The 72,089-nt window shown below is 33.0% G+C and overlaps 1 protein-coding gene across 1 annotated transcript; it reads left to right on the forward strand.

The window, feature by feature from the left end:
- Nucleotides 1-4,258: 4,258 nt before the first annotated feature.
- On the forward strand, nt 4,259-34,319 carry LOC118268602 (neurotrimin). The gene is made up of 10 exons (XM_035583145.2): nt 4,259-4,750; nt 17,148-17,245; nt 19,454-19,661; nt 20,133-20,291; nt 21,617-21,745; nt 27,201-27,338; nt 32,674-32,823; nt 32,908-32,940; nt 33,255-33,317; nt 34,173-34,319. Exons 1-10 carry the CDS (start codon nt 4,648-4,650, stop codon nt 34,271-34,273), a joined length of 1,182 nt encoding a protein of 393 aa, XP_035439038.1. The 5' UTR covers nt 4,259-4,647; the 3' UTR covers nt 34,274-34,319.
- Nucleotides 34,320-72,089: the final 37,770 nt, after the last annotated feature.

Raw genomic sequence — 72,089 nt, forward strand, 5'->3', positions numbered from 1 at the left:
CTTGGAGCTCTTGTGAGGTTCTGTGATGTGGTTTCAGGGAGGCTCGGGGTACATTGTGACGTGTTACGTTACATACATTCCATGTGCCTCTGTGACTGAATCAGAGCTTGTGGATAGGGGATGATAACACCATTGTATAATCAAGTATACATTGTTTAATGTTCCTGCTCTCGAGTACTCTCTATGTTAGTACATATTTCTCACGTTCACCGTTGAAATCAGATAGTTTAAGTTAAAAGGTACGTAGTTGTGTTTGTTTTTAAAATGTTTTAAGTATAAATTAATGGTTTATTTGAAAAGGATGGAATTGTGATATTTAAGTATTGCATCAATTATTTAATCTTTTAAAGGATTTCGATTTCATTTCTGATTAACATGAAGCTAAAAACATAATATGTGTATATTAGTATTTAACGTATAAAATAAACAAATGGAATAAAATAAAAACTAGATGGAGTTTTCAACGCAGGATTTAGTTTTAAACTTGTTTGAATGGAATGAATCACTTTATTGGAACACTAGATTCAGGTTCTAATAATGTTGAGTGTAGCTTTCATAGTCTAGTCATCAAGTGTAACGAGCATCATTAGTCCGACGTCGAAACTTTTGTCAATCACCACTTAGTACTGTGCTCACGGTACATTTGTACAATTTTAATTTTCAAAGGTTTCATTCGGTTATCGACGGCTGGAAGTAATTCGAGTACCTTCTATCGTCGAATAATATTTCATTAAACTCGAACCGCAACCACAACGGCGGGAAACCATGCAAATGCTTCGAACATTGATTTTTTGAATAATAATTACCCTTTGAACTATGACGTCACTAATGACTTGTATTTCGACGTAATGCATGAGGTGGAAACCGACCAATGAACATTTTACTAACCACATACAACATGGCATTATAAGCCGCTTATCTTTATCAAAAAGATTTCTAATATGTAGGACTTTTCACATTTTCGCAAGTAAACTATTATGTTCTGTTTGAGTGGTTTCTAAAAACATGCCTATTATTTATTTTGTTTCCTAGTAAATAATGTCCGGCTGGTCGGCGCCACAGAATTGAGTTCTGCGAACGGACGGGCATTTCCTTGCAGGCAAGCCGCCTAGGTCAGCGGCAGCCAGCCTTAGAAATACCGTTAATATTTATACCTACATACATCATTCTTGTTCTTTCAATTCGCTTCGATATCAAAACGAGATATCTTTGTTTAGTTTTCGATAGCAAACATGAAGTTGGACAAAATGTTTCCATATTGAATTTAAGAAATATAAATGTCTGCTAGTTGTTAAGCTGCAAACTGGTCTTGTTATAGTTTAGCTTTACTTTCGACTAACTTTACTAATTAGCTACGCAAAGGAAACAGCCCATTTTGTTTAATTTGCTAGGTTAAATCTTTAAATAAAATCCTAGGTTCTTTCTCTATGAATAATAGATTTCATATGGTCGATTAATTATTAAGATTAAAATGTTAATTTAACAAGTTCTGGTATTTTGATGTATCTGTGAAGGACTACACATTTTTTATTGATTTTATACTTTAACCTTGGTAACAACTGCATCCATTGACTTCCATTATATCAATGTAGTTATAATTAATAATAAATTAGAATTAAAACTACACTTCTAATAAAAATTCAAACGACAAAGCTGTCCATGATTAAGAAGTCTAATCCTAGACTGAAATATTTTGGGACTTATGGAACTATTTCCATTTTGCTGGGAAAACTATGGAGATCTGACATCTAGAATGTCTCGTACACTTAGCTTAGACTGAGTGGACAAGAACGCATTCAACATCCACTTGGAACATTTTGAGACGTCATTGGAAATAGACTGTGAAAGGGAAAACCATACTTTTCATTTGTTTGTGAAATGCACATATTAAGTCTATAATTATATGAATTTATCATTTTGATAATCTACTATTATTAGTTACCTATAAAAGCTACTTACCTAAGTAGTTATACTAAAATTGTTGTTTGTTTGTTTACTTTGAATAGACTAACGGAAAAAATCGGCCCTTTCACGAAAGGATTTTTTTCTTGAGAGAATAGTCCGAGAGAAATTTCAGGGGACAAAACCGCTGTTGAAAACTAAGTATCAAATAAGTAGTTCACAAAGTATCATAATATTAAAAAATAGTACAAATCTTTGTTGGAAAATAGGTGTATTTAAGCTTCTTTTTAGAAAAAAACATAGGCTTAAATAATTGAAAAAATAATACAACAATATCGCTTGAAATAAAGTGGGTGTAGATTAACCTGATCTATATGTTTTTATCCTTTCGGAGAAAGACAGACAAACAAACAGGTTTTTTTTCCATAGCATGTGTCTCGTCCATTGTCCCTCGTATTATCCAATACAGCTAAGACTCTTGAACCGCGCAAACAACCTTACAATACTAGAAAATATGAATGAAGCCCTACGAATGTCAGAAGTCATAACAAGGTGACATGCTACTGTTCTCATTCTATTTCATAATGGAAAAAAATAAATGTCAACCAACCATTTGTATTCTTGTATTTAACAATGTGTTAACGTTAACTTACATTTTTTTTCACGATTTATACGGACTTAGGTGTATAAGTTATTTAAAAAAAAATATAAGACGTCTGGTTTAGTAAGAATTTTCTAAAACGTATTTTTTGCAAAGGATTTATAAACCAATAGCAATATGTCTTTTCAAACTAACGAATAAAGATTAAATTTAATTTGATATTGTAATTTATTTTATGATAAAATCAAGCTTTCAATTATATGACATAATCATTTAATCTTTGATTACAGAGTCCTAATGTAGATATACAGATTGCAAATATCTTTTCAATGTCTCACCTTCAGCCCTTTTACTTTTTCACACGACCGATTCACACGACGATGTTTACATAAATAAAATAAAAGAAGCCTTGATTACTGAACGTTTTAACTTATATACAATATACATACATTCTAATTATTTCATAATTACGTGATTTAACTATCTCAAATTTTGTGTACCTACCTATTGTTTTCACGGTAGCCGGATTGGCATGTAACATAATAATATAAAACTACTGGAAAACAACAACTAAATTCCAAGAATTTCACATTTTACAATCACGTTAATCCTACTTCCATAGCTCTATTTAATTTTATGTACTGGATAAATCTGATAAAGCTGCAATACGTTTTATACAAAGTATCCGTATTGTAATGAAGTGAAAAAAGAGATTTTATAAAGGTAAAGGTGAAAGAGACGAGCTTTCTTTAGTATGCTTTCAGTAACATTTCATTATGTGTTAATGTCTTATGTTAAGCATAAGAAAATTAAAAAAACTACAATTTAAAACAAGATTTTAAAATGTAGACATTCGTAGTAGTAGAAAACATTCGTACTGGATTTAATATACTTTTTGAAATCGTCGCAATTTCGAATGCCGTGATCAAAAAAATACTGAAAATATCACAAAAATGGACTGATTTAAAAAAATTAGCTAAATTAAACTAGCTCCTCATGTTACCTACGTAGTCTATCAGGATATGGTAGTAGATCGCAATGTCAAAACCAAATTAAACTGCAGTAACGTTATGCACTCTTTTCAAGAATGAATATTTCGAAGAAGAAACAAGCGGGACAATAAGGACAACCCACGTTCAGTGAAAAGCTTTTCAAGCCATAGAAGTATGACATGAGATTGGAGTATACATTAATATAGAGATCACAAGCATATGGATTGATCACAAGAGCACGAGATATATAACTTCTATTTTTACATATTTTAAAAAAAATATGTTCTGTTCTATGTTAATGGACAATAATAAACAATAACATACATAAAGTGTCAGCAAGTGTTCCAAAGCAAAAACATTTGTTATCGTTGGTCTTAAGAAAAGAAAGACATAATATAATCACAAGATTGACTCTAGTACTTGGTAAGTTAATTGTGATTATTGCTATATTTAGATAATGTATCGTCTACATCCCACGTGTAGCGTCTTAAGCGAAAAGAAATAAAAATAAAATCCCCGAGATTTTCGGTACTTAATTTACTGTGATTGACATATGAATTGCTTGGATTGGTGTATAATACAAAAACGAGTTAGCCAATAAACTTGGTACTTTTCCGTATTATGAACAGAAATGTCAGTATCAGAAGGTTAATGAATCGTATGCTCTCCGCCTTGTGTGAAAGAGACGGCGTTATGAAGTAGGAGGTGTCGCTTTCTGCCAGCGCCGGTATAACTTGGTTGCAACAGTTATCTGTGAGTCGTGAGCGGAGACGGTCGCGTGCGAGCCGCCCGGTGGATGTCTCGTATCAAACTTTTCACGGGATTTCGGGAAAATATTACGCACTCTCTAAGTTGACCGCCACCTTAATCACTTTTTTGCGTGTGTTCTATGCAATCTAAAAGAAAATTTAACGCATGTTTATGGTTCAGTTTGTTTTATTACAAGTTTTGTCATTTTCGAAAATAGCCCGCCTGTAATATGTCAAAACTAGTTTATATCCAATTATGGTGACATGTTGTCGAATAATTTGATCATGATTGTAATTTACACTAAAATTGATTTGGCGCCCACCATGGGACCGAAACTAGATTTATTATAATAATTTCTAAACAATCTATATTATAGTTTGGCTTTTAAATATTACAGTAACTATGATATTATTGTATAGACTGTGTTTATGGAAAAGTGGGAGAATGTTACTGGCGCTGTTCCTTTTGGATTGGCTGTTTGCTGCCTCTACGGTAGCTACTACTCGTAAGTATGATTTATTTTTAATTATTGTTAACGATAGCAACCGATTATCTGGCTAATAGCTGTAGTTTGGAACTGTGAAGTATTTTCAGAGAAATAATCAAAACCATCCTAATGTGGGTATGAAAGTAACAATTTCGTTTTACTTCTAAAGGTAAAATAAAATTGTAGCGTAAGTAAAAATAAGAACAATGTATGAATATTGCAACAATATTACCATTTCATGACTACTTAAATGTTCAGTGAACTTGCTTTATGTGTGTTCAAGCATTTTGCTTATCGGTCGTAACTTATTTAGTGAGCCGTTGGTGGCAGGAATTAGTACAAAAGTAGTGAAATTACGTGTTTATAAACTGATTATGAGCACGGAACTTTTAACATTAAAAAAGTCTAGATGTTCTATAAAAATCCAGAATATCTTTGAGTCGCCTACTTACATAAAATTTTAAGGTAAACTGTAGTTAAATTATATTTAAGTATTACCTAGTAAATGAAATTAAGTTTGGTATATAGTAATAGGTTTGCCTTATCATATTATGATATTCACAATACAACCGACAAGAGAAGCTCTGCCTATTCCTTCACGGAAAAAGGTCTGATGTTGACGATAATTCTCATCATAACTTCTACTTATTTCCTAAAAGGACTTAAGCCAGTAAATATAAAAATAATTTCAGTAGAAGTTACTGCTAAACCTAAATAAGTGTTGTAGTTATATTTACCTATATTTTTTGCAGTTTTCTGTAGTTCTTAACGTCTCAAGAATCTAACAGCAATAAGCTCTTTGGAAGTCATAATAGCATCCTATTTTATTTACGTTTTGCTATTGTGCATATTTCTGCATAAAATGTTTTCGTTTATTTCTAAATGTGGGCTAATAATTACGTAATATATAAATATAAAAATATATAAGAAAATTTAATTATGATTGGCAGTATTTTAAATTAAAATTAGCGATGCTATGTAAGGGTACTATCTCTCATATTTGCCTGTGATGATTATCACTGGTATTCTTTAAACAGTTTTGTCTTAAAAATCTTTATCTATCTATAAGAATTGTAGCAAAAATATTATTAAAGGTAAAGTCGGTAAGTTTGGCGCGGGAAAACATATTAATGGATTTTTTTTACTTTATTGCAAATAGAAACGACTCTTTTCACATACATCAATCCCAAGGTTATATTTTAGTTGGCGACTGATAACAGGGAAATTGGGAAACCCAATAATACATATTTCCAAGAAAGTGATCGCCACAAATGTGACAAGACTATATAAAGATTTCGTAGAAAGCAATGTTAAAAAACATAACAGTATGTTCCATATTCCCCAAAGGAGAAGGCATTGATTTAGTCAAGCTATAGAAACTTTTTATTAACCACGACTTAAAGAAAGTTTACAAAAACAAATCGTATCAAATTGTCTACAACAATTACTCCCTACATACGTTTCAAACTTCAGTAAATAATAATCGACTGAATTGTAGTTCAAACAAAATTGAACTTAATGTACATTCATTAAACACCTTTAATATAAAGTAATGCTACGTTATTTTTCATCGGTTTTCCATACCAAATGTTAATCATTAAGATCTGAATTGGTTTGAACTAACTAGATGTGTGAAGTTCGTTAGACTGATTGTCTAATGGTTGTCCAAACTTCTGACTGTAGAACGCACGGTCATTGACCCTTACTTAATAGTGCTGCATGTAAATTGAGCGGACGAATCGGGTGGAAACCTGTAATACGAGTATCAAAAAATTACAGGTGTACTGTGAATACGAAAACTTATTGGTATTTTTATATATGGAACATTTTCGAATTCAAATTTTATTTTTGTCGATAACATAGGTTGTTATTTCGAAAATAATATTTTTCGTCATAAATGACTTTCGTATTATATTACAAGGTCCATGAAATAGGAGGACATGACAATATAAGACATCCCACGTAATTCGAGAAAAATTGCTTGACATGACACGTGTAACTCGTAGCTAGGATTCAAAACCCTATGTCCGCCAGTTAAATACATGTTTAGAAACATTTGACAATTTATTACATAAAACACCCACGAGATATTTATTACGTAGGTAGCCCTAGAATCTTGTTTGAATATATATTTTGAAACGAACAAATACATAACTTTATATAAAGACACATATATTGGTACATTATATCTATATAATTATATTTTTTTTAAATTAGTTTATACATATTTTTTGGTCCATTTGAAATAATGATTTTCATTGACGTCAAAAATGATCTGAAATCGTATTTTGTACAAAACGAAACAACTTTTAAAATGTAATACGACACTAGTCTTGAAAGTTCTTATCCTCTTTCAAAATTATCACGAACAAGTATTAACTAACAGATTTGGAATCTTTAGAAATGTTGTGTAGTTGGGATTAATTTACGTCCGCTGATAACTGTATCTCTTATTTTTTTTAGTCTATACTTAATAACTTCCTAACTTTTTTGAGGTGTATGTATACCCTTAATCGAAATATCCCTCGAACTAACCTACCAATCAGCGCGCCGAACGCGCTCTCGTTTCAATCGCTTTAAACGTAGAGCAAACTCATACTAAGGTTACTGCGCACATTTAATTGAACAAGTGCATTAAGTAGGTATTTTCTAAGAAGACGTGTGTCACACATCAACACTATCTATAGCATTCTATAAATCAAAGTTACTATTACGTAAAAGAAATTTAGAAATTACGTAATACAATTTAGTCATGTAACTACGTTACTCGACTAGTCTCAAGTCAAGACAGAGGTCGATAATCATGCGCAGCATGCACGACATTCCCGGCGTCACTCTTCGTGTATGTTGCATAGGTAATGTGTATCACGACAGTTATTAAACAAAATTTTGAAGTTACTCAGATATTCACGGAAATAATTAACCAGAAAAACGATTGATTCATGCAACTGTAACATAAATTACACACCCACGAATTTCTTGGCACTATCGGTACCATTCAACTTAATGTCCTAATCTCGTGCCATAGAAACCATCAGCTTCCAATACGTAAACGTTCTGAATGTTCCTTAAGACAGGAGATTAGGCAGCCATTAGTCCGTTCAAGTCTATCAAAACTATCCCTGTAAGCAATGTTTGGATCTCTAAGGCCGGTCTCACTGGAACTTGCAATGTAATCAAGTGTTGTTATGCAACTATTACACCGACGATTAGCGAGTGTGCAGGGGAGCTGATAAATGCTTCTAAGTTGTAGTTGCAGTTCACTAAAGGAATATCTTGTTGCTAATTTGTAATGATTTTTTGGAGAATGTTATTGCTAAGCTATTTTTTGGGTTAGTATAAGAACGTTATGGTTGCTTTCAGTTAAAAAAACTCTTTAAAGAAGTAAAAAGTAAACTTAAATTTCTTTTCTGAGTTTATACGTCACATCCATAATAATTAACGTACTCGACCGAGAAAGAAATAAAAAACTCCGAATTTTCAATTTCCCTTTAAGCCAACGATACCGTAGTGAAAAATAGTATAGATACGATACCACGTGATTGGGGCGGAATGACAAACTAAACTCAAAGCGAACGGAAGAAATAACACGACGTAGATTATAAGTATCGGTATACCGGTGTCATGATAAACACATTTTTAACAGCAAACTGCTTTCGTAAATCACCGTTAAAAAGGTGTGAATCTAAAAGGAATCAGTCTTGGTTTGTATTTGGATTATCGTGGTGAAACTTGACGTGCAGTCAATTAGTAGGGCAGGGTGTTCGCCGGGGCGCGTTCCTAATTTGTCAGTGACAACGTCGGAAGTTTAACAAGCCTAGTTTTAACAATATCAACCACTATAACGCCATTTAGAAAACATTAAATCAAATTGCGCTGTCACACGGATTTATGGAGCCTTAATATTTATAGCATAAGTTTCCATTACATCAATTGTTTATTAGGTATTTAGTCGCACGGTTTTAGCTCCATTTCGAATTTGGATTCAATTCCCTATTGTATTGTCGTTTACATTTTGGAAGTTGAAGTTACTGTATTTAGATGACACATTCATTTTCAAATTCGCCGATAAGGGACTCTGAGAGTTTATTTTGTTCGTACAGTCAGCGTATAGTCTCTTGGATGGAATAAATTGGTAACTTTATACATAATTTCTACTCTGAATGCTTTTGTCCCTAGCCTTCCAGTTCCCTGAAAACTTTCTAACAGTATTAGTTAAATTAATTCTATGAGGTATGTTTTATTATACTCTCTAGATAAATGTGATACCTACTTTACTTACGAGTATGTATTACGTCTAATGAAACTTATCTGATTGTTGCTGTTACTCAAGCGGTTTGCTCTTGAACTAACCCGTTTTAATTTAATCCTTTGCCTTCAAGACTCTGTTTGATTATTCTGTACGACTTCTACTTTTAAATAAACTCAGTATATTCAAGAAGTAACTTGTTAAATGAGTATTTATTTAAGAGAGCCTCATTAACAGTTATAAATGAACTATTCACTCGCATATTATTATGTAATCTCTTCGATCGGAAACAGCATATTTGTTATACGGTTTAATTTTAAGTTCGATTAATTAAGGATTACTGAATAGCTAATCTGAGCTTTGGTTGTAGTATTATTAATTAAATGTTTGTATATTTAGGTACATGTGAAGTAGTATTTTTTATAATTAGTGTTGACAAGATTATTTATTAAGAATACGTTAGACTTTTTAAAATTTGCGAAAGTTATCGTTGCAGTCAAATTTTAACATTCCCAAGAATTTTGAAATTGGATTGGCTATCATTAGCTGACGGGGTGGTTTTTAATCAGTTAAAGTCTGTTACTCTCTCTTACCTCACCAAAGAGGAATTAGTAACTAGATGATATTCCCCCTTAAAACAAAGCTTAAAAAGACTGGAGTCGCGAGAGCACCTCAATAAATAGAAGGGAAGCTGAATGAGTTAGTTATACGGAATACAAGTGATTGAAGAAGAAAGAATCCAAAGCAGCTCTTTCACTCTTCAGTAGCTTAGTCAGAATTCATAATAGTCCAGCGGTGGACTGTCATGGGCGGTTAATGATAGTGATCAGAGTATAATCCAAGTTCCTAATCCTCTAACTTACTTATGCAAAATCAAACTTTCTTACAAGAAAAAACATTTCTATCAAAAGAAACGTTACCTATATAAAAAATAATAACAGTATACGTATATCGTTTTTGACCTGATTACGTAATATTTTAGTTTCGTGTGTCGCGTGCGACGGAACTAATTTAATAAAAACAACACAGTTTATTAAAGGGTATTTTGGCATTAACGTTTAGATTCATGTCACACACTAACCGCCTTAAGCTAAGCACCTTATCGCATTACATGTGATAATAGTTTTAACTCCCTGTGAGACAATACTCGTATAATATTACTGCTGCATTCTGCAATGTATAACATAAGTTTAAAACCTTATGCCATTGCAAAATTGTAATGGTACTTTATACAGCTTGTGGTTCTACATTCAAGTTGTAGAACAGAATTATTCTTAGTTTCTATTTTGATTTCTGTTATCAGTAGGTATCTTATCAATAGCTGGTGATATTTTGTCGGTCAAAAAATAAAAATGTGGGGCATCTATGCTTCGGCACGAACGGGCCGGCTCGACCGGAGTGATACCACGGCCTCACAGAAAACCAACGTGAAACAACGCTTGCGTTGTGTTTCGTCATATGAGTGAGGTTATCAGAGGCCCAATTACCCCCAAAATCCCCAATCTTCGATTCCTCAACAACCCTTAAAATCATAACCCCAAAAGGCCGGCAACGCACTTGTAACGCTTCTGGTGTTTCCCGTGTCCATGGGTAGGGGCGATTGCTTACCATCAGGTGATCCGTATGCTCGTTTGCCGGCCTATGCCATAAAAAAAGAAAACTTTTGGATTTGGGAAACAATTGAATAACGTTACGATGAAGTTGAACAACTGAAATAACGTTTAAAAAAATTGTTAACAACGATTTTACAATTCTCAGTTCATATAACGAGATTATTTATATAAAAATCTCAGTTACAAAATATTCAGAATCAATTTACTTTTTGTCCGTAGCACGCAACGGGTTTGATCGTCGATATAGCTGGCGTTCACGGGTTAAAACTATTACGGCCATGTATAGCCCCGGTGGTGGAAATAAAAAAAAACTGTATTTTTTTTGAAATATTTGCGCTACCCATGATAACACGAATCGTTTATATTTAGTTTTTTCTGGTGTTATTTATATAAAATTGCAGCTATAATTTTGTTCAGTAACGTTTCTGTTTATTTAGCACAGATTTAATTGTACAAAGTTTATTATTTGCATACATTTATATAGAGTAAATGACTAATTTTTATTTTAACACACTAAACGCCACGGGCGGCAAAAGTAACCAGCGCTAGCGGGGGATTTGCCTTCAACCGATTTTTGTTGGCAGTCAAAGTCTTAATGTCAGTCTAGCAGATTGATTTAAAAGATTGGACACGTACGTCACTTTTATTTTTACTTAGAAATGACGTAGTTAGCTGGGAACTTCTAAATGTTGATTTGTTTTATCTAAGGAGAATCATGTTTTGTTATACGACAAAAATATGTACTATGTCATGTTTTCATTACCTAACTGACGGACTAAATAGATTTTTACTTCACCCTTCCATCATCCTCATTAAAGGTTTGGATAACAAATAGATCATTATTACTTAGTTAGAGGTCCGATATAAAAGGCCGGTTCATTATGAGGTACAATTCTAAACTCTATGCTAATGCCTATTGCATTTCAATCGCATTTACAAATTATCAACCAATAACGCACTCGCTTTTAAAGACTGTTAAATAATAATTTAAGATTTCATCCAATCGTGGTTAGCTTCGTTAAAATTTACAATCTTGTACTAAAATTAATATAAAACTTAAACTGAAATTACCTGTTAAACAAAATCAATACGAGCGGTTATTGAAACTGTTAACTTTGAACTAAATTCTGAAATATTATTTTAATGTTATTATTCTCCATTAGCTTTAAGTCTGATATTACCATTAGTCTAGTTGTTGGAACTGAAATTCTAGGTAATATTACAGGAAAATTGAGACCGGCAACGATTAGTTTTAGGTTACATCGAAGTTGACTTTAAAAATACTTATGTGGTAGTTTTATAAAAATATTATGTTTAAAGGCTAAGCTAACAAGATTGGATATAGCCTACAGGGTAACGACCTAGCAGACAGGCACGTCAAGAGTAAGAGAAGAAATCTAGGAATATCCAAAACTGCAGTTAAGGCATAAGCTCTCCCGTGCGTACGACATATCCCGGTCCGTGCGATAGAGACATTAGATCACCATAGATGGGGCCCAATAGCTTTGGAAAAGACCGAGCCGGAGCTACGGACTGTCTAGTGGGTTATCAGGGCTCCGGCTCGAAGAGCGGGAATAGGAACGGGGTTGGTTTAATTAGTCGGTAAGAGTCTGACATTCCCCCGGGCGGGAGAACAAATTTGATGATTTTCTCCTCAAAAAAGACATTGTATGTAACAGAATTACAGTTACCCATCCCATAAAGTAGGTAAATAAGTTTTACTTTTTTCCAATTACAAAAACTTTATTCAGAGTGTCAGCCGAAAGACTGAACTCGAGATCTTGAGCCAGTCGACGACTTGATAAAACAGCCAATCAAAGCTTAAGTTGTTAAGAATATTCTCCTATCTCTAGAATGAGCACAACAAGCACAGCTTAACTTTAAAAGGCAGTTGGTCCAGGCAACTGGGTCCTAGTCACGATCTACTCACCTGTTTTAAAAAACCAAAGTATTTATTGGCATGCCCCAGTGATTTCAGTGCGGGTTACGTTAAGGCTTATAAAAGTAAAATGGCGGCTGACAGATTTGATTAACGATGCCTTAAAGGATTATTGAGTTAAGTTTTCTGTACCAAAATGTACTACAAATATTGGAGGAATGGAAAAAGTAAAGGATTTAACGTGTAAAATGTATTCTCTGTTTGCCTGCACTACATTCCACTATTGAAGTAAATACCTTTTTTTATTTAATACTCATTTCTTGCTCCTGTGTTTAACATATTTTTATTTCATGAAATATATATTCGTCTACGTAACAGGTAATAACAGGTAATCTATTTTAGGGAACAGAGAGTAAATTCGCTAAGTAAAGGAGGATCCTCCGACCGGGAGAGGTGATCGTGCCTGCGGGCTTACTGCCCAATAGTTGTTAGTTGGGATTTTCTTTGCATGTTTATTCGCGTGTAAATTTCACAATTGCGATGTAGGATTTATGACGTCATTCGTTGATTTGCTCGTCGATCGTCGATGTGCGACTTCTGTCATCTGTCACTAGTCATATGTCGCCACAGTATGATATAAAATTGAGTTAAGTTTTTCTAACCTGTCTTTACTTTGCCGCTTGCTCAGCAGCACGTACCTACGTGTACCAAGCTAATGAAAAAGACCAAAGCGATATCACATCGCAGATTCAAAAAGCACTCACACGTTATGCGAGCAAATATGGCCAGTGATCACTTGCAAACATGGCGTCGCTACATTTCACCTACTGACCAATTATGACCTGCCCGACGCATGTCATGCCTACGTCCCATCCACCTAATTACGACCATTACGCGATTTATAAAGACAGTTATTAAATGGTCACGGAATCCAAACTTGAAACTAGTTTGTTGAATTCAAAATGAATTGACATAATATAATTTAGTATTCATGGAAAATGTAATATTATGTCGTGTTTAGTTTGTTAGTGTAAAATTTGAGTGTTCATTTTATGTAGCTATTCACTCTCATTCGTTTTTTTTACTATGGTTTGTTTCTCGTGTTTTGTTTTTACTAGTTGTTATTAGTCTAGTAGATCAAAATGTGTCTTAAAGATGGGACTATCAAATTAATATTTAGTTTCATAGAAAATAATAAGAGATCCCTCCCTCATAACAATTTTGCTTTGTCGTAATAATGAAACATTTTAATAAAACTTACAGAAATCGTATAATATTTAATATTTATTTACTCTCTCTATATGTTAATGTATGTTGTACATGTACATATTTTAATAATAAAATAATATTCTCTCATATCACACGCTACCATTAATATGTTGTAAACCACTAATTTGTTCTATGAATTTCGTAAGACAAGATCTTATCGTATTATGTAAACATCAAGAAATTTATAATTAGGTAACAGATTCTAGCGTCTAGTTTACTTTACAACCTATGTACTTCAAAAAAGGATTTTGATATTATGAAACTTACCCTAATTAGACTTTTGTGTTGAAACATGATTTGACAACATAATTTTCCCTACACATGAGTTAGGTAATTGTTAAATATGTACTTGTCTTAAAAGAAAAATACATAAAGGATTTGTGCTTCTAGGCTCATTTTAACAGGACAACCCTAAAGTAACTATATACATCATTTCTATAATCCGTTTTTCGGTTTTACAAACATTTTATATACTGTGTATATAGTAAATATGAGTCGGCATCGAGTCTATGTGTATAGGTAATTAATATGACCAATATTTTATATGAAACTAGCAAACCCGGCGAACTCCGTTTCACCACCAATGATGATTTCCTGCTTTTATCCTTCAATTATTCCTGAATTTTCTTTGTTATAAACCTCACGGTGCTCGTCACTTTTCCAACAAATGCAAACCGTGGAAATCGGTTCGTGCGTTCTGGAGTTATAGCGTCAGGAAGGAAAACCCAACTTATTTTATAACTTTATGCATATTATAGATTATAGATAACTGTTGTTCGTTGCAGTCCAAAACGTCTAGTTAGTCTCTTTGTTAGGAGTTTACCATAATACCCTTTAGTAGACGAGCTACCAAACAATAAGGCCAATTACCAGGCTGCTCGTAGTTTTCGGATAAATCTGAATTAACTACAGATACCCGTATGGTTGTCGTACTGTTAAAATACAAAAGTAATACACTGAACACTTAAAAAATTTAAAACATGCTGGAACATTTTAATCAGGCTGCCTACATGGTAAATCAATAACATCCCTTTGAATAAACATTCTTTACAAAATTGGTTTAAATTTAATTAAAATTTTCTCTCGTGTTGTTCATAGCAAACCGAACACGATTTCCCAAAAGGTGAACACATCAACATTTATAGGAACGAGCTGCTTACATTTATATCTTTATTAACTAACTGTACTATCTATACGTAGGTTTGTCTGTTAGTCACCTGAAGCAGAAGTAATTATGGACGAAGAATGGGTACTCACGTCAAGTATTAGTAACCATTCAGTAAAATTATACATTATTATTGGATTGTGATGCAAACTTTTCAGAGGTATTGTGACAATTTTTATTATTACATAGAACTTATGGTGAAAAGTGGGTGTACATGTATAGCGGCATTACGTTTTTTTTCCCTAAGGGGTACCTTAGGGGATAAAAACCATAACGTTGCATTGTGACAATTTTTCTGTGGTAAGATCAGACTTCGTTATTATTTAATTCTTTAATTGTCTGGACATGGCACCTCGCCACTCAGTTACACCCTCTTAAATAAAATTAACGAATATTTACCTTTATAAATAATTCTATTATAATACGAAAGTACGGCAATCTTCTGGTATAAAAACTATTCTGTGGAACCATGTTATAGCCATTCTACAAAATAAAAGACACGAAACGAATGATTAAGTGTTGTAGTTCGTGAAAAGTCGTAAAAAATTGTGAACTTTTTATTTCAGTACTGTTTCTAGGAAGCCAAATAGAGTTGCGCTATAGTTTAGTTTGTGATTATTTTCGTTTAAAGGTCATTTTTATTTGTAAAGTAATGAAAATTGAGAATCGTGTTGATAGAGTATTTGATTTAAACTTTGTTGAACCAATGAATGAATGGATCGGAGCGCTTGTTTGGAAATGTGAAAATGTTCTGGGAACTTGTATAAAAAATAGCCATTATTTGAATGGATAGACAGAAAATGTATGTTTGGGTATAGAAATCGTTGGCACTCCGCCTTTATATTCATCATCATCATCATCAGTCAAGAGACGTCAACTGCTGGACAAAGGATGAATATATCTAAATAAATAAACAATAACCACCATTATATTATATCTATTTTATTATAATATTACACCATTATATTTATATCTATAGATCTAATAAGATTATAGTTAGCTATCTACTATAAAACAAAAATAACGGCTATTATTAAATGCAATTATGTAAAAGTGAATTTTATAAAAAGTTCTTCAACAGTCAAGTAATTGTCGTTTTAAGTCAAAACCTTTGGGAGTCGTTGTACCTCAAAAATGATTTAAATTTAATGAAAACCCTTGAATAAATAAAACTTTCTTCAAAATTACTTATTCATCCATTCAGTTTTCTATAGCTACCTAGATTTTTTGCCGAAGTGGTTTTACTTAGATCTTGGCACTTAAGACGGCTTAAGAATACAAAATAATTTATAGGTTCTTGCAGACATAATCATATTTGGCTCATAACCTTATCTCCGAAGGGATGGTTATGTTTAGATACAGCCAGGAATATTCCTTTCATTACGAAACCTTTCTGATCTGATCTCTTTTTTTAAACGTTGCCCCACACTACGAATTTCTGCTGTGTCGTGGGTGCGTTTACAAATAGTGCTTATATTTCAGACTCTTACTTACCTATTTATTAAGCAATAATTTGTTTTAAAGTTAGCATTTCAGATGAAATAACGTCTATATTAATTTTAGGTTTCAAAGAAAGTCCTGTCAAAGTCCGAACTGGTACGATAATAGACAGTTCATTCGCCTTAGTAATGTTTCAAACAAAACTAATTGGAAACTTCTTTTGTGTACCTAAATCTAATTGATAAAAGTATTTCCAATATTTATTTATAGTAAATTCAAATACATCTTCTCGATATGGTGATCAACGGCGAATGTTTGTGTCTCTGTTACGCAAGAATGGCTGTCGAGATCTGAGTGAAATTTTGCGTAGAGATAGACTGAGTTAACTTTCGTGAATGGAATATTTTCTTTATATGATATAGTTATATGTTGCAAATGGAAGCTTGTCGTTATTTCACCTTATCCTAATACCGCAGAAAAATAACATTAGATATTTTTTGTCTCCTACAACCATTTCTATGGTATAAGCCGGTAAATGAGCCGACGGAACACTTGACGGTAAGCAACCACCGCCGCGCATGGACATTCAAAACACCAGAGGCGTTGCCGGCGTTTTAGGTTAGGAATTTAAAGTTTATTGGGGAATCAGGGTATTAGGAAGATTGGGAAGATGGGGCTACTTGGGCCTTCATTAACCTCACTCACCCAACCTTATTTAAAACGCATCGTTACTATACGAATATACACAGCAATACTAGTACTATAAAATAAACTGCAATGAAATTTGTACTTTGTTCCAGATGAGCCAGGGTTCAGCGCGCCGATAGCGAATGTGACGGCCCCACTAGGTCGGGAGGCGATACTCGCGTGCACCGTACACAACCTCTCCACGTACAAGGTCTGTAACATTGACACCATTTATTATATTACTTAGTACGAGTTTCATACACATGTTGCTGATATTTTGTAACACTTATAGTCTTACGTTACAAAGAGGTTTATTAAAATTAGTTTTCAAGTGTGTCGACTATATGCTACGACATATCTAATGACTAAGCTATGACTAGGCTGACACAGCAATAGTTGTAATATACCTTCCACTATATACCTACTATACTAATTACGTATTACAAGACTTTTAGACTATTGCCACAACTATTGCTATAGCCTTTACGCTATACACAAGATTGGGTTACCATATTTTGTTATATTGAAAAATATAATAGGTAGATATTTAATTGTTTTAATGCATAATGCAATGCACAGATAGATAGATACTACTGTAAACTTTTGTATGCTGTATACGTTTAATATTTAAGTTATTTTAATATCGATCAGTAATTATAATATCTCATTGTTTTCAATACTTATTAAATCCATTATTCCACGACTGGGTTGAAGGATTACTTAGAATAAGTACTCTCAAATTTCGCCAATTACAATATTAATCCCACTGTAATGGGGACGCACCCTATTACTGAAAATTTTCCAATCGTAAACAGATTAATACTACATCAGGAACCAAACTTAGGGACTTGGGGTTGGTAGTTGCGCTTGCTCACAGTTGACAATGAGTCAGTGAAAATTTATTATCACATAAATATTTGTTGACGCGTTAAAGTATTTGGTTGTGGTTTACGTTGTTGCAAGCTGACAGTATGGTTTTTGCAATTTCAAAATTAATATTCACTAACAAAATAATTAATACCTCATTGGTCGATGGGTTGCAAATGCTGCTACCAAGCACGAAGTCTTATTGTGTGACCACATTATCGGGTGAATACGTTTGCGAGATGGTTGACATATTATTTACGTGGATAACATAATTATAAAACAATGGCAATTAAAGAATGTATTAAAATCTATCCTTCTACCAAAAAAAAATATTAATTATCACAAAAATTATCTAATCTTCCAGTAATTTAATATAATTATGTAATACATAGCTTACTTCAAAGATGTTTGAAGTAAGTAAGTTTTCAACTTGATCAGATAATATTATTTGTATGTAAATATACAATTGTGGTCAGATTACTAAGTTTTTAAAAATATATCACCTGTAGAAAGCTCAGTAATACTTAAGTATATTTTATAACATACATAGCTCTTAATACTTATCATCTTACACGAAAAATACAGAAAACTACACCGACATACTTGCAGCGAAGCGCTAATGCTAAATAAAAGACGACTTACAAAATTTAGATCTTACGTGATCTCAGCCTTAAACATGCTGCAAGCGCTTTACTACAGATTTCCTCTTAAAACTTGCTGCATTTGTTAAGAAGAGTGTCTTAACTTTTAAAGGAGTATATAATTATAAATATAAAGTTACTAGAACAAGAAGAATTTTAAGAAAACTCTTATTGCTTTCGTCTTGAGTAGAATCGTGGTTTATAAATCATAATCTAATTCTCGAGCGGTTATTGAAAATGCTTCTGGGTATTAACAATTACTCCAAGTAGAGTTGTTAGCGGAGATAACGTAATACCTAAGTCACCTTTTAAATTATTAATGAGTAGTAGAGAGGACTATTGTTAGCTCAGTCTAACCGACACCTTGAGACGCCGGCGACGTGATAGGCTGTGACAACACCATCTCAAATTAATCTTAATTGCCTTAAGAATAGAACACAGGAGTGCTTTTATGTTAGTGAGCAGCTTCCATCGAACATTCAAGTAAATTCACGCCTAATTTAGAATGTGTTCTCAATTAGATGACACGACACATTAATTGAATAGTAAATTAAGCTAATTTCTCAGTCTGTTTCCATAATCGCAACGTTTAAAAATAGATCAGACCTTTTACTTTGTTAATCTCTATTAAAGATTATTTAAACATATATAAAACTTTCTGTACAATACATTATAATGATTTACTTCAACCAACAGTATCGTATTTCAGCATAGCCTAACAAAACTCCTAAAAATGTCATTCGAAAGTTTATGAAAGTTTTTCAATCGATGTTCGCGTATGAGCGCCCAGCAGTAGTAGCTACGGGAATGTCGCATTACCAGTAGTTTATCGAAACTTATTTAGATTTTTATAACAGGGTTTTTGTGGTCGTAATGGTGTTTTTAAAATGGCCATAAACATTTGGTAATAGGTGGCGTGGTTGAGGGTAGACACGCAGACCATTCTCACAATCCACACGCACGTGATATCAAGGAGTCGAAGAGTGGGGGTGACGCACAGCGACCACCGGACCTGGTTCCTGCACATTCGGGAGCTGCGGGAGACGGACAGAGGATGGTACATGTGTCAGATAAACACCGACCCCATGAAGTCACAACTTGGATACCTAGACATCGTCGGTAAGTCACAAGTTATAAATTGTATCTTCCTTCCACGTTCTATTCATCAAGGTTTATGTTACAGTCTTGTTATACAGAAATTCAATACATTTTGTAAGAAAACTTTACAGACAGAAGCTGTTCTAAATATAGTAGTTGATCTAAGAAACAATACGCTTTGTACTATACTGCGTACAATTATTTAGAGCAAATCTGAAATTGAAATTTGTTCTCTCTAAAATTTTGTTTATTTAAAACATTGTATGAAAAAATTGATTATTATAATTGCATGGTTATGAAAACAGACCTTATTTACATGAGATTAAGTACATTTGTTTAGAATTAAAGCATTCTTTATCTTATTAGAATTTTCAATGTTGAATATAGATGATTGTTTCTTTCTTATGTATATGTAAATTCTTTATGGATTAAATGCATAGAAATGGTAATTGAACTACTAATCCATAATATTTTACGTTGTCTGTCCATCAGTACCGCCAGACATTCTCGATCGAGGCACGAGCACAGACCAGACGGTACGGGAAGGCGCCTCGATAAATTTAACATGTGCTGCCACGGGATCACCGCATCCACAAATTACTTGGCGAAGAGAACATTCCAAACCTATTACCATCTCAGACGGAATGCAAGGTAAATACTGTTTGTACTTAAACGGCAATGGACGTTGTATTATATTGTACGTTAAGCTGTTTCTTCGAAGAACAAAGTACAGTGGATATTAGTCTCATGTAAGTGACAGGTATAAAGCACATTTCTATATAGGGTGACTGGTAATTAGTGAAGGATATTTAAACACGTGATTGTACTCATGATTACAAACAATTTTCCCAAAGTAACTATATTTGTATACTCGCATTGTGTATCAAAAGCCGTTAAATTTAAGATACAATTTACTCAGATATTTTATAGTCTATAACTACATATTAAAAATGTATTGTAACTTATATTTTCATATACACAGAAAATATTAAAGACGAACTCTGAATCATAAACTTTACGTTCCTACTATGTATTTTAATAGTAGTACAAATATAGCACAACCACCAATTTTGAACATAGCACTTTACCTACTACAATTTAATTGAACATACACAATGTTCGCCGATCATGTATCGTTGCACCAATGTTCAGTGCATGTCTTACATAATACGAACAGTGCACAGTTTACTTTGCATCTGTTGTACATAGTTTAACTTGGTTTGTACTTAGTAATTTGTATTAAACTACGATAGTACTAACATCGTTTGAAGCGGTTTCTAATAACAGTATAGTGCATTTTAGAGGTTGCTACTAGATTTTGATGACGGAGATATTTTATGTGAAGACAAGAGTGGTATCAGTGCAGTTAACATAACAGCGACCGTAATCTTCACGTGGGTATATTGCAGACTGCAGTTCCCCACTTGCCCGCTATGCGTGGAGATCATTGCAAACAGATTTTGTAATTTTTCACGCGAAAATCATGCAGACGAAACCACTAGTAAAAGCATAATACACATTTGTTGCACTGATGTCATTAAAATATATAATATGACTAGTTCTGCTAGCGACTAAACAAATATGACGTTACAGGACATATCTATCAACATATAACTTTCCACATAAAATACTTACAAACCTAGATACGTTGTGATTTGAGTAACAACACCATTATTTTTCATACCTTGTGTACTATTGCTTTGGGTACTATTGCTTTGGGTCATCGACTTTTATTTTCTCGGTTTTGTGAATAACTGGGCAATCTGCTATCCACAAATCTGAGGACATTATTTTGATCTATTCAATTCAATACATTTTTGGAAAGTTTAGCTATATATCTACTAAAATAGTAATGAAAAAGAAATGTGGTCATAATTTTACACTAAAATTATAAAATTGAGACCCAATTTCTAGTTTTAATACCTATGTTTTTGTTCATAATATAACAGTTCTTTAACGCAATATTATTGTTGCAGTAACGTCATTTGAGGGCCCGGAGCTGAATATAACAAGAGTGACCAGACAACACGCGGGTGCTTACTTATGCATCGCTTCGAACGGAGTACCACCCACTGTTAGCAAAAGGATAATGCTTACAGTGCAATGTAAGTATCAATGGAAGTTTCTCTGTATTCGTTTATCCTTCTTTTGTAAGGATGGAAAAGTAAGTACACGAACGCAAGGGCGGAATTCCCGAGTAGAGAAAAGTAGTAGTATTGCGTTTTTCAATGTTAGTTAGAATAAGTAGATAATAACCGGTGTCTGATATTGTGTTTCGATTCAATATTTTGAAATATTATAAGGAAGTTTAATAATATATTAAAAGAAAGTTAATTATTAAAAAGTGAAATAAGCGCCTGTATTCAATTATTTTCTAACATTGCTTAGTCTCAAAAATAATACCGGTTCAAGTTACGGCTTATATTAACCCGATAACGCTATCAATAACGAAAATAAACATCATCTTTCCGGAAAAATAGATATGCTTGTAATTTTCCATTTAGGTCTATTTAAATATTTACAACGAACCGTATTTTTCCGATATTATGACGTATTTTACTAAAATGTTACGTACGAAAACATTACTGAATACAGGTGTGGTTTTTGAATATCAACTATAAAACATGAATAAATATGACACAAGACTTGGATACGTAATATTTGTACATGATTATTCTGGTAGTTTACACTTCGAGAATTCAAAGCAAGTAATACATAAAAATATTTTTTTTTTGTTTTAATCGGTTATAATGTGTAGTGTAGTGTAGTGTGGGTCATCAAGAATAAGAAATTGATCTGCCATTAAAAAAAGGGGAGAAATCCCAATTATCAAACTTGACCCAACCAAACAAACAGGTCAAGCTAAATAAAACTGTTTAATAAATACAAAAAAAAAACAAATCAAATCAATATGGTTTAAGTATACGTATAATCAATATGGTTTAATTATTAGAACTTAGGACTACATTTTGATGAGTTTCCGATATTACGGCACTGTTGCAAGCGCCATGATCACGGATTAAAAAATATGGTTTAAGTATATAATACTTACCTTGTTAGCAAACAGTCTAGATTAACCTTCAGCTAGGTAGATTGACGATATCCGCAAATGGATAAAATCATCATAATATATTGATGTTATTTAATAGTATTAGTATATATTTTCACTTTATTCCCGGAGAAACTAGTTCTTTAATTTATTTAAAAAATATGTTTCAATTAAGAAAACTAGCAGGGTAATTTGCATGATACCTGATATGCGAAGAAAAAATACAGGAGCAAAATTATTTTATAAAGTTGCAGATGGATGTATGTGGTAGGTAATTATATATGGTTAATTAATGTTAAACAAATATAATATTGTGTCAGAAATATAGATTTAATATTAAACTAACTGAAGCCTTGTTAAGATGTAATAAGATTTAAATCCGAATGAGTTAGTCCGATTCTAGAATACTAATTACAAGGTCTGTTACCCTATTATTAGCGTTCTTGTAGTAATTATCTTTGGGTATAGAATTGTTGAATGATATAATTATTTATCTGCCTATTAATTAGTTAGTAGTTCATGTAATCAACTAATTGTACATTATATAGAATGTTAATATTTACTACCGATAACAAGTTATAAGTTCGACGAAGAAACGCTTGGTACACAATACAACTCCAGACTCAGCCCTACTTCGCGGAAGACTTAACGGGTTGCCGAGGCTCCGGTTCGAAGAACAGGAGTAGGAACGGGATAGTTTTTAGTCAGTAATAGTCTGACTCCCTTTCGCCTCACTTAAGGCGGAAGAAATCAATGGATGATTTCCCCAATTAAAGTAAAAAAAAACAAGATTCAGTTCTACTATCTATACATATAATAAAATCGTAGAAAAGTGCTGTCTGTACATTGAAAATAAAAATAAAAAAAATAGCAGGGGTTATTGTTATGTCGATGTCGAACCCAAAAATGTAATTAACTTTTTTTTGTCTGTTTGTCTGTTTGTCTGTTTGTCTGTTTGTCTGTTCGTCTGTGCGCGCTAATCTCAGAAACGGCTGATCCGAGTTGGATGCGGTTTTCACGAATATATTGTGGGATGCTTAAATTTACATTTAGTGTTTGTTTCATGTCAATCGGTTCATAAATAAAAAAGTTATGTCAAATTAAAGAATCACGTCGAACATTCTATGCTTATACCATTAATCTCCGCAACTATTTGACAGATTTGGTTGAAATTTGGTACAGATATAGTTTAGAACCTTAGAAAGGACATAGATATATTTTTATTTCAAAAATCAAAAAATAAAAATAAGAAATAAATTATCTTCTTCTATACTTATAATAAATCTGTAGAGAGGTCAATTCTGTACATGAAATATATTTCCAAAATAACTATCAGCGGGTGATTAGTGATCGATACTGACGCCAAAAATGCAATCAGAAATTTTTTTGTCTGTCTGTCTGTCTGTCTGTCTGTCTGTCTGTATGTTCTTTATAGAAATAAAAACCACTCGACAGATTTCAATGAAACTTGGTACAATTGTTCTTCATACTCCTGGGCAGGTTATAGTATACATTTCATCACGCTACGATCAATAGGAGCAGAGCAGTGGAGGGAAATGTTGGGAAATTGGAGAACTTACTCCATTTTTTAAGCTTCCGTCGCGTGTGCAGCCTTAATGGTTAAAGCTACACAGAAATAATGTATCACGGAAATATTCTCCTTAAAATTGTTTAAAAAATATTCCACGACAGCAAAAGTCTATCTCTTATGGTTGACTCACAATAACACGTGTAACTCCCGATAGCTTAGCAGTTCGGAGCTTTCTGATTATATTTGTCTACTCTTACGTATATTACACTCTCATTCATCCCTAATTAAATATGTGCGTGAATACTGAATGTAGGGGTCGCAATACCGGATCATTTAAGCAAAACCGGTATTTTTAGTAATCCGGTATTTTCGATATTTTCGGGATTAAGCGAAAGTTAGCAAATATGTGATTTTTTTTTATCTGTCTGTATGATCAGGCTTGGTATAAACTTGGTATAATTATACCTTATTATCCTGGGTATAAAATAGGATATTTTTTATCCTGGAAAAATATATAAAAAAAACTTAATTTTTCAATTTTATACTACAGAACGCGAGCTCAACAGCAGTAGCTCAATAGAGGGATCTCCTTAATTATTATGGGCCTCGCCATATTTGGGTCCAATAGATACCTATTTATAAAATGTCAATGTCAGAGTTACTCAAAATGGAGAAATAAAACATCCACGCGAAGACCGACATCCACGCGGACGGAGTCGCGGGCGGAAGCTAGTGTAAAATAAAATCGATAATCCCAGAAAATGCCTAACTCGGGAATCATGTGGCTCGAATACACCTGTAGGCCAGTGCAGATACCTCTAATAAAGGTAAAAAGTAAAAGAAATTTATAGTAGAATGAAACCTATTGGAAATGGAAGAGAATATGCTAAAAATGGAAAAAAATAAAAATTCCACTCCATCCGAGTTCGGGAAGTGGGGGGAGGGAGGTTTTAAGAGGAAAAATCGGTTTATCGCAATTTTCGGCGAAACTACAAGTCCTATAAAAAAAAGTTCAACGGCAAAGTTGTAGGTAATAAAAAGATCTACAACTTTTGTATTTACACTTTTTTTGTATTACCTCAAAATTTTGTAAAAAATTTAAAAAACTACGATTTCGGTTTTTTATTGTTATCTTCGACAAAAATATTTATTTTTTAACGAAATTTTGTGAAAACGTGCCTTTATATGTACCAAATACATTGTATTTTTTTGGAATTGAAAAATTAATTTTTTTACCAATTATTGATTAAATACCGAAAAATTATCCTAATTTTCAATCGAAAATTCACGCGTCAAAATATCAGATTTTTTATAAAGTTCGGTGGGCTTTTTGTTCGTTGAAATCTCTACTTTTCGATAGTGTAAAAAAAAATAAACGTTACTATGGAAAATGTTCTGAAAAAACGCAATAAACTAAAAAAACTCGAATCAAAAAATTTGTTTTTCATCATTATGCACAATTTTGAGCTATTTATTACAATTAACTTATGTAGCGTAAGATTTAATGGTACATTGACAATTAAAAAAAATATATAGATTAAAACATTCTACTATGATTAACAATCAAATAAGTTAATAATGTTTATATTTGATAAGACATCTACAATGTTATAAGAAAAATGTACAATTTTGTTTTAATTAAATACGTAGATACTTATATATTCTTATTTGAAGATAATTTATAAACCTTTTTTATTTTTTAAGGTGGCAAAATCACCCAATCCAATCCAATGACCTCTCTCGCCTTAGGTGAGGCGACAGAGAGTGTCAGACTCTTACTGACTAAAAACTACCCTGTTCCTAGTCCTGCTTTTCGAGCTGGAGCCCCGGTAAACCCGCTAGGTAGTCCGCAGATCCGGATCAGGCATCAGCCATACTAGACACCATCTGAGGTAATCTGATGGCTCTTTGAGGCGCGCGCGGAACGCGACGCGCGGCATGTACGGGTCTAGTTCTGTTCGGGCGGAAGCTACCCTTGCTCGCCGTCTACAGACCCGTACTTACGAAGGCCAGAGTACTTTGCGCGATCCCCGACGCCCGGAGTATCTCTCGCGAAGGCTGGGGGGGAGGAGGTTCGTTCCCTCACGTGCCCCGCCTCCTTCTTTGCTAGCATGACTGCTTCGCAGAAGGAGGAGACGTCATTCCAGTCTCGCTCGCTCCTCCAGAGACACTCCGGGCGTCGGGAATCGCGCGACGATCTCCAGCCACCGTTCACTATCACCTGTTTTTTCAGAACATTTTCCATAGTAACGTTTATTTTTTTTTACACTATCGAAAAGTAGAGATTTCAACGAACAAAAAGCCCACCGAACTTTATAAAAAATCTGATATTTTGACGCGTGAATTTTCGATTGAAAATTAGGATAATTTTTCGGTATTTAATTAATAATTGGTAAAAAGTTTAATTTTTCAATTCCAAAAAAATACAATGTATTTGGTACATGTAAAGGCACGTTTTTACAAAATTTCGTTAATAAATAAATATTTTTGTCGAAGATAACAATAAAAAACCGAAATCGTAGTTTTTTGAATTTTTCACAAAATTTTGAGGTAATACAAAAAAAGTGTAAATACAAAAGTTGTAGATCTTTTTATTACCTACAACTTTGCCGTTTAACTTTTTTTATAGGACTTGTAGTTTCGCCGAAAATTGCGATAAACCGATTTTTCCTCTTAAAACCTCCCTCCCCCCCACTTCCCGAACTCGGATGGAGTGGAATTTTTATTTTTTTCCATTTTTAGCATATTCTCTTCCATTTCCAATAGGTTTCATTCTACTATAAATTTCTTTTGTTTCAAAACCTATCTGTACTGGCCTACTGTATCCTATCTTATCAATTTAATCAGATAGAAAATTCAATTCCATATAAGGCGTCTAATTAAAAAAAACCACTATATAATTATATAGTTACCTATTTAGTACTTAAATACATAGTATCATTAATTTTGTCAATAATTATTTATATTTCTATTCCCCCAGTCCCCCCAGTAATAACAATAAGGAACCAGTTGGTTGGGGCAGCCCTAGGCACCGAGCTAGTCCTGGAATGCGAGACCGAAGCGTATCCCAAACCCGTCAGCTATTGGAGCAGAGATAACGGCGAGATCGTCCCAGTTGGTAAGAATATATAGATTTTATACGTTTATTTATTGTATAAGAAACTGTACCTATTAGTTGAATATTCGTATGTATTAGCAGTTTAACTCAAAATGTTCGTGGGTAGAATTGTTACTATGAACTATAAAACACATGTCTTCTTTCGATACGGGTATAAAGCACACTAAAAACCTTACTACTGATATGAATTAGCCTCAAAATAGACCTTTTGTAAACAACAAAAACTAACATTCAAAAATAACTTCCACTGAACTAACATTTCATATATAAAAGGTTTTATTATCTTAATAATCCGTAGATCTATAAAAGCTCACGAGAATCGTCCTAATGTATCTTCACCCGCATTGGGCTTAGGCAGTTAGGCCGCATACTTTCGCACCCGATTATACATACATACATATTTCTACGACTCATTTAGCGCCCAATTAAAAGGAATCCTTGTCCAGATATAGTCCTTTAAAATGTGGACATTAACTTAGTGTTTATACCTAAAATAATGTGTTCCAGCTTTTACGTACCTCAGTTTGTTCCCATTGTTGGCATAAAATTAACAAATCCTTTGTTTACACTCACGCGTTCATTACTTTTACATTTTCATTATGAGATAATGCTTTAGTTTATTATTTTTGTTTATGTGTGTGTTTTACTTTTTCTGTTGCGGTATATAGTTTGTTTGAAATTATGTGATTGTGTTTGTTATCTTGGGAAAACAGACGTCAGAAATACAAATCACATCATGTTGTTATTTCAACGAATTTAAAACTATAATTTTGTGTTTTGCGGGCTGGTAGATTACGAGTTATTTTGAGTAAGTTTGTGTGTTGATGTTTATTTGTGGAAATATCGGCTTAAGCGTAAGCTTACTCAACAAGGGTAAACTAAAAAATAAAATAATCGGACCCACCTTATTTCTATTATATTGTTAGACAAGAAGAATATCCGTAGGCTATTTTATATTTCCAAACAAATTAGAAATCTCCACCAAATCATAACGTAGGCACCTCAGATTTTTTTAAACCGTTGCCTCTCCCTGGGATTTTCTTCTGTGTCGTGGGTGCATTTATAAACATACAATTTCACATGCACGTGGTACCCAGACCCGATACAACAATTTGTGGATGTGTGATTCTCAAGTAACAACTCAATTGTGCATTTAAACCAACAAACAGCCCTTTAGTTAGAATTTCGTTAACATGTAATGATTGTCCCTATCAACAAATACTAGTAAGAACATAAAACACCATATAGAAGCAGTCGAAAGTTCACACGGTGCCAATTGACAGCGGCTGTCCACTTCGTAAAATTGAATTTAAAATCTATACCGATACTGATAGGGTTGAGACACGATTGTTTGAATAGATCTTATGTCAGATTGTTCTAAGTAATTTATCGTAATATTTAATTTTGTTTTACATAAGAAACCTTTATTTAAGAATTCAGAAGCTACCATTATTTTCTTTCGTTTGAAAAGAATTACGTTATCACCTACTTACCTACTAAATATCCAAATATATTGTTCCACAATTTGGTCTCAAATCCTCAGAAGTTGTAAATCACTGTTACGTAATAATTACTTTTCTAGAAATACGTATCTCACTAGTTGTTCTATATTTACACGCCCAAAATAAAAGATAAATATTTTCGGCCTGATAAATTGGTTGTTTGAAAACAATAAAGAATCTCTGCGTGATCCTTCGACACAATGCCGGAGAGATTTTGATACTCGATACACGTCAATTTTTGTTAGGGATGCCCATTAATTCGGCTCTTTGATACTAAAATTGAACTTTTCAAAAATGACATTTGGTTTGAGATTTATCCAAGGCCTAAAATAGCTCAATTACATGCCGACTTCATACGCTTTTGGCCATCCGAGCTTTCAGGTAAACTAAGATATGTAATTAGTAGAGTAGACGAGCAAATATTCTGTTGGAAAATGGAAACTAATTAATTTCGGAATTTTGTTGACTGAAACTTTTTAGGACATCACGACAGTTTGTAATATCATCGGTTTATCTCTTGCTTTTACTCGAAATATGGTTGTCTGTGATATGAAGTCAAAATTCAGACGAATGTGTTAGGATTTATTTTTTAATTAATTTTTGTGGTGACAGGCTAATGATTTATAAATAACGTTTGTTTAATTATTGGATGTCAATGTTGTATGAAGTAAACAATAGTACTTAACTTACTTAACAAAATTGATATTCGATTCTATCATCTGTTGACATGTTTGATTTCCTGTGGAGTGTAGATACTCCACGTAAAATATTCAATTCACTTAAAACATTTAGTTAAGTGAGTGTGTTAAAGAACTTGCACTATATGTTGTAAAGAAAAGGCTAGTGCTAGACAGATGGATCGCACAAGCACTGAAGTGTTTTAAGACAAATTAGTGTAACCTTGCAAACTCTCAGGTGACACGCGCAGTGTATCCGTTGACCTGCACCGTATTCACTTCACAACATCGCGTGACTGCAACAAGATCCGCACCCAAATGTGCGAAACATTCTTACTCTTATACACAACCCTACACTGTTTATTCAGCTCCTATATTTAGCAAGATATATGCAACAGAATTAACATATTGCATTTTCACTTGGCTTATCTTCAAAGGTCTTAGTTCAGAACTGAAGTTCATGTTCGTGCTGTCCCTACAACTTAGGGGAGGTTGCTACCCAGCGATTGTTTTAAAACTAAGAGGAATTTCCAGTTTAGATTCACATCGATTCAGCGCACTGCGCTTATTTCCTAGGTCAGCAGTGTACGCTAGACATGTCTGATATTATTAAAGACTTTTATGTTTAGGATTTTATGTATTCTACTCACGCGTTCGCTTTCTTCTGCGAGTATCGTTAAGTTTACACGATATGACGTTGATAGTTACAGACGCAGCTTCAAGTAAAATGCTGTATTACACCTCTATGTAGTAAATCATATAAACTAATATTAATACCCGTCAAGTTACGATAAGCATTACTTCAATTCTAGACTCCTAAAAGTAATTCCCGAAATTGACGGCTGTGCCTCCAAATACGGTATTTTATTAAAAAAGATGGACCATAAATATTTCTACTTTGGCAAGAAGTACTACACTGAGCCACGTATACGGCTGTATTTTACATATAATGGAATTATTTCTGTGAAATTATTCTTTCTCTTTTTCTCCAACATTACTAAAGTAATGCGAAGGCTTAGCATTCCGACGAAATTTTTAAAATGATCCGTCTTTGTAGGTCATGAGTTTTGGTTTACATAAATATTGTTATACGTTAGGTAACGAATAGTTTTTTATGGTATAAGCCGGTAAAGGAGCACACGGTTTACCTGATGGTAAGCAATCGCCGCCGCCCATGGACACTTGAATCACCAGAGGCGTTATAAGTACGTTGCCGGCCTTTTGGGGGCTAAGAATTTAAGGTTTGTTGGAAAATCGAGAATTGGGAAGATTGAGAAGAGGGGTAATTGGGCCTCCGGTAACCTCACTCACACAACGCAATCGTTATTTCCCGTCAGTTTTCTGTGAGGCCGTGGTATTACTTCTGCCGAGCCGCCCATTCGTGCCGAAGTATGGCTCTCCCACAATTAAAATAGGAATAGTTTTAGTAATACCATTTGAAATTTTGATTGGTGAAAGAGAGAATAAGTCAATCCTTTGCGTTTAAAACGAGTTATAATAATGGCAGACTTTCTCTTTGAACCCTAAGGTTGACTGGTAGAGAATGCTATACGGCAGTAAGTTCGCCTCATGTATCATTATTACTTTATTGGAATAAATAAATAGGCATTAATATAAATAATTGCCCAAAAACAGTATACTGCAACGATAACATAACAACACAGATAGATTACCTACCAAATCACAAAATTCATTACATAATTATATCAAGTATCAACATGATCTACAAGTCTGTGTTTGTCAAAGTATGGTAATCCCTTAGGAGTTTAACCCGCACTGATGAAATCTTAATAATGTTTGGTGCTTGCATATCATCCGCTTAGGGGCCAGCTTTAAATATCAAAGCTGCTGGAATACTCTAAGATCGTTGCTCGAATTGTGCGGACAAACGAACAAGTATCGAGTTGCACACAAGTCCGTTGTAACTACAAACGCAGGATTCAATGGATACCGCAAACTATTCGAGGGAGCGATATTGGTTACCCTACACCTTCTTGACACAGTTTGGACAGGTTGAGAAACTCTGATTTGGTTTTTTAATTGAAACTGTATTAAGACTGTTCACTCACATTTTTATTTGATTTGTGTGGACTTTAAAGAGACAATGACCTCTGAGTTTGTATCGGCATTTCTTCTCAGAGTAGTCTATTAGAAAATTCCGACCTCATCTAGATTTTTTTTTTGTTATACAATATTTTTTGACGAGTAAAAGTGCTCTTTTGTAGCCTATTGTAGAAAATAAATTCATTTCATTTCACTGTACCATAATTATACAAATTATTTACTTGTGATAATAGGAAAAAAAAGGTTTTTTAAATAAATGCAAATCTTTTTATGGCAAAAATAAATTGATTTAGATTTCATAGTGGTTTTGAAGTCTTGCGTTTGGTTTTGAGATAGGTACTTAATTATATATTTGTATATCTTAAAAGATTGTCAAATGTTCTAAATAATTGGGTTTACATAAATGACGCCAACGTAAACTCAAGAAACAATACAAATCAGTGTCCATACAATTCTGTGGTCATTCTGGAATGTTCTGTCTATAGAATTGTGAGGTTGAAACATTCCTACCGTGATATAAAGGTCACGACATCGATTGATATTCACTGTCAAGTTAACAATATAATTATAACTACAAAATATATTTTTCATTAAAAGTAAATTGAGCATGATACAGTACATAAAATAAAATGTCAAAAGTTGAACGTGGTTCGAGTACGTGATGTCAGTATTTCATAACATTTCGTTGCGTAAAAGTTACAAAGGCGATCATTTTTACCGGCAACGTGTTTCCTGGTCCAATGGAGATTAAACTGTAACAATATTTTTTTAAAGTTTAATATTGAAGGTACTAACTTTTGTAGTGGTAATAAAATAAGTAAAATGATTTAATGAATATGACTTTCATCAAATGTCTGGATTGGACTGAATTAGGTACACTGAATCTTTCCAAATTGGTGATAGAAAAAACGGGATAGAACAAAGAAAGCTATTGTTGTAATACTATAAAAAATAAAGATACTTTTTGGGAAGTCCTAATTTTTTCCTTCAAGTTCCCAAAAAGTATTTAACGTACGTAAACAATTTATCTAAATATTCAATATAGCGAAGTATTGTACTGGTGTAATATGTTAAATACATTTTCGTGTACAGGGGGAGGTCTGGAGCCCCACAAGATAGATGGATCATATCGATCAGTGCTGAAGCTCGCGATACGAAGAGTCACTAGTTCCGATTATGGGACCTACAAATGTGTCTCGAAAAATTCCCTCGGAGACACCGAGGGCACTATTAAATTGTATCGTAAGTATTTTATTAGCTTCAACTATCAAACATAAGTATGTGTGAAAAGAATCATATTTATGTAAGCCTTTTTCCTTTCAACAGCTATGCCTCTTCCACCGATGGAAAACAAAAATGGTAAGTGGACGATAGATGACGTCACTACAAAGCTACATATTATATCTCACTTTAGTAAAGCACATACTCACAACTCTTATTCATTACGGTACTGTGTTTCTTAAATATTTATTGTAGTGAATATTTTTGCCAACCCACATTGAGCAAGCGTGGTGATTAATGCTCAAACCTTCTCCATGTGAGAAGAGGCCTTTGGTCAGCAGTGGCCACTTACAGGCTGTTGGTGTGATGTCAATATTTTAGACACCAAACAAATTCCAATTTAAAAAAGATTTACAAGAAAGAAACGTATAATAACGTGAATGTTTTGACAGTTGTCCAAAGGTTAAACATCGTAGCTGATAAATCATCAGAAAGCACGCCCTTCGGCACTCAAGGTACGTATTAACTATCGGTCAACAGCTATTAGGATTTAATATCAGGCAATTACACCCAACTCGCAGCCTGTGTTTACAGTTTAAAATATCTTGATTTAAATAATTATTGTCACATTAAAGCTAATGGCTTTTCTGCTTACATGTGAACCGCAGAGTAAATGTGACTTGCATATTTATTTAATGTTAAAGAGTATTAATATTGTTCATGTCTGTCAAATTGATAGGTCGAGCGAGTGAGTGGCTTAAAGTAGCTACTACACAGTTGATGAGATTTCCCGATTAAAAAAATGTGTGAAATGAATTTTGATATAAACATTGCCACCTATTGTTTTCCGAAATGACAGACAGATTTGCATTTATAATAGACTCAGTTTTCATCGTTTTTATTACTCTATTTTATTCATATATGGGCATAATTCCAGATTCCATAATAGTACCGAGAATATGAAAATCGAAAACCTTAACCGTCTATAGAATTTAGTTCGTGGTTATGCTCGATTTAAGAACAAAGGATTCTTCACTAGTACTATGATAAATGGTGTTTTGAATAGTTCGACCCATTCCGTTTTACTGTGATTACTGCTTACAATATATGGAACACATAATTTCTGCTTTTCAATGTATAAAAAAATAATATATTTACCTTAAAACATTTTGACATAAACAAATTAATATTAACGCTCAAAATAATGTGAATTAATTAAAATTACACGCAGACAATTATTGAATCTTTTTGTCAATTTCACGTGGAAAATGTTTTAATGAAAAACAAAATATATTCATAATTATTTCGTACATGTTTTAAAAAAAATCAAAAGTAACTTGTTCCTTTGCTAATTAGTGTAATGTTTTCAGATTTCAGGTTACAAGATTACAACAGAGCCTCAAAGTATCAGTGTTGCCATTTTCTGTTTTTATTATTATTTTTTATTCTGATAACATTGTCTCGGGGTTGATGTTCCTTAAGTTTAGCTAATAAGTAAATAAATGAATTATGTAATATCTCTTGTAAGTATAATTATTTAATTTTGTGAATGATTCTGGAAGGTTCCGTCTTATTTAATTTTATTGTAACGTGATATGATGTTTCACTTTTATTTCTTACTAGCTTTTGCCCGCGACTTCGTTCGCGTGGAATAGTGACTTCCGGCAAATTTTTGGTTTTAACCACATAGTTCCCGATCTCGCGGGATCTTTTCAAAAATGAGATGTGGAAGATATTCCAGGGAACTCTTCAAAAATCAACATAATGAGCTCTGCGTTTGATTTTAATAGATGTATACTCACTTAGGGCATTGAAAAAATAGTTTAAAAACGGACTTTAACTAAAGAAATATTATAATCTTTCCGAACTTAAGATGAAAACTAACTTAAAACTAAAGAAAGCTACGAATTACGAATTTATAACAATTAAAAAAGAAATTATATTAGAACCTATCCTTTATGCTATAATAACCAAGCTTAAACTAAATAATTTAAAAGAAACGACTTAAATCTAATCTAATTAATTTATAAATTAGACTTACAATTTTATTAAAAAAACTAACTACAGTAACTACTAATAATCGATATCAAACTAAACCTACGTTAAAAAGTTTAACCAGAAAACCAGGAAAACCCAACAAATAAACTTATTAATTGACAAATACAACGAAACCAATTTAGAATATACGAAACAGCAGGACCACTACAGACAAATAATCATACGACTGATAATACACATTTTCTACAATAGTACCGAAGCGCTCGGCCGATACCCAACCAAATAATTGTAACAAAACCATAGCGCAATCTATTTCGATCCCAACGCCATCTATCGAGGATAAAGACAACTTGGATTATTTATTTATACTCCGTTCGGGCATTTTCTTTGTACTAAAAGTTTAATTATATTGATATAATTTTTTTCATACCTTTTTACTATTTGTTAACTTTTTTCGATGAATTAAAACAATAACATGAACCGAAGTCGTGTAACGATCGACATAGAATTATCTATACTCCGTTAGAGCGTTTTCTTTGTACTAAAAGTTGTATTATGTTATATTTTTCATTGCTTTTTACTATTTTGTAAAAACAAATTTCCAATGAATTAAAACAATAACATGAACTGAACAATTGTAATTACACCATTGCGCGATCAACGCCATCTATCTACGGAGTATAGGAACAGCCCGACATTGTTCAATTCCGTACTATAAGTACGAAATTGAACAATAGATGGCGCTGTATGTCCGGAATAAATTTATTTTTTATTTAATTTTTTTTTATTTTTATTTTTATTTTATTTTTATTTTATTTTTATTTTATTTTTTTATTTTATTTTATTTTTATTTTATTTTTATTTTATTTTTATTTTATTGTTATTTTTATTTTATTTTATTTTATTTTATTTTATTTTATTTTATTTTTATTTTATTTTATTTTATTTTTATTTTTATTTTATTTTTATTTTATTTTTATTTTATTTTTATTTTATTTTTATTTTATTTTTATTTTATTTTTATTTTATTTTTATTTTATTTTTATTTTATTTTTATTTTATTTTTATTTTATTTTTATTTTATTTTTATTTTATTTTTATTTTACTTTTATTTTACTTTTATTTTATTTTTATTTTATTTTTATTTTATTTTTATTTTATTTTTATTTTATTTTTATTTTATTTTTATTTTATTTTTATTTTATTTTTATTTTATTTTTTATTTTTATTTTATTTTTATTTTTATTTTTTGATTTTTGAAATAAAAATATATCTATGTCCTAAACTATATCTGTACCAAATTTCAACCAAATCCGTCAAATAGTTGCGGAGATTAATGGTATAAGCATAGAATGTTCGACGTGATTCTTTAATTTGACATAACTTTTTTATTTATGAACCGATTGACATGAAACAAACACTAAATGTAAATTTAAGCATCCCACAATATATTCGTGAAAACCGCATCCAACTCGGATCAGCCGTTTCTGAGATTAGCGCGCACAGACGAACAGACAAACAGACAAACAGACAAACAGACAAACAGACAAACAGACAAAAAAAAAGTTAATTACATTTTTGGGTTCGACATCGACATAACAATAACCCCTGCTATTTTTTTTATTTTTATTTTCAATGTACAGACAGCACTTTTCTACGATTTTATTATATGTATAGATTACGGGCAGACATAAATATGCCTACAATGTAATATTTAGTACGAAGAAAGCGTCGTGATTAATTACAATCGCCTTTTTATGTTATGAATTGTTTTCTTTACATGTTTAAGAATATTGTTTTAGCTACATTTCCAGTATTTTGAGAAAATTCTTCCTTAGTGCTTCCCTACATTCTCCTATTCATTCACATATACATTTTGTTTCTTTTTTACTATCGTACCCAGAGTCATTTAATGATTTCTTAACCCAATCCTTAGCAATTGTTTTTAGAACAAAATCATTACTAAAGAATAGTTTATGTAATCATTAAATGTCTCTGAATACGGCTAATGTAACTTATTAGTTATAACAAAAAGATTTCATTAAAATATTCACAGAACGGAAATATTTTTCTATTAACGCAACATAGTAGATATTTTATGTATTAATATTGCTGAACAATGGCCAAGTTCAGTATTTCCTGTGAAATGCATATTTTTGAGTAGGTATTCTTTGGTAGCATTATTGAAAATATTTGAATAAATATGACATAGCTAGGAAAGTCGGAACTATTTCTTTGTGTTATTATCCAGATATGCTTGCTTTTGTGTGCTTATTTTTGAATACAATTTACTGAGGAATTTTAGAATCAATCGTGACATACAAAACTCAAAAATATAAGTATTTGATATTTACATTGAAAAAAAAGAATGTTGCATGTTGAAAAATTTTATAGGTAAGTAGGTTTCGTACATTTTTGAAAAATGCAACATTTAAATCAACTAAAAGATTGTATAAAATTAAATCATCATCATCAGTCTAGGTAACAACGTTGCGCTTTTAAACAAAAGTTGATCATATTTTACGAAATGAGAGCACTTTCAATTACAAGCTCAAAAAATATGTACCTACCTACGAGGAAGTTATCAAAATATTGTGATTTATTGCTTTAAGAGCAATTTTGTAATGGAAGCTAGAACCTTTTCCTTTATGAAAATATTACAGGTATCTACACGCCTGAAGGCTCCTTGAGAAACGGTATTATTTGAAATATTTTACAGTGACTTGTAAAACAAATGTACGTGGTTATTTAATATGACATTTAAAATATTGGTTTTGAACCCTGACCTTATTAAACATTCTACTATTTAGTATATCGGTCAAGTTTCATGACAATCTTTTGCCTACACATATTCATATCATACATAAGAAAAAAGGTACAGTCAGCACAAACATTTGGTATACAGGTAAGAAGAAGATAAAGTTCGATTTTTGAATTAAACATTTAATATAAGTTTAACAACTATCTCTGAATCTAGTATTTCTTATGTCCTTACCTGCATACTAAATTGTTTGGTCGACTGTACGTACAAAGACAATGAATTGCATAAAATTATAAGACCCCATTTGCTGATGCTGTTCAACTTAACATCTGTACACTATTCTAAAGACTACGTTGTCACACACGCTACCATCGTAACGTCACACGTGAATAACATCGTTATGAAGAAAAAAATACATTTCCGAGTAAAGGTATCATCATATCGGTGATGGGTGACGTCACATTTCCGGCTTCCTGCTCATATTTCGCATTTACGTTTCATTTTCACGAAAAGTCAGTCACTCATACGCATTTAAATGAACAAAAAATACTTGTAAACCTTTAGGTAAATTAAATTAAATTTAAATAATGTTATGTTATTACTTGTATAAATATATTTAAGTATGTAATTGATTTAATTGGTAATATTGTTATTACAATATTTGACGGAACATATCCCTTAGAACTCATTATAGACAAATTATGTATTTAATGATGTAAGTAATTTTAATTTTAGACAAATGTACGTATTCGTAATGTCAGAATATTAAATTAAAAGTATTAATAAATATAGACTGAGTTCAAAGAAATAGGCTTGTATATATTGATGAAAAAAAATGTAATAAGTAGGTTATGTGTAAGTTATTTACGCTTAAATTTAAATGGGGAGTCTGTTAAAGGCAGTCAATTACTCGGGCATGACGTTAGGTAAACACGGGATCAGTTTGCTTTTATCGCTTTTGTACTAGGAAAGTAATTTGCCGATCTTATAGAACATATAAATGAGGCACCGAAATCGTTAAGGAAGAAAGTATTGGGAGTAATATTGTAAGCATTGCCTCACCGTTCTGCCTTCATCCTCGAACTACATAAAGGTGTAAATGTGCATGACAGTGTAAATATATTCCTAAAAATGTACTCAAAATCTGTTAGCCCTAGTGTCAAAATACTGTTGTAACGCGGACCACTGTCGCTTTCCGTAAAAATAAATGAATATAAATTGAAATGAGTTTTATTAACAATACCAATACTCGTACATTTTTTCCAGTATTTTCGGGATTCCATGCTATAGAGGTTTCGCTATATTCAGAATCTGTTCGGTTACTGAGAATTTTGAAACCGAAAAATGTAATAATAAATATTTTATCCAGTCTAGGTACTTACTGAATAGCCTTAAATCTCGTTCAATTGTCGGAATTCCATTGTGTGCCACTGCAAGTCCGAATCAGTTTTCAGAATTTTAATATGCACTATTGTATGAATTTAAGTTTATTTTCAAGTATGTATTTTTCAACAACATAAGCTTGACCAGATTCAGCTGCAGCTGTAAGTATTCATTATAATTATCACGTTTTATTCAAATTAGCCTTTATGAGGTTTATCTTATGACTACAAAACCTTTTAAGCAAAATCAACCACACTAAAAAAGTATAGTAAATTATTTCATTTAAATAAGTGATAGTCAAATTGGTAGATTTTAGCTCTCATTTAACCAACATGTTTGTTGTTCTGAGTAAACTATTGAACTATTTTTGGACATATCAATTTTAGAGTTGGTAAAAGAACTTCATCAACAAATTCATAGGAATAACATACTATATAAAGTAAGTTAAATATTATTTAGGTTTTACATTCTCAGACATTCTCTTTATTTAGACACAAATTAAATGATTACAAAAATAAAAATATGAGAGACATTTATCTACTGAAGAACTTTTATAATTTGTCCTACTGATTAAATACGTCAAATATAAGGAATATTTTTAGATATTGCTAACATAGTTACGAGTATGTTTTTAGCTTTTTTTTATTTAGTTACGGTTTTCTGATTTTGCTATACTTAATACTCTAAGAGAGTTCATAGAAGAAAGTTTACATAATCTGCATACTTTGCAGAAGGTTTAGACTTATAAGCAATGGACCCGGTGCGTGGTGCGTACGGCGCGTCGTGCCTCATAGAGCCATCGTAAATCGGGCCACTAGGACTTCGGACCAGTGCTGCGGAGAACTATAAGTATTACCAGGGCTCCAGCTTGAAACAGAAGTTGGAATGGGGTAGTTTTTAGTCATTGTGACAGACTTATCTGTCACAATTTCTCGCCTCACGAACAAAATTTCAGAACGACAGATAAGTTAGTATATGACGAGTAACCAATTAAGAACGTGTTTTGTTAGCATCTAGGTCTGATATTAGCACAATATTACGTAGGCATTTCGTGTTGACTTTAATACAAGTAGTGCCTGAAGGAAAATAATTAATTTTCTGCGCATATCCAATTACAGATTTCAAAGCGTTTACAAAGCGTGTATTAGAATTGATTTGTCTTAAACAGTCGGCTGTCGTCACATGAAGATAATTTACGGATTTAACAAAGGAATTAACAACATCCTGTACATAATTTAATAGGGTTGTACACTTCATTTTGCTCATTACAGGTAAGTAGCAAAGATAAAGAATTTTTGCTAATCCAGACAGTAAATAATTATGAACACCTTTAAAATCATGCTTTCGGAAAGGGGTAGACAGAGAAGTAAATTGGTTGTAATATGTACTGCACACCAGTTATGTGAGTCATGTAGGCGTGAGCCTATTATCACATAACAAGTGTAATCATTGGGGGAGGTCTATGTTCAGCAGTAGACGTCTTACGCCTGATGTGATGATGATGATGAAGTGTAATGTGAGTGTCCTAGCAATCACTAAAGGTTTTCAAAGTCGAAAAATTCAATTGCATAATCAATTCACTGACACAGGCATAAAATCTGAGATAGATATTAGATCGAAGTCATTCTTGCGACCGATCGTAATTGATATAATAATAATTATTGACAATACAATTATTGTTAAAATTATAGAATAGTTTCGGCTACGGCGACCGTTTCTTCACTACTGGCGTCTACGATACTATATCTACTATAGAATACTGGTTTATTAAACAAAATCCCGAGAGCTAATTACAACGCAATTAAAATACTTTAAATAAATAAGTAAATCGCTTTGTAAGGACTAAAATAACTTTGGTTTCGGAAGTCGGTGACAAAGACAGACAAAAGTTGTTAGGCGTTTTTGTGTTAAACAGATTTTTAATGAAAGTTATTTAAGAAAATAATCTTTATATTAAAGATAATCTACAATTAAAGTTTTTTTTGTTAAATATTTATTTACTTTTATATAAAATCACGTTTTACGTTGTTGAAAAAGATGCTTAATTACTATGATATATAGGGTTAAGTTCAACTTTGTTGTTGAAATGTTAAAATGGGTCTCTCTTGTGCTACAAATTTTGTAAACGACTACCTTAGTAACCAGGTAAATTCCGAAACATAATCATGTTATAAGACCATATTATTACACATTTGTTCATGTGTGACATTTGTCACTTTCCAATAACATTTTTGATCCCCTTAAACACTAATTTCTTAACACATTGAACGCCATGGTGGTCACCGGTGACCGACGTTAGCGGAGGATTTGCCTTCAACAGTTTTCAATTGGCAGTTTAACTGCCTGCACTGACTGCTGACTTAATCTTTTTTGCAGTAAAACTCATCCCTAGTCACAACTAGGGATTAATTCAACCTCATCCTTAGTCTTCACTTAAATTTTCTCTTTTAAAAGACTTAAAAAATACCGAATTCATTTACTTCTTCTTACAATGACGTATTACTGAGCAAGACACGTGACGTATGGCCCGGAAGAAAATACTTGAACACAGTTATTGTAGGCACAGTCAGTTCGTGTGGCAACGTGCCCAGTGCGACGTTTACCTTCACCGTTCAATAAGTATGCCTATTGTAAGTTGTAATATAAGAGGTGAAGTTATACATGCTTTTATAATAGTATTGAACAAAGAAAGACTAATATCTTTAGAGAATTAATTTAATAGACTAAGAATACGCAACGTCACGCCTTTTATCCTCGATGGGGTAGGCAGAGGTGCACATTACGGCACGTAATGCCGCTATAATGTACACCTACTTTTCACCGTTTGTGTTATAAGTCCCATGTAATAGGGGGTGAGCCTATTGCCATAAACCGGGCACAATTCCAGACTCCGTGCCACTACTGAGAAATTTTCGAAAAACTGAAAAAAAAACCCAATAATCGAGACTAAGAACTTTATATGGATTACGCAAACGTACTTAATTATACGAAACAATTCCTTTTCTATTTACTTCTTAGTCAGCCAGTTATATTTCGAGTCATAATAAGGGACAGTCTATTGCCAAATACCGCAAACAATTTTAGTCTTCGTGCCGTAACACAGAGAGCTGAGAAATCGAAAAACCTCAGTAACGATTGCTCGGTCCGCAAATATATTTAGAATTGCTCGGCAATTACACTTGCGGTAATTTAAGCAACGAGACAGTCTTACCATCGCACTCAGAGACATTTAATGATTACTTAAACCAATCTTTAGTAATTGTCTTCAGTACAAAATCGTTACTAAGGAACAGTTTAAGTAATAATTAAATGTCTCTGAGTGCGGCAGTTTGTCATTGAAGAAGTGTATTTAATGTTAAATGTATTAAGTCCACATTAGTAGCCGTTCACTTAATGGCTGTCAAGTCCGAGTCCTCATAACCTAGTCCCCTTTACTCACTGTCGTAAGGTATTAGCCATAGTTAATACATACACCTTCGCTATCTCTGGTTGATGTACCGTAATTACTGATTGCGTATTGTTAGGCTCGGAATACACCTCATGTCCATAGGCCTACTCTACTGGTATGTATATAGCTTAGTCTGCGGTTAGGAGCTTATTCTGAACAAAGTCTGATGTGGAACATAGTGAATAATTTAAAAGTGCTTTTTTGTTTAACCTTACAGTAATTTTACTTGCGATTTGAGTTTGTTCTATAAGTTGAATTCAATTCAAAATGCGATAAAACATTATAAAAACTCTAGAACGAAGCTGCAGACTAGCGGGTTTACTGGGGCTCCGGCTAATTTATATCATTTGAACGTGAGCAGGAGTAGGAACGGGATGGTTTTTAGTAATTAAGAAAACGGAGAATACGGCAAAACGGAGTGTCAGACCACTCCGTTTTGCCACACCTCATAGGTGGGAGAAGAAATATAATGATTTTTTCCCTTAAAAAGACCCTATAAAACAGGCCTTTCCACAAAATGTTGTGACCATGACTAACTTTAGTCCAATTAACTTAAAGGATATTCGATTGTCTAACAAAAATAATTATACTGGAGTCGGTATTATAATTCAATTTGTCTTTCATGTTGTTTGTTTGATATATAAGGAATGTTGTCATAACGTTTCGGTAAAGGGTATTTAATTACAACATAAGTCGATGAACCAATGTTTACATGACCGACCAGAATGTATATTTGGAGCACGTCTTTCCTGATACAAAGAAACTGACCATATACAGTGAGTTATTGGTTTCCTTAATATGGTTTTGGAAATATTATCTGGACTATTTCACATAGCACACCTTCCCATATATATCATTTTCGTAAAACCTTATTTCGAGGAAGACGATTTCTACTTCTTTTAATGTGAAATTCGTTGAACGAAATTTATTAATAATTCAGACTCGCCTAGATTATATAAGCAGTTTCTCAATACTACCTTACAACAGAAGCATTTAAAAAATGACCGCTTTAAACTAGACTATTAGCTAGCATTTAGCTAAAAGCTAGACAGACGTACAACTGAAATAAATCGTTTAAAATGCTATTCTATTCCCGTGCACTGTATACGTACTTTAACGAAACAGTTTGCCAATTAGTTCCGGGGCTTATTAGCTACGCTAAAAATAAACATGACACCGGAAAAACCGTACAGTAAAATATTGTATTTCTGTGGCTTATCATATCAATCCTGTGATTTTCATCGAAAACGTCAATTAGACGGATACATTTTTGTGTTTCTGCTATTGATGATCCACTTTTCTCACTCTCGATTGCCACAATGTAAATTGGTGACCAGACGTTGACCTAATAAGTACCTATGAAAATAGCATAGAGTTTAGAATTGCCCTTAGTATTTATGTCCCATATTATATGGGACTCATAACATAGTCTGGTGAAAAGTGGGTGATACATTTGACACGTGCCTCTATCTACCCCTTCGGGCAATAAAAGGCGTGATGTTAGAGTGACATTAGAATTACCAGTTAACGCTATAAACAATGAAAATTGTGACAACAATTATGGCAATTTTCCCTCAGGGTGGAAATCAGACTAACTGTAGGGAAGGGCCATAATTTATTTATTATCAGATAAGAATGAAGACGTTGATATATTATGTACCAATTGCGGCTATCGATGTACGGTTAGTGGTTATATAGTTATTACGCTAAGATACGAATCAATTAATGTAACTATTATTGTTTGTTTATTTTGTGTCTAAGTACTCTACACTAATTGTAGGGTAAATTACTTCACCTTTTACTTAAATTAGGATGTAGTATTAAAAATTATAAATTCGTTGTAGCAGTGTTATAAAAAATCGAGCATACATTATAGGTTAAGATAAAAGTAGGTTCGAGTTTTTAAAGGCCCTGGGCCTTTTCTGTGACTGAATATATTCTTTGTCTTAATCTTGCTTCATGGTCCTAATGTTCTACAGAAGCTTTGGACTGCCTAACAGGTTACCGGGGTCCAGGGCGAAAAGCAGGAGTAGGAACGGGGTGGTTTTTAGTCAGTAAGAGTCTGAACTCATTAGATGATTTTTCTCCCTTAAAAATGCTCTACAGAAAAAAGTACTTATTGTGTTTATGTATAACACGAATCTGCTATCTACCTTTTCCGTAAAAAGTAGATGTTGATTTTTGTTTACATTTACCTTCATGTTTTTCAGTTACTCTTGTTTAAAATATGGACATATTATACTTTTAATATTTAGAGTGTTTTACGATGTTTTTAAATTGTTACTTAGTAAGAGTATATAAGTATTCCGTTAGCCTTTTGCTGTTATTCGTGGGTGATACCCGCGGGTAAAATCGCTCACTTACTTGCGCTAACTTGGCCGACTTGTAAAACTTACTTTGCCCTTTAGAATTTTAATAATAATGAAATAAGAAAACGTTAGAAAATCACTAGAGATTGTGGACTTTTCAGGAAATAAAAGCTCGTTATAATAACAAACACAAAGCACACATTTCATGTTTAAAAGCCAAAGTAACCGGACGAAAAAAGCTGTTGTAACATTTAACATTTAGAATTTGACGCGGTCGCAGCATGAAGTGCAAGGTAATACAAAGGAATTATGTAACATCATGCGAGCTCGAATGTTAATCCGGTCGGGATAACATTGGGCTCATTAAACCAAACCCTGGATTATCAACTTGGAATTGCTCGACCGAGCAATATGAATATTGTAACATAAAAAGCAATGAAAACTCGTTTTAAACCCTCCTGTATTTCACTTTCCATAAAAACTTGGGATTCCGTGAAATATATTAGGGAAAAAAAGGTCTACACGGCCGATCATTAAAAGTAAATTGCTCTGTTTTATATCCGTTGAAATGTAAAGTTGAAATGTTTGAATGGCTGGCTTGAGTTGACACAACTCTTCCGTCTGGCCCTCACGTACTCAGCCTTTGTGACGAAGTATTACTTCAACCTTTTCTTAACACTTTGTATTAATTATTTAAATCGTAACCTAAAGTATTTTTCTGTACTTTGAGGGGCATGTTTCCCTTTTATAAACGGTACGTTTGGGCATTGGCAGTGCTAGTTATTGCTTTACGTGTTTCAGCGAATAATTTATTGCATGTTACGTATCTAACAGATGACAAGTATCAACGACGTGAATTCTCAATCAGAGCCTGGTAAACGTCAGCATTTCAGACATAGAAGCAAAATCTATGAAAACAAATCAAGGTACCTACTTCAATAGTCTATCTGTCTGTCTCATGTGTCACTCCCAACAATTAATCAATAGTTTTAAACAAGGTAAACATTTGTTGACCAAAACCAAACTTGAACAAAATGACCATTTGCACCCAAAACCGCACACACGACTGACTTCTTCACTAATGCCCAATTTTGTGTGAAACAAAGTCTGTGTTCACTTTGCTATTGACTGACCATTGAGCACGTTACGAGTCGAGCCACCCCTAACAAATGTATGTAGTCGGTGACGGCGACTTGTTTAACAAAACTTTGTAAAGTAGGTACATGAATAAATGTCTTTTTGTCTAGGTATAGGTGGTGCATGGCACTGAAATAGCTTTCTTTCAGTTAGATTTGTTTGTGACCTGTGTTGTTTTTGTAATAGTTTTAGTGAGGTCGTGTTTCTTCGTGTGCAATGTCATGGCCTTTATGTTATGTTACTCACGTTTAAATATAAAATGACGATTGTGAGTAAACGTGTTAAAAGCGCATATTTCCATTGCGTAGGCTGTAATTTTACCATGATTCATTACAAAGAAAATTTAACAAATGTGATCCACAAAATTGTACTTATAATACAAGACACGTTTTGGAATATAGAAATACAGTTAAGGAAATTCATTTGGTGGAAACAGTAATACATTTCTGGTATGATGATATTTCTCTCAAGAGACCACTATGTCACATAACTTGATACTTCCAGAAGTCACAAAATAAATAGTATCTACCTTAGTTCTAGTTCGTGTTAAGCAGGTCTACTTAACGAAAATCGTATGTAAGTACCGTGACTCAAAAGCGTAATGAGACTTTTAATGGCCCATATAATTTACTTTGCATGAATGAGGAAAGAAATAAAACATGTTCGTAGCTAGTATATTATGTTTTATCGGATTTTTAACTTTGTAACCGTTAAGACGTAAGTTATATACATTTTTCTGGGAAACGCTATGGGCTGATAAATACTTTACCTCATTGGGCCTTTCGTATCGATTGTGAATTTTCTTCGATTTTTTTCTTTTAACTAGATAGTTTGTGTGGAGTATTTCCAACTTATTCATATAGTTTGTAAACAAATTTCATTCTTCAACTACACCCTTAGAAATGACAATCATTAGTTCATTAATCTATAAACGGTAGCTTGTCGCGTAAATCGTGGCAAGTGTATCATTTAAAGCGACCGAAAGCGAACAATAGGCGGTAATCAATAAGAGACGCCGGGTGGCTATTGTGTCCCTAATGTGTGGGAATTAGCTATTTACTCCTTGACGAAGACAAATTATATCCCCACTTCGATTAATTACAGAGCTTAACTGCATTGTCGATATTAACATATGAGGTGTAGTTAACGTCACTAGCCCGTAGTGTTTGGGGCAAACGGAAAACTAATACACTTGAAGTAATTTCTGAGAAAGTCCTCGTTTGTTGTTAATGGAGTGGATGAAAATTGTGTTTTATTTTATAGGAAATAGGTTTGTGGTTTCAATAAAATATAATAATATGATGTTGATTTTTATTACTAGGTTCTCCTACTAATAAAAAATGCAATTGTATTGTATTAAATGAGCGCAAATAACAATTTACAACACAATAAAAAAATTAAAACTAACAACACGAAAAATTGCGTGGTATAGTAAAAATACATAACGAACCAATTAAAAACTAACAATATTAAATAATTCATACAATATGAATCCTACATAAATATAGTCGAAAAAAAAACTGAATAAAATAACAATTGTAAGCTTCAATTTACAATAAACTGTACATTACTCATCGGGGATGTGAGTGTGTCATAAAAAGTAATAAAAAGGATATTAAGGATAATCAATGGTATGAAAACTAAGGCACGTTCGAGTTGCGATAGTAGGTCGCTGTAAACCCAATCAAATCTTTGTGTTTGTGTTCCAATTGTGTGTGTTTTGTAATAACTTGGACGTTTGGCAATTAAGCCTTGTTACGCTCTCGTTTCACTACCGATACTACGCTCTGAATTGTTTATCGTTGCGAAGCTTAATTAAAAACTACTACTATAAAGTATACTTGTATACTTTCTGTGTGTTCACTTCAGTTTATTTTTAAACTTTTGAAATTGATTGCCATTTTGCACAGTAGCGACATCTACTCGTGTTAAATTTGTCCTGTAGTACTAATTTAAACTTTTGTAAACGATAATATGTGTTGGTAATTTATGAAATGGCTGTACCATTTTTAACTTTTTACTCTTTTTTTTAAATAAATGTTTTAGTGATCAAATACACAAAAGTGTTTATACATAAACTGTGCCATTTTGTAAATCATAAAACTTCATCACTTTTCATTTACTAAAGAGCATACATTTTATTCATTGTAATTATTTTAAATGTTACCAATGAAGAGTTATTCAAAAAACAGTAAACAACTTTAGGCAATAAATGTTTACAGATTTTAAAATTTTAAAATAGCCAAGGTAATGAAACGGTCCTCATTGTGAAATGTCAATTGAAAGGGCAAACTTTGAGTAAAAACTTTTTGTTATTAAACTCTGTTGTTCCGTTTGTTGTTCTATAACTTCGGTCTTGTTAAATGTTAAAGCTATAAATCAAAATTCAAGGGAAATAATCTTTCGTTAGGTTGAAACAACTGAACAGTATCAGACTACAAGTAAAACAGAATATTTATTAGAAAAACAATAATATTCTCTTATTTACCGCCTCATTGATCAAGTTGTTAGTATGACTATCAAACAAGGGGTCTCTGGTTCTAATTCCGGGTGCTGACAAAACATTATTGGAATGTGATGTGATTTCATATTTCTGCAGTATTTGTTTACGTGTTGAGGGAAATGTCGGAAGGGATAGACAACGGTGCAATGATTATAAATAAATTCTTCTATGACAAATAATATAAAACCTTGTCCTCGTGGATTATCTACATCAAAAAAATGAAATAATATTTTCTTTCATTTTCAAAATTTTCCATGAGGAAGTGAAGTATGGATTTGTGCTGTGTAACAATAAGCTCACCGCTTATTACGTTGGATTAATAATAAACTCCATAATAAACTGGGCCACTATACACGAAATCGTTTCAAAACAATATTTTACAAATGTTTACAATGTTGTTGACCTATATAAGACAACTATTTTCTTTGGAAACAAACCAAAGGAACAAACAAAAATGTAACTCCCCTTAGAATAAGTTTGGTAGTTTCCTAAACACTTCCCTTTATACTGTGTAGTATTGCATTGGTCATAGGTACTTGTGAGTGGCTGAATTGTGACAGTAATCGTCTCGGGACTCATAAAAAGAGATTGCTTCGAGTCTGCCGTCGTTTTATTGACTTATTAACATTGATATCAGATCGTAACACTTGATTCTTTGATCTTCGTCAAATATTTACCCAACATATTATTATAGACATTTCAAAAGTAATTTCGTTTACTCATTTTACGGCTAGTTTAGTGGTCGTGATTAGGTTTTCAAAGTACTTGTAATGTTGTTGACGACTTTATTCCGCGTTGTTGCTCACGGCTTTTCTGCTTGTTTATTATTTGCTACTTTTTTGACAGCTCGCTCCGCAAATGGAAATTGTAACGGTATTTTAAAATTGCTTTATATCTTGTTTGCATATCTGTTCCCCTTCGTATCGTAGCATTGGCATTAAAGCATATGATTTGAACGTAATAACATTATACGATTTGATATAAATAGAGTTATTTGAGTATTGAAACGGCAATCTGATCTTGATAAGTGTTCGCCTGTAATTTACCAACTCCTTTGGAATGTTTGTAAAGGCTGTTTACCCTGTGAAAACATTAAGTTTCTCTAGAAAGAATAACAAATAAAAGGAGGGTAAAAAGCCGCTCGATGTTTGATTTAATCTTAGGAGCCATTTCAGACCAGTACAACTACACTTTCGTGCAAATGTAATTGGTTATAATGGTATTTATATGGAATAGCCGATCGTTTTATAGTACTGGCATATTTATAATGAAGTCTTGAAACAAAATTTTGAGCAGTAAAATGCCTTAATGGCGAAGTGCACCAATACCGACGGGGAAAAGAAATTGTATGCAAAACAGGCTGGCCAAGTAATTTGAACCACGTTCGTGAGAATATGCGCGGATATTCTAAACCGTCGGTTATACATTACATACTTCTTTTTATGCTAATGTGAGGCATCCGTCTCCGTAAATATGTTATGCATATTTGCTATGGGCAATAAAATATGCCTACATTTAAGGTAAATACTTATCCAATTCGGGAATTCTTATGAGATCTCGTTTAAGGTACGCGTAAGAAGTACGTTGATAATTACGCGTTACGAGCTCAAGTCATGTTTCGAATATTTTATGTAGGTCTAATGAAGTTAATTTCATGCATTTAATTTTTCATAAAACGTTTTGATCTTAGAAGAACAAAGAAATGAAAAGTAAAATTGGAGAAATTTGAGTAGAAATGTAACAAGATTATCGACGGTCGGGGTTAATCGTGCGTGTCCAAACAAACAAATCGTGGGTAGGGTGGCGGTGAGCCGGCAGGACGGCGCGCGGCGGTGGCGGGCAAACGCGGGTCCGTGCGTGCATGCACGAATTGTGGTATCCTTCTCACTATTATAAACGATTTTATAAACATTTGTTTCTTTATGTTCTTCGTGACATGTATTCACATTCCGTTTAAAAAGCAATACTTTTAATATTTTATGAATGAGACATGAAACGAAATGTTTTTTTTGACATACGAACTCCCTCCCGATATTGCCCTTGTTTGACAGTAAAATTGGTTAGTTTATAAATGAATTGTTAACGTTGAGACTATTTTGTAACATAGTACCCCGTTGTATCTATTTGGGAATATAGAAACTGGAGTCAATTTACTAAAACCAGGAACAAAGAAAACAATTTTGTAAAAATACATAGTAAAAATGATTTATATTTTAGAATTCAGTTGTTGTAGTGTCGCATGACACCTAATTCAGCAAAGCACCTTCCGTGTATTAGCTTATAAGGTAAGTTTGCAGGAGTTTTCTAGAATTTATTCTTTGTCAGAGCATGTTTAGAACCGGTACGAGTTCTTTGTACCGAGTTGGAAAGTCGACGAAGTTTGCGAACGCCCGTTAGCGGTAAGTATATGATAGGGTAATTTGCCTTGCTGCGGTAATAATATCGTTATCTATTACGATTTTCATGTTTATTTATGATGTGTAATTTTGTAACTTTTATAAAAGAGAAAATGTTCAACTTGTGATTTGCGATGCATGGATTTTTGAGCATGTAAGTTACATAGATGCATTTTAATTTATTACGATGAGATATTTAACGTACAAGAAAATAGCGCGCTTATAGATACTTAAGTTATTTACTAAGTAACCGAAATGAATGTTGAATAAAATACTTAACACCAAAAGTGGCTTGAATACTAAAAGTAATAATGCCAAAGGAAATATCAAAAGCCCGCTCCTTTTCAACGGTGTTATGCATCCCCCTTTCTGCCGACTGTCTCTGATAGTTAGTGTCAGTATCGTAACTCTGTTTCCACTGCGGGTGAGTTCGATAATCCGTTTTATAGAATCGCACTACCGTCAGCAGTTTTAGTTCAATCTCGCCTTTTTTGTTTCACATCCTTTAAACATTTGTATAGTAACTGTCCAGTTAGCACACGTCAGCGCAAGAATGTAGGCAAACCAAACCCAAATACATTGTAGCCTTCGTTGTAAATATGGAGTAATTTAGCTTTATTCCACAATTAATGACCATAAAGATTTCTTTCGAGATTTTATTGCGAGTCTTTAACAATTTTAAGGGTACGCCGTTAAGTGTTAGTTGTGAGGGTAACATCGTAAAATTATTTATTTATACGACCCAATTTCGTCGGTATGCTGGTCGACAAAAGTATTTCGGGGCTTATCGAGACCGAATCAAGGGTCAACGCTTCAGCGCACTTGCTGGTGGACGGCGCCATGTTGTATGGACTCAGTGCGTGTGACATTTCTTATGTCCAACCTATGACATGGCAGTTTCATAAACTTTCTTACTCCTAATTTCCTTAGTTCAGACTTTGTATTGCAAATTAGTTTTACAGTATTTTAAAAAGAATCCTTTGGTAACTTACTGAAGCTGTAGGTAAGATCTTAAGACCTATTGCTAGAGTTTCGACATTTTTTATTAGTTTTGTGACTAAGGACTGACGACTGCCATAGACCAAAACAAGAAGTTTAAAGTTAATACTGTTCTCCAAACTAAGTTGTTATCAGGTACTATCAAACAAACAATTTCAAAGTAACTGTGGAGTAGGTACCAAGTGCTGGGAAATACGACTACAAAGCATAAGTAGCTCAAAAGGTATTAAGCACCTGTCTTCAGCGAGAAAATGAATTTATTGGTTGAAATAAATAAACGGCAGAAATCGAAATTGTCTTTCACGTTTTCGTGCTATTTGAAGTGTTCAAATTGAATCGGTGGATTGCAAATGTGTTTATTTTTCTAATAAAATAATGTGTGTGTATAATTTGTTTTACTCACATTTTCTACTGTCTTCCTTGGTTGAGTGGTCGCAAGTGTTACTGTCAAGCGATTATTTTTGGGTTCAATTTTATTATACTCAGCCATAATACGGATCATAGAATTCTGCCTTATGTAATCAAGACAGTCTTAATTACAACTATTATGGTAGTAAGTAAACAATGCATATCTATCTACCTGCAGTACCTACACATATCTATGCTTGTCATCGGAAATTAACATACATGTGTAGTGTGATATAATTGTCGTAAATAGCAGTGAGTACATAAAGCGGTCCACATAACAAGGCCTATAATGAGCCGTAACGTTCGATCGCGACCTAGGTGAGCTTTCGTGTTACAATATTATTCTGAATTTGTGTTACCTATATACATTATACAACTTCAACAATTAACCACAATTTACCTGCACTATTTAACTTTCGTTTCATTTAATTGACCGTTAAATAAAAAATGATTGAAGTAAAACAATTAATTTTAGTATCGAAATGTAGAGTACCTAGTATCTAGATCTTAAATTCAAATTGTATGGTTATTTTAAGATTCTTTTTCGGGAATGAATACATTTCGTTTCTATTGAATGAATAGGCGTTTGAGTAATCGATAGATTCTAGGAGCTTAGCCTGAATTTAAGCATAGGAATGTGTTTTATTTAAATGAGTGTATGTAAGTGAGATTTTTATACTTAGCGTTTTTTATATTTTTTTTATAGAGATAGGTTTGCTTACACACAAGGTGACTCAGATAAGGTCAACAAGAGATTAAGAAATATGAAGATTAACATTAATGACTATAAATGTACAAAAATATATAAAAAAAACAATAGTTTTATCAATAGTAATAGTATTTGTACAATACTCATGTATATGTATATTCAATTAGCTGAGCTAAGTTTTCAGTTAAAGAATAAACTCAAATGTAACATGAGATGAGAGTAATGTTGGACTCCACTTACCTGGCGCATCCGTTTTCCTTGGAGCCTTTTAGCCTAACTGATTGGTTGAAGCGGTCATATTACAGGTCTTTGAAGTGCATCCACCGCAGTAATAACTGGGCCAAGTAAATGATTATACAAGGCAGTTTGGCTTCACATACTTTTAAAATCGTGTAAAGAAAGATATGGTGGTTTAATAAAAATATGAGCTTCCTGAATCGACTTCTGATTATCATATATCTGATGAAACAATGATTTTGAACGCTTCCCAGCCCTTTTCGCGTTTTTAGCACTGTGTCATAACCAGATTATAACAAAATATAAATATTTTACATAAAACGGTAACATTGGTATGCATCCTAAAACACAAAGAGCGCCTTAATTATATGTATAGAACCATGTAATGTTTTTCTATGTGCAACGAACCATCACTTTTATTTCAATTTTAGTTAATTACACATTCATTACGTTTTCCCCCGGCAAAATACGTAACAAAGTTTTTACGCCGCTTCTGGTGACAATGAAATTTTGGCATAAGACCAGCTTGAAATATTTGTAATCATATATGCATATTCATTCCATTTTGCCTGGCGAACACACTAAATTTCTGATATTTTCGGGCGTCGTTCGTTGCCGTAATGTATGACGCTTCTTCAAGCAAATGAAGTAATGAATATTCATTAAAGAAAGCTTATATGGAAACTGTGAGTACCTATTGCTTTTCGCTTACCTGTGCTCTCACAAATAGCTTAGCGAGACACTGACATGGTTCTTGTTTTACCGATTTAACCGCTCTTTCTATAAATGTTCCTAGTGCTTCCATTACCTTTCCATTATCTTTGCTGTAATTTGTTCTACCATGCAGACTAGATTTATCTACACATGTACCTATATAAAAGATTATTTGGATTCTATTTTAAACTGGTTATGGGTTGAGTGGAGTTCAACGTATCGCCTATTTCATAGAAATTGAGATTTCTCTATTTACTATAGTCGGAAATTTTAACATATTGAAGTAAACAACCAACGAATTGTTGGTAAAATTTTTATTGGATGGATATTCATTTTAATGGAAAAGTTACTTGGATTTTACAAAAAGTATTTTAAAGAGTCCAATGTTCACATTCCCTGCATTTAACATTTCTGTATTTAGGGGAACAGTGTTGAAAATTTAAGGCTTTTTAATTAAGCTTGGACAGGAGAAGACTAAAGAACCGCCAGAGGATTTAGCTTTGTTAAATATTGATGGCGCAAACTTAGTTTACATTGTAGGATTGCCGTTTAGTAATAGTGCTGGGAACTTGACTAATACATTTTGTAGGTACCTCTCTACTATATACGGATAAATTGTTGGTAATGACAGCTCTATGTTTATGCATTTGTATATTATATGTATATATATTTTTTTATTTAATGAAAAACAACGAATAAGTTTCGAAAAAAAAGACTTTACTCATCAAAAAGTCGTCAGACGAAAATAAAAGTATCCGCGTCGATTACTTGTCTCCAAAACACGTTCTGTTTGAAAATTAGGATCTTATACTTTTAAGGAACTATTTCAACATTTCTACTCTTAAATAGGCTTAGTACTAAAAGCAGGCACATCATGCACATCTAAAGTGAAAATCTATGTAGCTACATTTTAAGTGATACAGACTCATATATGACGCAATATACGTCTGCCACGAATATTTCGTATAGTAATTTGAATCCAGGACACAAAACACTAGCTTTTCAATAGCAATAGCTACATGTACGAGTAGTGCTATGTCAAAACAGTTTAAACTTAGACCTAAAGCCGCAAATCGATCTGTGCAAAGTTTGTTGACACCGGTGAGATGTAAATAAGGTATATTTTTGTTTTGCGCACCGGTTCCCGATAGTTGGAGGTAATTCTCATTCGACAGATCCTTGCAAATGGCTAATTGTGGAATTGACTAAGCCGGTATGGTTGTGGTATGAACAATGCATTTATTGTATCAAAGACTAAGAAGTAAGTACATTTGTTTATTTTAAATAAAAATGATATGCTATTGCTATTTGTAGGCTTTATCTGAAACTACTTTGAGATCCCTTTTAATGGTGTAAGCAATTGCCACTGCCCATGGATACACTAGAGGCATTAAAAAAATATATATCTGGGATTGGGAATTGGGCCTCCATTACCAACGAAACACAACGCAAGCTTTGTTTCACATCGGTTTTCTGTGAGTCTGTGGTATCACTCCGGTCGTGCCGGCCCATTCGTACCGAAGCATGACTCTCTCACTCTCAATCTATGGCTATATTTCGTTTATTCAATTTCTATACTAACATAGTACATGGGCTTTTTCTTTTTGGATCTACAGCACAAACTTCTAATCTTTCTCAAGGTAAGTTAGCGGGAACAATATCATATATTTTGTAACATCATTACAACATAATATGAGTAAATGCGTACCATACATAATTCATCTCAAATAATCAGAAATACATTACCGCGGCAAATTAATATGATTTCGCCTATTTCTCTAAGGATGATAGGTAAAAAGCGGTTTTTCCGGTAAATGTGATGATTCTAGTTCCATTAGGCATCAGTTACGATTCGTTCTCAGTCACGCGATGCCAGCATTATCAAGGTGAACATGTTGTTTTGTATATACACGAAATTTTTTGTACATTTTCGTAAAGCGAAATGTTGGTAGAGGATAATACAAATCAAATTATAAGAAAAGTGGTTATTTTGGTTCGCGAATAGTTTCTAAAGATGATTCTATAACTCTATACAAATAATGATTTATCATCACAACAGCTGATTCTATAACTCTATACAAATAATGATTTATCATCACAACTAAAATTCTGAACTTCTAAAGACAATATTAACAATGAGAAAAATAAGTAATATGCATAAAAGTAGAACCCACTGTATTTTCTGAAAAATAAATGTCATCTAAATGTTATTCAAATGAAAATAAAATATTCGCGAGAATGTTTATTTCCACCAATAATTTCATTTTGCTGAAATCGAATACATAAAGTCCTTTTTAAACCAATAATTATATAAAACATACACATCAACAATAATTATGAAGCCTTATTTAACATTATTAAGCTTGCAGATCATTACATTGCTCTTTAAATGTTAAAACTGATTTATTTATTTGTTAAACAAATTCCAACTTCCATAGCAGAATTATCGACAAAATCCTTTCATCATTTGACCTCAGATTATATATTAAATACCTTAAATAATATATAGTTTTCCCGCACGTGTGTGCATGGTGTAAGTTTTAGATTTTGCTTCATAAAAATGCCTTTTTCTTTTAGTAAGGAAAGTAATAAAAACAGGCCTGATTGGAGGATACTCGAATATTGTGTACGTGATCTGTACTGGGAGAGTAAATGTATCAGTTCTTTTGATGTAAGTTTGTCTATATTTAGGTATCAAGCGTGATGAAAGACGGCCAAAATGTGAAGATGTATTCACATAGACCTTTTTAAATATCCCGCGATTTTAACGTATTTCGAACGGGTAGTTTTCGTTGCAAGTTTACCGATTTCTATTTGTTTTATGAATATTTTCTGTTCATTTACATTTATTTTGTAAATAACCTATGTATGTTTTGATTTTATACAACATAGAATAATCAGAAATATTCAGAATGTATTCTTTGAAATATTTGAACATTGTTCATGATCAATTCTGAATCTAAAATATAAATATTCTGAATTTTACAAATTGTATGTTTCAGTGAAATTCACAAATTCATTTTTATGTAGAATTCGTGGTACTTTTGGTATTTTGTTTATGGATATGTACAGCAAATTCATTAAATATCTGTTTTTAACACATATAAACATACCTACGTATTACCTTATTATCTTTCTTAACTATATTACCTAACACTCCTACAGAATAAATTTCTGTTAAAGAATAATGATAAACTATGTAAAAAAAAATCTGTTGGGACCAGAAATTCATACTAAGATCGCATGGATACATTAATAATTAGTAAATGTACCTAGGGTGTTTAAATTATAATATTGTCATTGAAATATATAGACACAAGCTACAAATATATAACAAAATGCCATTGGATAGACATTGTCGCAAGAGAATTTGCGATGAATAAAAACAAATTGAAATAATACACTTAAATTGATAATTAAAATGAAAATTATAATTTTCAAGGCCTACATAGTACATACCCATATGATGTTACGAGTATAACAACAACAGGCATCCGTAGTTCCCAGAAAATTATTATTGTTTATAATTAACGTTTCCAATAACATCACAGGTTAAGCTGTAATCCTAGATTTTTATTGGAAAATCTGATTACTATAATGATAAAATCAGTAGTTTCCAGTTCCTGGTAGATTAACATGCATTATGTCATTTAAACTTTGCAAATACCGTACAATGACCAGCCTTATAATGGTCATGTAAATTTTCAAATATCGGGATTTAATTAAAGTTGCTTAAATTGGTCGTAGTGTAAGGGAAAAGGCTTATCCCCTATTCCATGATACTTAAATTGGGAAAATGAAGCGTATTGTGGTATTACTTTTAGATCCCTTTGCAAAAAATACGTGTGATTTTTTGTTATTGCATGTTTTATATTGAAGTTTAGTTTTTTTTTATATACTGAAATGTTTGTTTATTTAAAAGTTTGTTTATTCATTCATCGCAAATGAAAATTCATTTGACTGCCTTATATCGAATCATATTGAGTATTTATTAATAGATATTTATTAAATCCGATTTGATTAAGATTAGTAGTAATTCAAAAAAGAACTGCTGGTACTAGCTGGAAAATTGCTTTTGGACGACCCTAAAGCAATTTCAGCTGACAGTACCAACGAATCCTGTATGCCAGTCACTAAAGTAAATTCCTCACAATTTCCATATTCCAATTAACAAAGAATTCATAACGAACTCCATGCCAATTTACAGCAAACTATTGCGCTAACCTCCCGCAAGTTAGCTCCCGTGGCTCCGCAATTGTTTCGATGTTATCTCACTGGGCCGAAGTTAGTCGACAACCCACGGTAATGTGCTTAAGTGAACGATGTTACCCCTGCGAATTCACCCAGTTCTACCCAGAATTTGATGTTTTGTAATGTGTTTTTGTTAATGCCCCTTTTTTTGGCCCACCGCCGATTATATTATTTGTTGTTGCTACTAAATGATTTTTGTTGTTTAACGACGTCAACTTTTGTGTGTGGTAATGAAAATTTAAAGAGGTGTTAAGTGTAATGAAATTTAATTTTTAAGAGCCTTACTTTGTCGCGTAATTACCCAAACTTTTTTGAATACTTGACTGTATTAGGTTAGATATAATAACAAATTACTGTAATAGATATTATATTTTTAGACATCACAATAAGCTTTTAGTGCTGAATAATAAATGTGACTTAAGTAATCAAAACAAAATGAACTGCATGTAATGGTTTTGCTAAAACAACTACAACTACTTAAACTTTTATTAAATCTCGCCAAGTTTCGCTCTTAGATAAGCAGGTTTCTCAACTTAATAGCGAAGATAGTATCTAAAGTACATTTAAATAAAACTAATTTGATTGAATCTAAACAACAGATCAGAACTTTGTGTACCGCTGTTATGCTACGCGCTACAAGCTACGGCGTAGCAGTTTGCTACGAATACACTACAAACAATTACAGAAATGTTTGGACATTAAATACACTGTTTTCTCTTTATAAGAATGATTTTTTCTAATAGAAGATTTTTATAGAGGCATAATTAATACTACATACCCTTCAACGTTCAAATTAAGGACATACATAAAGTAAAAGCAGATTTTTTAACAATAAATTAACACAACAATCTATTGTCTAATTGAGTTCATGTAAATCTGTCATAATAATTGGATACGGGTCGGCATTGTGAAATGTTATAAATGTCTTTGTTGGGGAGATGTCAGCCTTCAGTCAAGTTGGCAGTTGACTGAACACTTACATTTATCTTTTCTAAAAGACAAGGGACGTGGACCCGACATAGTTAAGTTTTCGTTAATTTTAATTGATATAAGTTAGAGTGTTTGTTTTGGGATAAAAAATATTAAAAGTTTTCGTGAAAGAATATTGTGGTTTCGAGAAAACTTTATAATTGCTTCTGTTTTAGCTTATGTTGGGTACAATTATATATTGGGTACTTGATAGACAATAATATATCAGATGGGGCCCAGTAGGGTTGATGCCCGATCCGAATCTGCGGACAACGTAACAGGTTACCGGGGCTCCCGCTCAAATCAGGAGAAGTTACGGCGAGGTTTTTAGTCAGTAAGAGTCTGACACTTCCTCAGACCTCACCCAAGGCAAATCCCGTCCCTCAAAAAATATATACGATTTTTTAATTCAGGCAGAAACTCTGGTTAGCCATCCTTAATGATCCCTATGACTTTTGTTGTTTTAGACAACGTCCAGTAGTATATGAATACATAATTTATTCAGGTCAATAAGTTTCTACAAAAACAAAAAATGAAAAGGTCTTCGCCTGCCGTAGGCGAACGAAACTGAATATATTAATATACATATAAAATTAATTTTAATTATAAAATTCATGAGCCCACACAATAGTTCAATGAAAACTGTAAAATTCGTGAACAGACAATAGTTATTGAAATTAATAAATCCAATACAACAAAAGGCTGCCGAAAGATAATAAGTGCTTATTTTTCATCCGAAAAGGATAAAAAGAATATCGAAAGGCTTAATTTTTAATTTTCCGTTAAATTCGTCGAGTTCTGAAAAGTCTCGTTTTACTAGTTAAGCATCGTTCTTGATATAATGGTGACGATACGACCAAAATATATTTCGTTGTAGTTACTTTTTTACCATTGTTTGTTAGTTTTAAACTAGATCTCGTTGATAGAGCGTTAGCAGCCAGCAAGCGCGACCACCAAGGTGTTAGATTTGATTTCCTGGTCGGACATTGTTTGGCCTTTTTGAGTAATTCCGAAATTGTCGATAATCTGCACGAAATCTGAAACTATTCGGTTGTGTATAATAAAGCTAAACTTACAATTCTGAAATACTACGTATCATGGTTTTGTTACGAAGGTCATTCAACGTGATGATAATCTTTGCTTAACTTATGCGTACCTAGTTATTACAATGTATGTAAATTACGATGTGGGTTTTGTTATTTTTAGTAACCGAGTCCGTAAAAGTTGGGAGAATCACATTAATGCTGTGGGTGTAAAGTAAAAGCTAATTTAATTCGGCCCTCGCCACAACAACATACATTAATTTATTGAAAACATAAATAAGTGGTTAAACCAACTTTAAGAGAAATATAACTTCATGGTATAGTAGATTTTTCCTTCCTTTATTTTATTAGTTAGTTATCACAGATTACTAGTTAAAATACTGACCTTGATTAGTAAAACCGCTAATCTAGGAAAAGGTCGAGAGATAGGAATTAAGTGCTTAATGGAAAATTCTTTGAACATGGTTTAATTAGTTTTATTGTCATGATTACACGATTACATACATTCATTTGTTTTCAAGTATTGCTTGAACAAAGAATGTTGCCTGGAAAATCATCCAATGAAAACCCTAGTGTCAGACTTTTTCCTACTCCTGTTTCGAACCGGAGCTGTACATTAGAACACGTTCAAATGCTTAAGCAAAAAAGTAAAGGTTGAAATCTTAATTCTTTGTATATTGTACTGGCTTCCTCACACTACTGAATCACATCTCTTCAAAAGATGAGGTTATTCGAAAAATTACAAGAGAGGTCAGGAGCCCATGCACAGGTGCTGCATGTGTCACAACTATTGGGAGCATCAATGATCCAAAATAGTATAACCGGGTTAATTTTCATAATATGTTTATCACATGACAGTTACAAGACAACTTACCTTTAACCCACAAAACCTGTTAATGATTCTTAGAGACGAAAGTTTTCAATAATCTCAAGAACTTCATTACTAAGATATTTATGCTTTAACTTAGTATAATGACACCGAGGTTTATGTGACGCTTGAGGTAAAGCGTTTGTAACTGATACATTATTAAATTTCAACTGAATTGTCATCCGTATCGCAATATGACGCTTGTTTTGTCATACGAAGTGTGAGCCGGATTTGAAATGTCATTTATATTTAGGAGAACATTTATATAGAAGAGTAATTTAGGTTTATTTGTTTACTTGTGTTATTAATGTGTAGTAGTGAGGTGATGTTGTTTTTTGAAATTTTGATAAACTGTTAACATAATTTGATTTGAAATTAAATAAACTAATTGAAGGGAACATGTTTGAAAATATATTTTTTTTATGTAATAATTTATAATAATAATAACAATTTATAAAATCAAATAAACTTCTCAGTAATAGCACGGGACCTGAAATTGTGTCAAAAATCTGGCAATAGGCTCACCCCCTATTATATGGACTTATATAAACGGTGAAAATTAAGTGTACATTGTACAGTGGAATTACGTGCCGTAGTTCACACCTCTGCCTACCCCTTATGGGACATAAGGCGTGACGATACGATGTACACAAAAATTCAAGCTGGTTTTATGAATAATACAATAATGCATCACATCGGATATCAAACCAATAATCCACACGAAACAAAACAGAATCACTGAAATGTTTTTGATGAACAATCATTTCGATAATTGAACAAAACAATGCTGTTTGCAGCTCAATCCGGCCCCTGAGTGACGTAGATATTTGTATATGAACTACGATATTAATACTAGAGTTGCACCTGAGCTGTGGCGCGTGCTTGCTGCAAATAAATCTATCGCTCCGTCATATAGCGCTCACAAGTATGCGACTTAGGGTTACCCTGAGATATGACGTCTAGTCACGTTACTTTGAAGGTGAAAATGAGGAGGTTTCCCTGTCACGGTTTGCACTTCGATCCTGTACTAAGCAGAATGAAATTGATGTTAAGAAACCCAAGTTAGTACCTACTAAAGATTTTACTATTGAGTGTGCAGCGTATCGCTGTAAGAGAATTGTTTATTGTTCACTCGATACTCAAATCTCGATTTTTTGTCATCTCACTACGATGCACTAGTGAATCATTCGAGAAAAAGTGTCTTGCTGAACTAAGATAATAACTTTTACTTGGAAGAAATAAATAATATTTTGGTTTTCGTGATACGCTACTTGACTATATTATTTTTTGACGCGTACCATACTCAAGTAAAAGTTATGAAAGAACAGTTTATTTAGATTTGGGTATTGCAACGTAAAACGCAGAAAATGCCGCACAAAACATTATGTATGTCATCATATAAGGTTAATAGTTTAAAACAAAAGGCACTCACCGTCCTTTTGTTGTTTTTTCTATGGTAAGTAAAATAATGTTTGTTATCGTTACCTATTCCAAATTATACACGGTAGCTTTACTGTCTCGCGAAATTATATTTTAATAAACTTTTTATGAACAAGAAATTATTTCACAATAAAATTTAAAATAACATTTGCCTATTCAAAGTGTTTAAGACGTTTCATTCGTATATTTCGTCCGTAGACAATTTTTATGAGCAACGTGTGCACACCAAAACACTAGAGTTTCAGAAAAAGGTATAAAATACACTTGGAGACCAGTTTCACTCAGAAAAAAACTACTTCCCCAAAATTGGTGCAGTGAAAATCATGAAATAAAACTGTCTCGGAAATCCAATAATTATATATCGTGACATTAAAATATTGAATAGGCGTTGTCATTTCTTGCTCTTCATAAATTTATTATATCACACTTCACCGTTGATTTTCTTTCTTTCAGTGAAACAGCAAAGGTGGGAAAAAGTCTGCAATAAAGCTGAGTAAAACCAGGCCAAAATTGCAACAATTTATGACGACGATTCTACTATCCTGCTCGTTTATTTCTAGAGCTTTTTATTTAATTGAATACAAAAGTTAAACGCCCCGAGTAACTTTATTCTCGAGTGAATATTTGCGAAGTCTATTTTCTCTGGAAGTAAGCATTCAGAACCAGCATTTTCCTTTGTTAATTAATTGTAAATTACATGACTATAGCTGTGTTAATTCGCTAATTTTGGTATTGAATAAACTGATCTTTGGACTGTAATTAATTGCTGTAAGATTTGCTTGTTGAGTTAGGTAATGGAATTCAATTTGTTGTTTCGGAGACGAAAGAGGCGTTTTGTGTTTATATAAAATCTATTAAAACGCTTCTCAATGTCTTGTAGAGGTAGGTAGTAAATAATTTATTTTACTGGAAATTACATGAAACAACAAAGCGTAGAATAAACTGCACATGCATCTTTGTGCTCATTCTACGCGAACCTCTTTCTGTATAGTAGGCTATATACTTAGCATACAGTATACGTATTATGTATATGCTATGCTACTCTCGTTTTAAGCCCCACCTGTGTAGCCATTGTCCGCTGGCTAAGATTGTGTTCTATATTCTTTTGTACATCACCATATATTTAGAAGACTGCAAACGTACTACTAAAAATACAATGAAAATGTTTGTATTTGGTTACTTTATTAACAACACGATAACAATCTTGCTCTCATTATTTTTGAACAACTGTTAACCGTTCGATTGTCTCGTTGGATTTGTCTACTGTGAAATTTGTGTGAGAATCGAAAATTGCAGTGGTCAACTTAGCACATTATTATTTTTATAACAATGAACAAATACCAAACATTTTGTTGCGTTACACTATTACGTTAAGAATTTTATGAAGTTAAGGGCTCCACACATAAACAGTAAACACTATACGCCGTCGCGTCGATGCGGCGTCGTTTCACGATACGACGTCGCTTCACCTCAAATTAATAGATATTTAAATCAACTTAAAGATATATATATAACACCTTTGGTTTCCTTTTTTAAGAAAAGTCATAAAACCATCGTGGTGATGGTATTGGTTCATGTGATATATTCAAATAATCATTAGATTCGCACTAGGTGCACGATTCGACGCCACATCATTTTACGACGCAACGTCCTATCGTGTTTATGTGGGGAGCCCATAACACAGCTTTTTTTACTATTCGTTTTCATTTATACACATTTGTGAGCGTTACTCCTCAAAAGTTCTATTGTAGCTACATCATTAGGCATCTGTGTCAGTGCCAACAAGGGATGATTTGAACAACGCACCGCCTTCATATGAACGGGGAATCAAGGATCGTTCAGTACCTAAGTTTTGCTCGGAAAGTATTATATGAAGAAAAGCGTGAGTTTGTTTACATTTTGTGCTTTTTAAATCACAATATAAAGAGGCGGATTAATTAAAAAGTAGATGAGGTCTCTTTATCTTGATGTTATCTGTAAATTGTAATTATATTTGTGCAGTAATGTATAACAAAAAAAATACAGCAGTCGACTTTTAACTTTACTGTAAAAAAATTATATAGAGATGATCTTTTTGTCACACATACATTAAACTATATCAGGCTCAATATGATAAGCAAATTCGAAAACAAACCAAAAAGATGCTTTGGAACTCCTTTCAGCTTCATTATTACATGGACAGCAGTTGGATTACAGTAGAACAGTTTCGTTGAGCAAGTATCGAGTCATCTCGAGTTATTTCAGATTTCGTTGGGAATATGGAATGTTCCGATTTTGTATCAATGATAAGTGTGACGAACAAAACTCTAATTGAACGTAAAAACTAACTTTACGTAGGTGAGTCATTAGCAAATTTTCTGAACTGGGAAATCTAACCTAACACTTCGTGTTTCCAAATGGCAGTTTCACTTACAAAATCAACGAAAAAAATAAAATAACGCGTGCATCGCTCAAAAAAAGGCAAACGTACCTAACCGCTTTTGTTCAGTATTTTTGAACAAAAATTGAAAACATCCATCCGAATTCCTACCAGACTAAAACATTGCATATCAATTTCATCGGTTCGCACATACATATGTCATGGTCGAAATACGGAAATTAAATGTTTTGTATACGACATTAAACATTATTTATGATTATAGTCTAGCCAACGATCTATTCATTGTTGCACTGAATTCAAAATTTTGACACAGAAAAGTTAAATAGAAAGTACCATCGAATAATATGTATAGTGTATTATATTTGTGAAATGAACAAAATTTAAATGGAATTCAAATTAATGTTTAAATGAATAGGAATTACATTAATGGAGTACCTAAATATTTTAATATTAATATACATAATTTTATTGACTTTTGCTATGATGCAGTCCATAAAATTCATGAAGCTGAAAAGAGTTCCAATCATTTTTGTGATTTGTTTTTAAATTCGCTCATCAGCAATCGTGTTAAGTCTAATATAGTTCAATGTATGCGTGGAAAAAAGATCACCTCTGTATAAAATACTTCATTATTTATACGTTATTTCAAAAACATAATTAAAAGTTACAGATAACATCAAAATAAAGAAATCCAATCAACTTTTTAATTAATCCATCTCTTTGTTTCTTAATACAAACTTATGTAAATAACTTACCTAATCTTTTATTCGAGAGAATTTTCTAGAAGCGATCTCCCACGACCACAGCCTCAACTACAGTTAATACGATTACTTTTACTATTGCATTTTAAATTGTTTTTAAAATTCAAAAGCAGCTGAAACATTCTTTTTAAATAGATTTAAATAAAGTTGGTTGGACTGAGCGGCCAGCTTCTGTACAACGTGTCGAAGATTTGATTCCCGCACACAACTCTGTTGCATATTTGTGTTAAATAATTTGATTGTGAACCCACTCACAACACGATTCAAATACTAATATAGACAATGTTTAAAATCCAGAAAACTGACTGAACTGCTTTTTCGAGAATAATATTGCCACGTGAAGGTGCCAGGTGAAGGTGTTAAGACTAGAACAAAAAGTAAAAGTACAGGGCTTAGGAAGTTATTGTATGTCAACAACCATTATTATGTCGTTACGCCATACTTCCTCGTTTTCAAAGCCTTTGATTAGTAACAAGATTTGAAGAAATAAACTACGATTACGTGATGATAAGTAGTTGTTCGTTAATTGTAACACAAATATTATTCCCAACAACATACAGGTACAGTGGAAAGAATGCATATAAAGTTTACACAGAATTTATTTAAAGAATCGAAAAGAGTATCGCACAGATTTCTTTTTTACAAAAACAGTAGTATCATTACAAAAACAAACAAAAAAGAAACTTGCGCAATTCAAACAATGTAACACCAACCATATATGTAACAAATCTCAAGTTTACCTGCAAAGGTTCCAAATTATACGTATTTTAGTGCCAAAATGCTAATTAACATGGCGAAAACGAGGGCCAGGCAAATGAGCACTCGCCGTCGCCAGGAATCACGAAAGAGCGGTCCCATTAACTTTTATTATTCGTCGTTTTAAAGCGTGTCGTCCAAATTAGTTGGCCCTATTCGCTGAACATCTTCTTTGAGCTTAGAGCTACCCTCATTACAGGAATGGCACTCGAAATTAATTTATTTATTGTTGATGTCAAGATTATGAGTTATTTTTTCCTGTTACTTGATTTTAAGTGTGGTTTTCGTAATTGTATAGATCAATTTCATTGGTTCTAATTAGCTTCCATTATTTAAAAATGTCTGTTTACATATTACAAGTGACATGATCAAGTAAGAGTATTTTTATTACTATTTGCTCATTTTAAAATCAATTTTGCTGGAACTGACTGTCTTATACACACAGGTAGAATTAATACCTGCCTGACAAAGTTCTTAGCGCACTTCAAACTATTTCAAGCGTCGTAAAAAGCATTCCTTTAGGCCGATTGCTAACTGGGGCAATATCGTTCTATCTTAGGGCACCACTCACATATAGCTCTGTAAGGCACTCCATTCATTCACTTAATTGGATTAATTTGATCGTTTACTGATATCAGTTCTACGTCAATATCTGTATTAAGTTTCCAGTACTGTACAAGTTTAAAGATTTAATTTAAGTCCGTAGAAACGCGAATTCGCAAAGTTACTTTATTTAATTTAAAACTCAACTTCCTCAAAACCTTCGGAGTTTCTTTGAAAGTGTTGTCCTGTTATTGACCTAGAATATATTTGTTTCCATATTATTTTACAACGTTGTGACAAATTAGTACTATTTCATTCGAATTGGAGAAGAGAACCACGTCTACTACGCAACGGAACGTTTTTCTACGTAGAAAATAATGTCTTGTGATGAAGGTACAAACACGTAAAATTCAGACAATATCATGTGGAAACTATCGTCTTTTTTCTTCTGCTCTAATAATATCTTCTGATTTATTTCGTTGCGAGATCCAAAACAGTTATTCATGTTTCTGAGACCGGACTTCAGTGGTCCAGTGTTTTCATGGTTGTATCTACGTAGATCTTGACTTACAAGAGTTGCAGCGGTGTAGGGAGGATGTGGAGAGCTAGTCCCAAAAAAAGACAATTACACGTGGTAATTTAAGGTGAACACATTTTTTAGCAAAGTACATATTGGGTTTTTCGATATTACAAGTTTGTGTGTGTGACAGGTGTATGGTAATGAGCTCGTTCCTTGTAATCTATACTCTGGCTGTTATACCAACTAGGCAAGAAGAAAGTGTACCTAACTTATGACTACCTCATTAAGCACGATGTTATGTTGTCTAGTGTAAAATATTTAAGTACTAGTTTTTGCTAGCGATTTCGCACGCATTTCTGTAGGATTGAAAGTATTTTTTCACCCAATTCAGCTCTTACCCTGTCTGCATACCAAATTTCATCAAAATCCGTTTAGTAGTTACAGCGTAATTGCCGGATAAAAATACAAACATCCAAACAAACATACCCACATTCGTAATATTAGTGTGATGCTGCTATATTAGTGTCAATTCATTGTATTTTGCTCAGTTACCAATTTTGTCGATATTCCCTAGTGTGGCTTTGACGTTCGTCAGTACATTTTTGCACTTCAACGAAAGTGTATTTTTTTGGCGATCACAAAAAATGCGCAGTGTTGCATTGTGCTTTCGTGTGAACTGACCCAATCCGAGGGGACGAATCTAAATACTAGGTTACCAGTGAAAATTGCCGAAACGAAAAACATTTCTAACCAAAGATGTTACACGATCAACACTGTCTTTTGTAATCTTACATACATAAAAAGCTATGCTTATTAATGGTTTTTTAAGAGTGATTTTCCACCAGAAATGGGCTATGTAGTTATGCTACGAAGATGTAATAGCTAAGCTGTAAAACTATGTGACCGTTTCCACTGATACTAAGTTATGTAGCTGTGCGAGTAAAATGTGCTATGAAGATGCGCCGCCACAAAGTAGCTGTGTGATGAAATAATGATGGGAATGGTAATGTGGGAGCCATCCATAGCACGCTTCTTTCCATATAAAAAAACAAAGTCCAGCTGAGTCCGGTTCCTCTGTCTCTCTGGTGGAAAAGTACCCTAATTTTAAAAGTCTCGTAGCAGTTTAGTTATAGATGTAGACACTTGTAGATAGAATTTTTTTCAGATTGTGAAAAGATACAGAGTAATTTGAAAAAAACCGTCAAATGGAACTTTAATTTTGGATGACCTCAAATGGTATGGGATGTTTATTACTAACAAACTAATCCTACTTTCTCGACTAATCGTTGACATATCAAAATAGAAACTATTGACCTTCTAATACAAATAGTTTAATTCAACAATCCATATCAAATATAGGTCAAGTAGGTGTCGAGGAAGGGATATTTTGTATAGCTACATTCTGCTATTTGACATACATGATTAATTATTAATTCTGAATGCATTAAGGAAGTTGATACAGGTTCATTTCTTATTCACATAATTTATGTTTGCAGATAACTTCGAAATTTGCAATTTCTCGTGTAAAATTTGATTTTATCTGTTGATGTGAGTGAATTATGAAATCTTTTCTTGAAGATATTCTTATTACATGTTTCTTTTAACCCTTTTCATATAAATAGATTGATTTGAAAACATCATTAAGTATTTTTCAAAAAAGAAATAGTAAGATATAGGTATTATGTGAAGAATGTTTACTGTAGTTTTGTGCATGAAATAGTATGAGTTTAATGAAACTTGAACGCCCTCTTAAACACAATATGAAAAAATAAACACATCGATTAGATTAATAGATTGAGTCGTAACCTTCTTGGCAAACACGTGACGTCGGTGCACCCTTCATCATCGAGACGTCTACTCAACTGCGTGGCGTGCAACATGCTATTAGGTGAACGATCGAACGATTGTCAGGCGAATGAATGACTCGAGCAATCAAATCAACAACTAAATCACCACGCAGTGCGCAGATACATTGCGAATACAATGACGGAGCAACGCAATGCTCTCGGGATTGGTGAAGATTGGCTCATGCTTCTGTTGATATAAATGTACTGGTTGGTGTTTGGTTTATTTGCTTACTGGAGACTTTCTGAGTGATGATTGAAGAATGTTAAGACGCTTTAACTATTAATAATTACACAGGTGTGTACAGATGGACTAATGACATAGGTTTTTTTTTGGAACACGTCGGTAAACGAGCTGTCGTATCACCTGATGGTAAGCAATCGCCGTCGCCCATGGACACTTGAAACACCAGAGGCGTTACAAGTTCGTTGCCGGCCTTTTGGGGGTTAGGAATTTAAGGGTTGTTGCGGAATCGGGGATTGGGAAGATTGGGAAGGGGGGAATTGGGCCTCCGGTAACTTCGGTCACACAATGAAACACAACGCAAGCGTTGTTTCACGTCGGTTTTCGGTGAGCATTCGTGCAGAAGCATGGCTCTCCCACACTTATTCTGTATTCTATACCAAAATATCTTTTATAGAAATGGGGTCATGTTAATATGCAGGACAATTATGAGAGGCTAGATTCCAATTTGTGATAAAATTATTATTAACTAGCTTCCGCCCGCGACTCCGTCCGCGTGGATGTCGGTCTTCGCGTGGAAGTTTTATTTCTCCATTTTGAGTAACTCTGACAATGACATCTTATAAATATCTATTGGACCCAAATACGGCGAGGCCCATAATAATTAAGGAGATCCCTCTATTGAGCTACTGCTGTTGAGCTCGCGTTCTGAAGAATAAAACTGAAAAAAATTTTTTTTCTACGTATTTTTCCAGGATAAAAAGTATCCTATTTTATGCCCAGGATAATAAGGTATAATTATACCAAGTTTCATCGAAATCGAACCGTTAGTTTTCACGTAATGGCTGAACATACAGACAGACAAAAAGACAAAAATAAATAAATAATCACGTATTTGGGTTTGGTATCGATCCAGTAACACCCACAGCTATTTATTTTTTCAATATTTTCAATGTACAGGATTGACCTCTCTACAGATTTATTATAATATAGCTTTTGCCCGCGACTTCGTTCGCGTGGAATAGTGACTTCCGGCAAAGGAGATTGTCCAAAACTGGCTATTTTTGAACAGGCTGCTCAACAAAAATGTAATTTACCAATAATTTTATTTATATTTTAGTAAATGTCTGATCCTAATAACTTTGTATCAATTAGCAGTATAAAAAATCACATTTATTTTAGTATTTGTTATGATAACCAAGTCAGTTGACTTTGAATTTGACTTCAGTGCTGTCAATCTGTTGTGTTTTTCGTCAAAATGACAGATATTATTCGCTTTGTTCTTTTGCATTGTGAGTGTTGTTTTTCTAAGTCTTCATTGGATTCTGATTCTTCACTACTACTACCTACTATGGCTAACACATAAGAGGCGACGGTTCCTATACGATTGAATTATGCAGAAATACTGCCAGCAGGTTTCCCGCTCCCTTCAGTCAACTGCAGTTTATTGCGTGGGAAAATACATAGTAGACACATTAGTAGAAAAACATATTTTGTATATATATTATATGAGAATAACACTAAATTATAGCTGCCCTCCCGGCAGCTATAAAACAATATTGCTGCAACTGCATGGTGGGCCGTAGAACAGTAGATTGCTGTGCACATATAATGACTATTATTTGGTTTTTGAGCTGGGCAAGGTACCAGGAAAATATTAATCCACCTGCCCAGTTGCTAGACCTTACATTTGAATCAGATTAATAAAGAATATTAAATGTTTTATTTCATGCATAAACAGCTTCAATAAAATGCAAAAAAAAACTAAATATAAATCTGGATACAAAACTAAGGTATCTTCATTCTTTGATATGAACTATTAAATCAAACATATATTATTAGCTGAACTGCTTGTTCAAAATCTAGAGTCCCATACAAATTGGTCAATTCTTTTGGTTTTAACCACATAGTTCCCGTGAATCTCTTCAAAAATGAGATGTAGAAGATATTCCTTATGTGAGGAATTGTTGTAACATGTTCAGTAATGAAGGTCTTGCGTTCTGAATTTAATAGATGATTACCTACACTGGTATGGCATTATAGTTTAAAAACGGACATTTTACTAAAGTTTTTTGAAATAAAAACTATCCTATAGTCCTTCCTAAGGTTCTAAACTATATCTGTACCAAATTTCAACCAAATCCGTCATAATAGTTGCGGAGATTATATTGGTATAAGCTATTTAGAATAGTGTTCGACGTATTCTTTAATTTGACATAACCTTCGTGTGTATTTGTGGACTCGATTATGAAACAAACACTCAATGTTAATTGATAGCCTACCATTTTATGTTCATAATAAAAAATCATCTCGAATTGTTTGTGATGTTAGAATATGTTTATGTTTATCTATCTCCAGTTTCTATTTATAAATATAGTTATTAAATCATCGATATCTGTGACTAGACGGCTAGACAGTCTCAAATTCTTGCTGGAAGCAATCATGTAATTAATACTTACAATTTATCTGGTAGGTTGTGTTTTGTCTAGTCTCTATCTATAATTTAATTTTGTTAGCAATTCGAGTTAGGTATGGATTGCTCTGAAAGTAAGTTGTCATGAGAGCTCAAATACAAACAGTATGAAAAGTTTCAAATAGATACCATTTCGTGTTTGATTTGCTTTCAAATTCCAACAAAATATCAGGGATTCGATGCTCCCGTTCGTCTGGAGTATCAACAAATTTTTGTTCAGTTGCTTTCGGTTTACTTTACGAGAATAATCCCT

The sequence above is a fragment of the Spodoptera frugiperda genome, chromosome 29, assembly GCF_023101765.2.
Source record: "Spodoptera frugiperda isolate SF20-4 chromosome 29, AGI-APGP_CSIRO_Sfru_2.0, whole genome shotgun sequence".
NCBI lineage: Eukaryota > Metazoa > Arthropoda > Insecta > Lepidoptera > Noctuidae > Spodoptera > Spodoptera frugiperda.

Coding starts and splice junctions, on each gene's coding strand:
- LOC118268602 (XM_035583145.2), top strand. CDS start 4,648: ATGATATTATTGTATAGACTGTGTTTATGGAAAAGTGGGAGAATGTTA. Junction 17,246..19,453: donor ACAACCTCTCCACGTACAAG/GTCTGTAACATT, acceptor ATTTGGTAATAG/GTGGCGTGGTTGAGGGTAGA. Junction 19,662..20,132: donor TGGATACCTAGACATCGTCG/GTAAGTCACAAG, acceptor TCTGTCCATCAG/TACCGCCAGACATTCTCGAT.